Below are 72089 nucleotides of genomic sequence, written 5' to 3'. Positions count from 1 at the left end.
TGCTCAAACCCATGTCCATCAAGTAGGTGATGCCATCCAACCATCTCATCCTCTGTCATCCCCTTCTCCTGCAGCCTTCAATCTTTCCCAGTATCAGGGTCTCTTCCAATGAGTCAGTTCTTCACATCAGGTGGCCAAAGGATTGGAGTTTCAGTTTCAGCATCAGTCCTTCCAATGAATATTTAGGACTGATTTTCTTTAGGATTGACTGGTTTGATCTCCTTGCAGTCCAAGGGACTCTCAAGAGTCTTCTGCAATCCACAGTTCAAAAGCATCCATTCTTCAGTGCTCAGCTTTCTTTATGGTCCAGGCTCAGCTGGTAAAGAATCCTCCTGCAATGTGGGAGACCTGGGTTTGATCCCTGGGTTGGGAAGATCCCCTGGAGAAGGGAAAAGCTACCCACTCCAGTATTCTGGCCTGGAGAATTCCATGGACTGTATAGTCCACGGGGTTGCAAAGAGTTGGACATGACTGAGCAACTTGCACTTTTTTTTTTAATGTCTGTCCCAAATTTATTGGTACTAATGGGATTTTTAACATATTATGCTGCATATTACTATAGATAGGTTGTATTAACTAACTGTGCCACTATCTTATTTTAAAGTATATTTTATCATTTGTCCTTTTTTTTTTTTCATTTATTTCTATTAGTTGGAGGCTAATTACTTTACAATATTGCAGTGGTTTTTGTCATACATTGACACGAATCAGCCATGGATTTACATGTATTCCCCATCCCAGTACCCCCTCCCACCTCCCTCTCCACCCGATCCCTCTGGGTCTTCCCAGTGCACCAGGCCCAAGCACTTGTCTCATGCACCCAACCTGGGCTGGTGGTCTGTTTCACCCTAGATAATATACATGTTTTGATGCTGTTCTCTTGTAACATCCCACCCTCGCCTTCTCCCACAGAGTCCACAAGTCTGTTCTATACATCTGAGTCTCTTTTTCTGTTTTGCATATAGGGTTATCGTTACCATCTTTCTAAATTCCATATATATGTGTTAGTATACTGTAATGGTCTTTATCTTTCTGGCTTACTTCACTCTGTATAATGGGCTCCAGTTTCACCCATCTCATTAGAACTGATTCAGTTGAATTCTTTTTAATGGCTGAGTAATATTCCATGGTGTATATGTACCACAGCTTCCTCATCCATTCATCTGCTGATGGGCATCTAGGTTGCTTCCATGCCCTGGCTATTATAAACAGTGCTGCGATGAACATTGGGGTGCACGTGTCTCTTTCAGATCTGGTTTCCTCAGTGTGTATGCCCAGAAGTGGGATTGCTGGGTCATATGGCAGTTCTAATTCCAGTTTTTTAAGAAATCTCCACACTGTTCTCCATAGTGGCTGTACTAGTTTGCATTCCCACCAACAGTGTAAGAGGGTTCCCTTTTCTCCACACCCTCTCCAGCATTTATTGCTTGTAGACTTTTGGATAGCAGCCATCCTGACTGGTGTGTAATCGTACCTCATTGTTGTTTTGATTTGCATTTCTCTGATAATGACAACTTGCACTTTTAAAACTTTTCAAACTCACATCCATACATGACTACTGGAAAAATCATAGCTTTGATTAGACGGGCTTTTGTTGGCAAAGTAATGTCTCTTCTACCAATTTATAATTGATTTTATCTGGCTCATATTATATTGTTAAAAGATTTGCATTAGTTGCTTGCTTTAAACAAGAGGTTTCTTTTTATTTCTGAATTCTCTTGAAGAACTCAGAAGACTGTGGGCCCGCATGTCTGCCAGCCAACAGCAACTGTAGCTGAATCAAGGCTTCCCTTGAGGTTGGCAGGAGCCCTTTGGTTCCACGAGACCACTACATGGACAGCTTCGTGAATTCATGGTATCTACCTGGCTCTGACAGGCATTTCCATGTTTGACCTCATTGTTAGTGCCTCATGGTTTTTTTTTTTGAACTCTGTCACTTTTAGAACAGAGCTGTGCATAGTGATTTGTGACAAGTGTATTAACTATGATGAAAGAGCTAAGATCATTTTGTTCAAAGGTTCATTCATTCATTTATTTACTTATTCATTCCAATTACCCTACTATCATGGCCTATTGCTTTAATATTTTTAAATAGGTGCAATTAAAATACAAACAGTACAAAAATGTGTACGTAAAAAATAGTGTCTCTCAAATCTCCCAATCCTCCTTCCCAGAGTCTCCCTTTTTCACTAGATTTTTGTGTACTCCTTCCCAAGAAAGCCTACACATGTATCCAGGTTAACATATATCCCCTTTCACATTATACCAAATAGTAGCAACCAGGAGAGGGTTCTTCATCTTCCTTTTTTCACTTAATGATACATCTTGCAAATTATTCCACATCAGTATGGATTTGCCTCATTCTTTCTAAACCCTGCAGAGCATTTCATTTTATTCATGTCTGATGATTTTTTTTAAAGCTTATTGGTGGGCCTGTAGCTTGTTTTTAGTCTTTTATGAATACAAACAACACACAATGAACATCCCTATAAATATCTGGGATGGGGAATATGTGCCAGCCTACCTGCAAGATGTATTTGGAGAAGTGGAATTGCTTGGCCCAAGAATACAAGAGATAGCGTGCTAGAGTCAGTTTACTAGTTTACACACGCTCATGAGGACCAGGCCAAATGCATCCTTTCCCAGCCCCACAGTCAATGACATCACACTGGTAACTTGACTTGGCCACAGTGAGAGTATTGCATCATGGAAACCTGCAATGATTACATGAGAAGGCTTCACTTATTCCTCCTGGAGAGCTGGTTGTCAAACACTGCAGTACTAGGATTAAATTCTAGCACTACCTGGAGTCAGTGCAGACTTCACGGGTTAAGGGCACAGCCCCCCAAAAGGCTGGCCTCATTTCAGATGCCAGCTGACAAGTCTGGGGGTTCCCAGGTAACCCACACTTCTTGCTAACTGGTTACAGACTTGGAGGTTCCCATGACCTGTTCTGACTTCCTAGGTGATGCTAGTGGTAAAGAACTCTCCTGTCAATGCAGGAGACATAAGAGATGTAGGTTTAATCCCTGGGACAGGAAGATCCCTTGAAGGAGGAGATGGCAACACACGCCAGTATTCTTGCCTGAAAAATCTCATGGACAGAGGAGCTTGGCAGGCTACAGCCCAAAGGGTTGTAAAGAGTAGGACATGACTGAGTGACTAGGCACACACCCCATTAACCAGGGATAAAGACCATTCACTTCCCCATCATATCAATGCAACAAACACTGAGTGCATCACTGGGTATAAACATTCAAGGTGTTGACATACCTTTCCAAATTGTCCTCCAAAGAGGTTGGACCAAATACGCAGTCCCACTAGCTTATGAGAATATTTTCACAGGGAAAATTCTGACCGTGATGATTCATGGTGGATCACTAGGCTATGCCAGTTATTTCTTAGAGACCAAGCACGTGGAGCTCAAGGTCATGTCTCTGGGAGGACACCTTTCTACTCTTGCTGAGATCTTCAATGAAACCCAACGTTGCTAACCTTTCTTAGGGCTTTATGTTCCTGCTACTTCAGCAAATAGTCATGGGTGAAATTTGCCAGCTATTGATGGAAGTAAGACAACTTTGCCTCATACTTGGTCTTTAACTTTTCTATAATCACTATTAGAAAAGTTCCCTAAAGACTGCCTTGTAAGAGTAAATTCCATTTATGATGTGTGTGTGTGTGTGTGTGTGTGTGTATGTGTGTGTGTGCGCGCGCACGCGCTCAGTCTTGTCTGACTCTTTGTGATACCATGGACGGTAGCCTGCCAGGCTCCTCTGTCCATGGGGTTTTCCAGGCAAGAATACTGGAATGGGTTGCCATTTCCTTCTCCACGGGATCTTCCTAACCCAGGGAGAGAACCCACCTCTCTTGTGCCTCCTGCATTGGTAGGCAGATCTTTACTACTAAGTCACCTGGTAAGCTATCCATGGATGATAAAACCTCACAAATTTGGGGAAAGGTCATTCTGAAATAGTAACATGTAGAAATAAGAAAGTTTTGAAATAACATTGTTTTCTTACCATGGTCTTAAATTATCATTCTGGTTTTTTTTTTTTTTTTACACATGATGATGTTGATTTGTTCCAAAGTATTGTCAGATCCTATTGGGTAATGCTTTGGTAGAATACAAAGAAACTAAGAAATATATGATCACTAAATAAAGTTACTTATAGTCATTGAAATTTAATGAATGTTATTCATATAAATTCAAAGTGATTGACACATTAACTCCTTTTATTCTCTCAAAAACCATATAATAGTATTATAGAGTAATACTTGGAGAAGGAAATGGCAACTCACTCCAGGATTCTTGCCTAGAGAATCGTGTGGAGAGAGGAGCCTGGTGGGCTGCTGTCCACAGGGTTGCACAGTCGGATACAACTGAAGCGACTTAGCATGCATAGATGCATTGGAGAAGGAAATAGCAACCCACTCCAGTGTTCTTGCCTGGAGAATCCTAGGGATGGAGGAGCCTGGTGGGCTGCCGTCTATGGGGTCACACGAGTCGGACACGACTGAAGTGATATAGCAGCAGCAGCAGGGTAATACTATCTTACTTGATATGAGGAAAAAAATTGGGGCATGGAGATTGAATAACTTGGTCAAGGTGGCACAGCTGGGAAATGGTGGACCTGGTCCTTGAACCCAGAGATCTAGCTTCTGAGACTGTTTTTTAGCTGCAACACCACACTGTCTTTACATTTACATGCAAAGAGGATCAAAGTCATCAGTGACAGTGCTCACTGGGGAGTGAGCACTGAGAATCAACATGAAAGTCTCAAGACAGCTGGGGATGGGGTTGCCAGGGTGAGCAGGCCAGCACTGGAGCAATGTGGAGAGGTGTGGAGTTGGCCTGGCACCTTCCATGGCCAGGCTGCTGCTTGGAACATTTATTTTTTTTTAATGATTTATTTTGGCTGTATTAGGTCTTAGTGGTGGCACAAACGCTCTTTCATTGCGGCATGCGGGCAATCTAGTCATGGAACTCGGTCTCAGTAGTTGCAAACGTCGGGCTTAGTTGCCCTGAGGCAGGTGGGATCTTAGTTCCCTGATCAGGGATCAAACCCACGTCCCCTGCATTGCGAGGCAAAGTCTTAACTTGTCTTGGACCACAAGGGAAGTCCCTGCTGCCTAGAACTTTATCCTTGCCTCCCAGCTGTGGAGCACTCCCATGTGATGGAGCACGACATGGAGGCCACACGGAACTGTGTCAAACAGTTCTTCCTGGTACAGTGGGGTCTCCCACCAACAGTTTCCTGTGTATATTCTAGTGACAGGAGGCCCACCCATCACCTGGGTTTGGTGCTTTTTATTGAAACAGCTAGGCTAGATGTCCGGCCTGTTCTGTCATTAACATGGTTCAGCTGGGAACTACCTTTCCTAGGATCCCTCTGCCACTATGATTCTGGGTTTGAGTTGGCCAAAGAGAAATCTGCATAAAACTGGGGAGGCAGTCTTTTCACAGTCAGATACAGTATGAGTTGTAATCAGAAGGGCTCTGCCAATGCCCTGGCCAGATCCCCCAGGTCCCCAAGTTTTGCTGTGCATCTTTGCTCCAAGGGCTCACAGCTGCAGCTTTTCTGTTCAGTTGCTCAGTCGTGTCCGACTCTGCAACCCCACGGACTGCAGCACGCCATGCTGCTCTGCTCTCCACCCTCTCCCGGAGCTTGCTCAAACTCGTGTCCATTGAGCCGGTGATGCCATCCAACCATCTCATCCTCTGTCCCCCCACCCTTTCCTCCTCCCCTCAATCTTTCCCAGCATCAGGGTCTTTTCCAGTGAGTCGACTCTTTGTATCGAGTGGCCAAAGTACTGGAGCTTCAGCACCAGTCCTCCCAATGAATATTCAGGGTTGATTTCCTTTAGAATGGACTGCTTTGATCTCTTTGCAGTCCAAGGCACTCTCAAGGGTCAGTCAAAGTCACCTGGGAGTTTATGGCCCCTGAGGCTGGTCAATGGAAGTGACTGATGGCGCAATCCTTCCAAAAGCTCTCCTGAGGGCCAGCCTGCAGTGACCCTCTGAAGCCTGAGCGCCTCCTGCCCATTTCACCCATGAAAAGTCACTAACACAGGACCCTCACCTCAGGCAGTTTTTCTGGATAAACTAACCTAAGACCAAGAGTATCTCAAAAAAAACATTGACTTCCAACCTGGTTTGTTCTATGCACATCACCAAACTCAAGCTACCTCCTCTTTCTGGGTGAGTCCGTACTTTGAGTCTTTTGACCCCAGTACAGTGGAATCCAAAAACCCAAGATATGGAAGCCAGTTGAAGGATTTCACTCACTCTGGTCCTTGTCAAGGCAAGTGAAAGATTTGGGTTATCCTCATCGAATCAGGAAAGCAAATGATGTAGATTGTGAAATAGGGAGTTTGTCGGGAGGTGTTCGAAGAGCTGGGGGCAGGTGGGAGGATGTGATTTCCCAAAGATCAGTCGCTAGGAAGTGACTGCACCCTCCTGAGAGAGAGCAGAGGGAATAAAAATGCTGCTCCTTGCACTCAGTATGCTGTTTTCAGGGCTGAGTTGGCAGAAACCCAGGAGCGTGTCCTTGCCCTTGGCCACCCCTGCCCTCCCCCCCTGCCATGACTGCCCCGCCTCTGCAGAAGTACAACCAGGTCCACGGAGGGGAAAAAAAAGGCTTCTTCCAAACTCCTGCCAGTGCCAGGGAGCCATGTGGACAGCCAGGCTGGAAAGTGTAGTTTGCAGGCTCTGGGCTGGGCAGTGGAGAAACAGCTTAGAATAGGGGGTTGTAGGGCTAAGAGGGGCTTCCCTTGTGGGCAGCTGGTAAAGAATCTGCCTGCAATGTGGGAGGCCTGGGTTCAATCCCTGGGTTGGGAAGATCCTCTGGAGAAGGGAAAGGCTACCCACTTCAGGGCTGAAAGAGAAGACACCATCTGGCACCTGACCCCAAAATCCTCATCCTCTTCCTGATGCAGGAAGTCATCCCAAGGTGCCCAAGGTTTCAGAACTGGTGTAGGATGAACTTATCAGGATGGAGGAGCTGGGGAGAGGGGAAGAGGGCCAGGGGTAGGACACTGAATGGACAGAAAAAGGCAGCACCTCCCTTTAAGAGGCTTGGGAGGCCTCTAGGTGTGGGATGGTTTAGCCCCTTTCGCTCATGTTGGACAGATTATGGGACACACTTCTTTCATCTTTTTTGGGACACTGCTGGATAAACTTTCATCTGAACTTTTAGGGGACTTCCCTGGTGGTCCAGTGGCTAAGACTCCACGTTCCCAATACAGGGGGCCTGGGTTCGATCCCTGGTCAAGGAACTAGATCTCACATGCTGTAACTAAAGATCCTACATGCTGCAATCAAGATCCAGCATGTCTCAGCTAAGGCCCAGTGAAGCCAAATAAATAGGTAAAAATAAATATTAAAATAAAAGACTCTAACAGAAACTCCAGCCTTTCCCAGGAAGAAGCAAGAAAGCATGCTTACAAGTGAGTGTGAAGAGGAGAGACCTGAAGACCCGTGGGTGCTTCCATTTGGTTGCAGAATTACAGCTGATTTAGATGGAGCCCAGAGACCTTGGCATTTGTTACTTAAGAATCAAAGTCACAGTAGATTAATCCCATCTGCTTCTGAGAAATAGGGACAGTCAGTGTTTCAGTTCTCAGTCTCCCTGTAAGGCCTGCTCGCCGGAGCCTCCCGAAGGGCCACTGTGTGTTCAGAGAATTTTCAGCTCTATAGTGAGATGGATAAGGTAAAACCCCACTCTATTAATACTTTCTATTGCTGCTGCAACAAATTATCACAACCATATCAGCTTAAACAGCACAATGGTATTACCTATGGTCCCAGATGGTAGTGCTGGTCTAAAATCAAGGTGTTAGGGGGCTTCCCTGGTGGTCCAGGAGCTAAGACTCCATGCTCCCAATGCAGGGGTCCCGAGTTCAATCCCTGGTCAGGGAACTAGATCCCGCATACTGTAGTGAAGAGTTCCCACGCCTCAGCTAAGACCCCAAGGGTTGCAACTAAGACCCAGAGCAGCCTATATAGATATAGATATGGATATAGATATAGATCTATCTATCTATCTATATATATATATATACCCAATCACTTCAGTAGTGTTCGACTCTTTGCGACTCCATGGACTATAACCCATCAGACTCCTCTTCATGGATCTTTTCAGGCAAGAGAACTTGAGTGGGTTGCCATGCCCTCCTCCAGGGGATCTTCCCGACCCAAGGATTGAACCTGCATCTCTTATGTCTCCCGTATTGCAGGCACCTGCTGAGCCATCAGGGAAGCCACATATATATAATAAAATCAAGGTGTCCATATACTTGCATTCCTTCTAGAGACTGTAGGGAAGAATCTATTTCTTTGCCTTTTTTAGCATTTAGAGCCACCTGTTTTCCTTCCTCCATCTTCCAAGCCAGCAGCCCAGCACTTTTCTCCCCCCTGACCTCTGCTTCTATCTTTTCTCTCTGACTTTGAGCTGCCCACACCCTTTTTATAAGTCCAATCAGATTACACTGGGTCCAGTTGGGCAACCTAGGCTACTCTCTGCTTTTTTAGAGAGTTTTTAAGAGAGTGATTTAATTAACCTCACTGTGCAAAGTTGTTAGAGCTTAGGATTGAATAAGAGTTCTTTATACAACTTATATTGTCCTTATTCACATTTTGCTCTGTTAGGTTTTTGTTTTAACCTTGTGTACCTTATAAACGTACAATTTTTGAATATGACACATCAGGGAATTTTGAGTGAAGAAAAACTTTTTGGTGAGTTTTATGCAGATACTTTCCCTGATTGTCCCAGCAACATACATACTAGTGTCTCAGAATATGATAGTTCTTCAGAATATAGTTCCAATTCAGACAAAGTCAATATTAGACCAACAAAAAGACAACAAACCTTAGTGGTTGCTTCTGATATGGAAAGTCAACATGGAGCTTACAGTGCTGGAGAAGACTTTACAGGCATGTCAGGCATAACTACTGCATGTAATAAGCCACAAAGCATTAGTGAAATAACAGAATTAATTTTTGGCTGGCCAAAATAAAAAATCGCCAGCCATAGGCGTTACTTTCTGCAGAAATCTCCCAGTCAGTAATGAGTTAGATCACACCTGCAAAGTCCCTTTCCTCTTGCGGGATAACACATTCCCAGCTTCTGAGATTAGGACATGGATGTCTTTGAGGGCCACTGTCCAGTCCGCCAGGCCCACTGTCTGGAACGTGCACTAAATGCAGAGGAGGCAGAGGCCCCGCCCTGAGTGCTAAGCTGGGCTGGAATCATGAGATGAATTGGAAATACACGTGGGTGCATTGGAAAAGGCAGCCTCCATGTGGCTGTGCAAATTATTCAGCAAATAAATTGATGTTAATGAACCCAAATTTCCTTGCCCCTTCACTATTTGAAGTAAACCAGTTTAGGCCAGTTCCTTTTCACCAAAGAAGCATTTTTAGAGCAACTGCTACACGAAGATCCTACTGTACAGTGCAGGAAACTCTACTCAACACTCTGTGATGACCTATATAGGAAGAGTCTTAAAAAAGAGTAGATTGATACCACCCTGATGGTAGAAAGTGAAGAGGAACTGAAAAGTCTCTTGATGAGGGTGAAAGAGGGGAAAAGCTGACTTAAAATCCAGCATTCAAAAGGCTATCATGGCATCTGGTCCCATCACTTAATGGCAAATAGATGGGAAAAAAATGGAAACAGTGGCAGATTTTATTTTCTTGGCCTCCAAATCACTGCAGATGGTGATTGAAGACATGAAATTAAAGAAAAGCTATGATAAACCTAGACAGCATATTAAAAAGCAGAGACATCACTTTGCCAACAAAGGTCCATACTGTCAAAGCTATGGTTTTTCCAGTAGTCATGTATGGATGTGAGAGCTGGGTGATAAAGAAGGCTGAATGCTGAAGAATTGATGCTTTGGAACTGTGATGCTGGAGAAGACTCTTGAGAGTCCCTTGGACAGCAGGGAGATCAAACCAGTCCATCCTAAAGGAAATCAGCCCTGAATATTCATTGGAATGCTGAAGCTCTAATACTTTGGGCACTTGGTGCCAAGAGCCAACTCATTGGAAATGACCTTGATGCTGGGAAAGATTGAGGGCAGGAGAAGAGGGAGACAGAGGATGAGATGGTTGGACGGCAACACCAACTCAACGGACATGAATTTGAGCAAACTCCAGGAGATAGTGAAGGACAAGGAAGCCTGGTGTTGCAAAGAGTCAGACATGGCTTAGCGACCGAACAACAATAACTGATTCACTTTGTTGTACATCTGAAACGAACACAACATTGTAAATCAACTATACTCCAATAAAAATTTTAAAAATTACTGTTGCCACATATTCCCTGGATCTGGATAGTGACATGGAGGACAGACAATAGTTCATGGGGAAAACAGCTGATGTGAAGAAATACAAGTTTCCCAGGTGGTTCGGTGGTAAAGAATCTGCCTGCAGTGCAGGAGCCGCAGAAGAGTCGGGTTGGATCCCTGGGTCAAGAACATCCCCTGGAGGAGGCCATGGTCACCCACTCCAGTATTCTTGCCTAGAGAATCCCAAGGACAGAGGAGCCTGGTGGGCTACAATCCATAGGGTTGTGGAAAGTTGGACATGACTGAAATGACTTAGCATGCACACATACATGTGAAGAGATGTGGACTTGAGTTGTGCCCAGGGATCAGTGTGAGCCCCCAGCCAGGTAACTCCAGGCAGATGGGGGGCGAGAGAAATCTCACCACTAAAGGGCCAGTGCACATATGTGGAGCACTGGCATTTTCACACCACTAGGGCAGTGGTCAACCGTGATGTGCATTCAAACCACCCACAGAGCTTGTCAATCACACAGCTGGCCTCCTGAACCCAAGCACTCATGCCCCTAGAGTTCCTGAATTGGAAAGTTTGGGGTGAGGCCCCGGGATGAATATGTGTAACAAATGCTAAAGATGATTTTCATAAAAGTTTGAGAATTATTTCTCTTCTGTCTTGGAGCCCTTGTTAGCATCAGAAACCCAAGGGCAGTTTCTGCGAAACAGAGAAGCATGTCATAGAAACCCAACTAAATGCCAGCTGGGTAACTGCAGTATTTATTACTACAAAGCTACACATTCATGTTTAGAATGAATCTCTTATAGGGCTCATTCTAAACGTGGTCAATTTGGCCCAAAATGCAATAGGTGAGAGGGGTTATATACAGATAATGAACTGCAAATAGCACTCGAGTTTTGGGTGTAGCGGTTGGCTTCTGGAATTGTCCAAAAGGGACTCCATCAGAGAGGAAATTCCGTTTTCCTCTTTGCTTTCACACACCTGCATTTAATATAAAGTCGATTCAATTCTCTCTGCTGAGTTGATATGGATTGCCATATTTCATTTAGACTCAGATATTACCAGTTTTAAGACACACCATTACTGTATGTACTGCTATGAAAGAAAAAAGCCAATCAAACAATGATAATCACAAGACATACTTTCATTACATGTGTATTAAAATTTGTGTGTGTGTGTGTGAGAAAGTACACTGTTAAAATTCGATATTTCAGGATTCCTGCTTCCTATGAAATAGGCTATTATTTCTGGGATGAGATTTAGTTTCCCTTGAACCGGGGCAGATTATCTTCTCCACACTTGGCATCCATGCATGGGAGAGCAAAATCTAGCTTTGTGTTAGCACATATTTTGTATGACATTGATCTCTATCATGCTAATTTAAAAACTACATTTTAGAGACTAAAACCCAATAATTAGAGGAACTAAATTGAGAATTAGGATTAAAGTTTAATAAGAAAATATAATAACAGAAAGCTATAACACTGTCTCCTTTGTATCACTTAAAGATGAACAGGCTCAGCAAAAAGAAAAGGAGAAACCCTATTTATTGCAGGATTAGCCAAGAAAAGGGTCTTCTCTGAAATATCCTTCTGGACAATGGATCTTTTATAGGCAGATTTTGCCCCGAAGCTTAATAAATGGCAGTGGAAGACAGGTTTCCGTGCCCCCCCCACCCAACTCAGGCACTGATAAGATTTTTTTTTGTTCCTCACAAAGAGAAAGCTAGGTATTACCATGTCTATAAAAGACTAGTGGGACTTAGGAATCACATTCTCAATGTTATATGCCATAAGGCAAACAGTACATGGTAACTGCAATTTGCTTTTCTAAATATCCGAGAGAGTATATATTTGTGACTCTTATTCACCCACTGAAGAGAAGCCACTGCACTCCTAGATTTCAAATTAGAGCAATCAAATTTGGAAACCAAATTTGCAACCCATGTTATTTGATGGCAGTGATAAGATTTTGTCCCCAAGGCAAGAGGTGATTTGGTTAAATTTTTTTCTCTTTTTCCCTTTTCACAGGACACCTGTCTGTGGGATGTTGTATAGTCACAGATAATTGAAGTATGGGATAGTTTTTTATACAATAGATATCTGAATTTGGGGTAGACTCTGATGCAGCAATAGATCATGGAAACAGAAAGAGACCCGGTAGGATTAAGATTTCAAGCCAAATTCCATAGCAGGAACCTCCAGCTTGATCCTGTCGAGGGCACTATATGTCAGAGTTATCTTAACCTCAGGTTTTCACGCTCCTGCTCATTGGATAAGGACCTCCTGTGGGGCAGAGATGACGGCGTAAACTCCCCAGCTCTTCTGGCTTTCTTCAGACTGTGGGTGTGTGAATCACCCTTCGGAGTGTAGCTGGCCTGTGGTTGGCACCATCAGATCACTTAGTAGTAACTGAGTGAGTAGCACCCTCATGTAGTACTAACTCACCTCTTATTATCTGTCAATATTTAACAGACTCCACCACTCAAGCAAGAAAGCCATGCAAGAATCCCAGACTGTAGCTTGTTTGTTCCATCCAGCACTTTAACACCACACTGTGGGAGGAATCTTTGTAAGAAGAACAAGTAGGTGCACTTTCTTTTTTGCAAGGTAGGAAAAATAAGCCCTGAGAAATGATGCAGGTGAAAGATGCTTGCGTAGCAAAGCACAGGGAAGCAGTTTTGTGACAGTGCTGAATGTTTCCTGCTGTTCATAGAAGCGTGAGGTGGGAGATGCTGGATTGTTGGCAGGTGTGTTAGACAGTAGTGTTGGCACAACTAGCTTCCTCATTCCTGACCCCAATGAAGAAACGTCTTATAGGCTTTTTTTGTTGGGTTTAATTAGAACACAAATGTGATTTTTTTTTTTAAAGTGAAAATTGGTTAGAATTTGATGACTATTTTTTTTAATAGAGAGAACTAATTTTCAACAATTTGTTCTAGAAAACCTTGTCCTGGTCATTTGGGGAAGAAAATCTCATTTTCTAAAGGCAAATTTTGGCCACCTCTGTCCTCTCCCTTCTACCTCAACACTTAAAAAAAGCATAAATAGCCTTTTAAAAAAATCTACAATGTAAAGCAGTAAGTTTTGTGATATCCTTTCCTAGATTTATCTTATTTTGTGCTTAGTCGCTCAGTCATGTCCGACTCTCTGTGACCCCATGGACTGTAGCCCGCCAGGCTCCTCTGTCCATGGGATTCTCCAGGCAAGAATACTGGAGGGGGTTGCCATGCCCTCCTCCAGGGGATCTTTCAGACCTAGGGATTGAACTCGGGTCTCCTGCATTGCAGGTAGATTCTTTACCATCTGAGCCACCAGGGAAGCCTAGATTTATAACAGAAAACAATTTTTCACTTGACTCTTTTTTTTAACATGCAGTTGCTCAGAATGAATGAATGACTTTCACAAGCCAGAGTTAAGAACTGATCTATTCCACTTGTAATATACAACCTGGACCCTCTGCTGGGCACTGGCGCTACCGTTAGGGTTTTTGCTGGGTGGGGTGGCAGCTTTTAGCAGTGCCAAGAAAACTTAAGTGCTGGGGTTAAACTAAGCACTCTGGGTTAATGTTGCCTCAAAACGGCTGCTGGTATCAAAGCCAAATAAGCCGAGGAATCAATGACCCACTGATGCTGGCACTGTCAGATGACTAGAGCCGTCCTCACTGGAACTGCTGGGAGAGAAAGCTCTGGTAAGCCAGGCATCTGATGATGCTAAGAACAAAATGCACATCTATTTCCTGGGTAATTGTTTTCTCTTCTGTAAGCTCCAGGTGAGGGACGCCGCCAGCGTCAGTCCGTCCCAAGCTGCAGCTCTTCCAGCACCTGGGCACTGTTTCTTCCTTGGCTCAGATATCTTATCGGGAAACAGTGAAGTTTTAATGAGAGACAATGAGACCTAACCCCTGGGCTTCCGAGTGCCAGCTGGTGGGCGGGAGAAGGCTTCTGGGGTGACAGACACAATCACCGCTTCCATTAGACCACAGTGATTGCTCACTGCTGGGAGCAATGGGGATTTGCAACTTGATTAAAACTGGAGATTTAGTGGCTGGAGTAGAATTTCTTAGATAATTGCTGGAAATGGGCCAATTCCTTCACTGGATGGAGTTCCATGTGGGAGATTATATGCTCTCTGCCTGAAACCAGATCCACATAAGACAGGGATGCTTCTTAAAGATGCACTTTTCAGGACTTCCCTGGTGGTCCAGGGGTTACAAATCTGTTTGCCAATGCAAGAGACATGGGTTTGATCCCTGTTCTGGGAAAATCTCACGTGACTCAGAGCAACTAAGCCCCTGTGCCACAAATCCTGAGCCTCTGCCCTAGAGCCTGTGCTCTGCAACAAGAGAAGCCCCCGCAGTGAGACTCCTGGGCACTGCAGCGAGGGAGTGCTTCCTCTGCCGAAACTAGAGAAAGCCCAAGCATAGCAACGAAGACACAGCACAAGGAGGATACACCCACCCACCAACCAACAAAACACATGCGCTTGGCCTTGCGATGAGCAGAGCAAGGGATGACAGGATGGGTTACTCCTGTATTTCTTTGCTCTCCAGGGTTCACCAAAGGAGTGTCAGAGCCTGTTGAGGGTTTTTAAATTGGCATTTGACACCATAGGCTTTAAGTTATAAATGGACTTCTTGAACTTGGGGTCACTGTCTTTAGAAACAAAATCAAAGTGGAGATGACTCTATTTCCCTCTAGAAACAATTTCAAAGGGCATCCTATTTCTTTCTTCACCTGAATCTTTTCTTTTGTAATTGAATAGTTTTCTCCTTGTAAACATGTCTCTTTCGTGATTTTTTTCTTGCACAAGACCACGTCTGGTCATCCCAGTCAGTCAGGATGTGACTAAAATGGTGTGAGCTTGTGTCCCCAAACTGAGACCCCATACATCTTTGTGCTGCACCAAAGTGAAAATGTTTTAAATAATGTGCCTGAAAGACTTAAAAATTATACCACCCAAGACTGGTGAGGGGGCCTGGAAAACAGTACCCCATACCCTGCTGCCTTTCCCAGAAAGCAGTCTGATGACATTACCCAATGGTCTTAAAAATGTGCATGTCCTCTGACCCAGCATTTCTTCTAGAACTTAGTCGTTAGAAAATAATCAGGGACATGAGAAAAGTTTGGCTTCTCTTAACGTTTGCAGCTGCCAGTCTAGCAAAATCTTGTCTAGCAAACCCTTGGAAGTAGTGTTTAACTTTGAAGGATTAGAAGAGAATGCATTCTGTAAAAACAAAGATGGAAATGTTAATAGTGGTTGCCTCCCCAGCGTAGAATTACAATTCTATTTTGTGTGTCTGTATTTTCTAATTTTTCTTCAATGAATCAGTTCAGTTCAGTGGCTCCGTCGCGTCTGTCTCTTTGTGACTCCATGGACAGCAGCACGCCAGGCGTCCCTGTCCAACACCAACTCTCAGGACTTACTCAAACTCGTGTCCATTGAGTCGGTGATGTCATCCAACCATCTCATCCTCTGTCATCCCCTTCTCCTCCCGCCTTCAATCTTTCCCAGCATCATGGTCTTTTCCAATGAATCAGTTTTTTGCATCAGGTAGCCAAAGGACTTTCAGCTTCAACATCAGTCCTTCCAATGAATATTCAGGACTGATTTCCTTTAGGATGGACTGGTTGGATCTCCTTGCAGTCCAAGGGACTCTCGAGAGTCTTCTCCAACAACACAGTTCAAATGCATCAATTCTTCAGAGTTCAGCTTTCTTTATAGTCCAACTCTCACATCCATACATGACTACTGGAAAAACCATTGCTTTGACTAGACAGACCTTTGTTGGCAAAGTAATGTCTCTGCTTTTTAATATGCTGTTGAGGTTGGTCATAACTTTTCTTCCAAGGAGCAAGAGTCTTTTAATTTCAGTGATTTTGGAGTGATTTTGCAGTGATTTTGGAGCCCCCCAAAATAAAGTCTCTCACTGTTTCCATTGTTTCCCTATCTATTTGCCATGAAGTGATGGGACCAGATGCCATGATCTTAGTTTTCTGAATGTTGAGTTTGAAGCCAATTTTTTTACTCTCCCCTTTCACTTTCATCAACAGGCTCTTTACTCCTTCTTCACTATCTGCCATAAGGGTGGTGTGTGTATCTGAGGTTGCTGATATTTCTCCCAGCGATCTTGATTCCAGCTTGTGCTTCATCCAACCCAGCATTTCACATAATGTATTCTGCATATAAGTTAAGTAAGCAGAATGACAATATACAGAATTGATGTATTGCTTTCTCGACTTGGAACCAGTCTGTTGTTCCATTTACAGTTCTAACTGTTGCTTCTTGACCTGCATACAGATGTTCCAGGAGGCAGGTCAGGTGATTTGGTATTCCCATCTCTTTATGTGTTTGTTAGCCATCTGTATGTCTTCTTTGGAGAAATGTCTGTTTAGTTCTGGCCCATTTTTTGATTGGGTCATTTATTTTTCTGGAATTGAGCTGCAGGAGTTGCTTGTATATTTTTGAGATTAATCCTTTGTCTGTTGCTTCATATGCTATTATTTTCTCCCATTCTGAAGGCTGTCTTTTCACCTTGCTTATAGTTTCCTTTGTTGTGCAAAAGCTTTTAAGTTTCATTAGGTCCCATTTGTTTATTTTTGCTTTTATTTCCAACATTCTGGGAGGTGGGTCATAGAGGATTCTGCTGTGATTTATGTCAGAGAGTGTTTTGCCTATGTTCTCCTCTAGGAGTTTTATAGCTTCTGGTCTTACATTTAGATCTTTAATCCATTTTGAGTTTATTTTTGTGTATGGTGTTAGAAAGTGTTCTAGTTCCATTCTTTTACAAGCGGTTGACCAGTTTTCCCAGCACCACTTGTTAAAGAGATTGTCTTTTTTCCATTGTATATCCTTGCCTCCTTTGTCGAAGATAAGGTGTCCATAGGTATGTGGATTAAAATATGCATAGAAACGAATGAAAATGAAAACAACAACCCAAAACCTATGGGACACTGTAAAAGCAGTGCTAAGGGGAAGGTTCATAGCATTACAGGCTTACCTCAAGAAACAAGAAAAAAGCCAAATAAATAACCTAACTCTACACGTAAAGCAACTAGAGAAGGAAGAAATGAAGAACCCCAGGGTTAGTAGAAGGAAAGAAATCTTAAAAATTAGGGCAGAAATAAATGCAAAAGAAACTAAAGAGACCATAGCAAAAATCGACAAAGCTAAAAGCTGGTTTTTTGAAAAAATAAACAAAATTGACAAATCATTAGCAAGACTCATTAAGAAACAAAGGGAGAAGAACCAAATTAACAAAATTAGAAACGAAAATGGAGAGATCACAACAGACAACACTGAAATACAAAGGATCATAAGAGACTACTACCAGCAGCTCTATGCCAATAAAATGGACAACTTGGAAGAAATGGACAAATTCTTAGAAAAGTATAAATTTCCAAAACTGAACCAGGAAGAAATAGAAGATCTTAACAGACCCATCACAAATCGAAACTGTAATCAGAAATCTTCCAGCAAACAAAAGCCCAGGACCAGATGGCTTCACAGCTGAATTCTACCAAAAATTTAGAGAAGAGCTAACACCTCTCTTACTCAAACTCTTCCAGAAAATGGCAGAAGAAGGTAAACTTCCAAACTCATTCTATGAGGTCACCATCACCCTAATTCCAAAACCAGACAAAGATGCCACAAAAAAAGAAAACTACAGGCCAATATCACTGATGAACATAGATGCAAAAATCGTAAACAAAATTCTAGCAAACAGAATCCAACAACATATTAAAAAAATCATACACCATGACCAAGTGGGCTTTATCCCAGGAATGCAAGGATTCTTTAATATCTGCAAATCAATCAATGTAATACACCACATTAACAAGTTGAAAGATAAAAACCATATGATTAAAAAAAAAACCATATGATTATCTCAATAGATGCAGAAAAAGCCTTTGACAAAATTCAACATCCATTTATGATTAAAACTCTCCAGAAATCAGGAATAGAAGGAACATACCTCAACATAATAAAAGCTATATATGACAAACCCACAGCAAGCATTACCCTCAATGGTGAAAAATTGAAAGCATTTCCCCTGAAATCAGGAACAAGACAAGGGTGCCCACTCTCACCGCTACTATTCAACATAGTTTTGGAAGTCTTGGCCACAGCAATCAGAGCAGAAAAAGAAATAAAAGGAAACCAGACAGGAAAAGAAGTGAAACTCTCACTGTTTGCAGATGACATGATCCTCTGCATAGAAAACCCTAAAGACTCTACCAGAAAATTACTAGAGCTAATCAACAAATACAGTAAAGTTGCAGGATATAAAATTAACACACAGAAATCTCTTGCATTCCTATACACTAACAATGAGAAAACAGAAAGAGAAATTAAGGAAACAATACCATTCACCATTGCAACAAAAAGAATAAAATACTTAGGAGTATATCTACCTAAAGAAACAAAAGACCTATACATAGAAAACTATAAAACACTGATGAAAGAAATCAAAGAGGACACAAACAGATGGAGAAATATACCGTGTTCATGGATTGGAAGAATCAATATTGTCAAAATGGCTATACTACCCAAAGTAATCTATAGATTCAATGCAATCCCTATCAAACTACCAATGGTATTTTTCACAGAACTAGAACAAATAATTTCTCAATTTGTATGGAAATACAAAAAACCTCGAATAGCCAAAGCAATCTTGAGAAAGAATGGAACTGGAGGAATCAACCTGCCTGACTTCAGACTCTACTACAAAGCCACAGTCATCAAGACAGTATGGTACTGGCACAAAGACAGAAATATAGATCAATGGAACAGAACAGAAAGCCCAGGGATAATTCTCATCTCTTTAAAAATTTTCCACATTTTGTTGTGATCCACACAGTCAAAGGCTTTGGCATAGTCAATAAAACAGAAGTAAATGTTTTTCTGGAACTCTCTTGCTTTTTTGACGATCCAACGGATGTAGGCAATTTGATCTATGGTTCCTCTGTCTTTCTAAATCCAGTTTGAACATCTGGAAGTTCACAGTTCACATATTGCTGAAGCCTGGCTTGGAGAATTTTGAGCATTACTTTACTAGCGTGTGAGATGAGTACAATTGTGTGGTAGTTTGAACAATTTTTGGCTTTACCTTTCTTTGGAATTGAAATGAAAACGGACCTTTTCCAGTCCTGTGGCCACTGCTGAGTTTTCCAAATTTGCTGGCATATTGAGTGCAGCACTTTCACAGCATCATCTTTGAGGATTTGAAATAACTCAACTGGAATTCCATCACCTCCACTAGCTTTGTTCATAGCAATGCTTCCTAAGGCCCACTTGACTTTGCATTCCAGGATGTCTGGCTCTAGGTGATTGATCATACCATCATGGTTTTCTGGGTCATGAAGATCTTTTTTGTATAGTTCTTCTGTGTATTCTTGACACCTCTTCTTAATATCTTCTACTTCTGTTAGGTCCTTACCATTTCTGTCCTCTATTGTGCCCATCTTTGCATGAAATGTTCCCTTGGTATTGCTAATTTTCTTGAAGAGATCGCTAGTCTTTCCCATTCTGTTGTTTTCCTCTATTTCTTTGCAATGATTACCGAGGAAGGCTTTCTTATCTCTCCTTGCTATTCTTTGGAACTCTGCATTCAAATGTGTATTATCTTTCTTTTTCTCCTTTGCCTTTAGCTTCTCTTCTTTTCTCAGCTATTTGTAAGCCCTCCTCAGACAACCATTTTGCCTTTTTGCATTTCTTTTCTTGAGGATGGTCTTGATCATTGCCTCTTGTACGGTGTCATGAACCTCCAGCCATAGTTCTTCAGGCACTCTGTCTAGCAGATCTAATCCCTTGAATCCGTTTGTCACTTCCACTGTATAATCATAAGGGATTTGATTTAGGTCATACCTGAATGGTCTAGTGGTTTTCCCTACTTTCTTCAATTTAAGTCTGAATTTGGCAATATGGAGTTCATGATCTGAGCCACAGTCAGCTCCTGGTCTTGTTTTTGCTGACTGTATAGAGCTTCTCCATCTTTGGCTTCAGTGAATACGTTACTCATTTAAAAATACTAAAAATTTTTAGAACTATAAAGAGTTTCTTTGTAGAAGCTTGTTTACTGACATGATAGCAATGTTCCTAAAGCTAACAATTGTAAATAAAAGGTGTTAACCTACAGGTGGAATGATTCTACTTTTTAAAAAAGGGAACCCAGGGCTTCCCTGGTCTGGTGGTCAAGTGGTTAGGGATCCGCCTGCCAATGCAGGAGAATAGGTTTAATCCCTGGTCCAGGCAGATCTCACATGACAGGCAGCAACTAAAACCTGTGCTCCACAACTGGAGAAACAGCAATGAGAAGCCCGCACACTGCAACTAGAGAATAGCCACAGCTCTCCACAACCAGAGAAAGGCTTTTCACCGCAACAAAGACCCAGAGTGGCCAAAAACAACATCAATAAATTTTCTTTTCTTTCTCTTTTTTTTTTAAGAGAGAAATCTATTTGTTCTCTGTCTTTGCCCCTTTCCTCCTGGCTTGCACAACACAGACAAATGTTTACATGCACATCTGTTAGCACACACACCATTGGATTGCAGTGGTTCTCTTTTGGTGGGAGAAAAAGAACAATTTCTTCTCTTTGCTCATCTGTATAACTTTTACTCTTTTTTTTTCAACAAACATGTGATACTTGTACAGTTGGAAAAAAAAAAACCAAACAGATCTTAATTTCACAAGCAATAGACAGGATGCCTGAGGTGTACATATGCAGGGAGTTGTCAAGGGTCCCATTCTCGGCCCTCCACCCGCTTCTGCTTCCTGAGTGCTGATGGAGGTTTGAGATTCCCTTCTGTCATAGGTAAAATGGAGCCTCCTGTTTGCTCAGAAGTGGTCTGGGGCAGGAAGTGCCAGACGACCATTAGGCAGCATCTCAGAGGCCTTTGGGGTAAGATAGGGGTTTAGAAGCAGGCACAGGGGTTGGGCAGAAAGTGAAGGAGAGCTAAAGAGCCTCTTAATAAAAGTGAAAGAGGAGAGCGAAAAAGTTGGCTTCAAACTCAACATTCAGTAAACTAAGATCATGGCATCTGATCCCCTCACTTCAAGGCAAATAGATGGGGAAACAATGGAAATAGTGAGAGACTTTATTTTGGGGGGCTCCAAAATCACTGCAGATGGTGACTGCAGCCATGAAATTAAAAGACTCTTGCTCCTTGGAAGAAAAGTTATGACCAACCTCAACAGCATATTAAAAAGCAGAGACATTACTTTGCCAACAAAGGTCCGTCTAGTCAAAGCAATGGTTTTTCCAGTAGTCATGTATGGATGTGAGAGTTGGATTATAAAGAAAGCGAGCACAGAAGAATTGATGCATTTGAACTGTGTTGTTCGAGAAGACTCTCGAGAGTCCCTTGGACTGCAAGGAGATCCAATCAGTCCATCCTAAAGGAGATCAGTCCTGAATATTCACTGAAAGGACTGATGTTGAAGCTGAAACTCTAGTCTTTTGGCCACCTGATGCAAAGAACTGATTCATTGGAGCATGATGCTGGGAAAGATTAAAGGTGGGAGGAGAAGGGGATAACAGGATGAGACGGTTGGATGGCATCACCGACTCAATGGACAGGAGTCTTGGTAAGCTCCAGAAATTGGTAATGGACAGGGAGGCCTGGTGTGTTGCAGTCCATGGGGTCGCAAAGAGTCAGACACAACGGAGCTACTGAACTGAACTGAGCTGAACAGGGGTTGGGGAGGATTTGTAGCCTGCCACCTGTAAAAACTGCAACCGGACAGAGGAGCCAGGTGGGCTACCGTCCATTGGGGTTGCAAAGAGTCAGACAGGACTGAGCGACTGAGTATGCAGGTACATCCGGCCCAGCCCACAGGCTCGGGGTGGCTCTCGGCTCTCTCCTACTTGGGATGGGCAGGAGGAAAGTGACTGTCAGGAGTGCTGATCTGTTAGAACCAGAATGCTTTCTCTGGCTCGCATAAAACATAACTGCACTTAAAGTCACTTTGCTCAGCCATTTACTCCCCTAGAGAAGTCCGTGCTAGAGGGCGAGGTGAAGGAGGAATTAGAACGGAGCTCTCGCAGCTGGGGACTCAGGCAGTGCCGTCTAGTGGCTAGAAGCAGGCTCTGGAGTGCCAGCACCTCTGTGTGTGCGAGACTCTGCCACACGCTAGCTGTGTGACCTCAGGCCAGCACTTAACCCCTCTGGGCCTTAGTTTTCTATTTGTAAAATTTAGACGACAGTGTTGTAATGATTAAATTAGGTAATATACAGACAGTACTTTGAACAGAGCCAGATGTTTGTCAAGTACTCAGCAAAGACACAACTTCCACAAATACTGCCATATTGTTACTCCACGTGTTTTCTTACTATTTTAATTATTTTCTGCATAGATGGCACACACTCGTTGTACAGATGATAGCTTCAAAATGTAGTGAAAAACACACAGTGCTGTGGCAGCTCAAGTAATGCCTCTTCCCAAAGATATCCACACCCTTACCCTTGGAGCCAATGAATATGTTACATGGCAAAAGGGACTTTCAGAAGTAATTCAGTTTATGAACTTTACGATAGGGAGGTAATCCTGGATTATCTAGGTAGGCCCAATCTAAACAAGTGAGTCCTTAAAAACAGAGAAATTTCTTAGCTAGCAGCAGAGAGGTGTGGCAGATGAGGAAGGCAGAGTCTGAGGGTGAGGGAGATGTACTAGCTGGTGCCCAGGTGCCAGGTCAGATGCAGGTCACCATCAGGCTCCAAGACCAGCCCTGACTGACAGCCAGTAACCATACTGGGACCTCAATCCTACAACCACAGCAGGCGACTTCAGCCCACACCCTAAACAAGCTCTGAAGCAGATTTTCCCCCAGGGAACTTCCAATGAGGAACAAATGCTGGTACCTTGGTTACAGCCTCATGGAACTCAGAAGAGAGAAACCAGTCAATTCAACCCAGACTTTTGACAATGAGATAACAAGTTTTATTATCTTAAGCTGTGAAAGTTTTTATAATCACTAGGAAAACTATAAGTAAAAAGTAAGTTTCTCTCCTACCTTTGGGACCCTTCCCAGTCCCTATTTCCCTTTCCTGGAGAAAATTTCCCTGTGTTTAGATGGAGAAATCAGAAAAAGGAAGGAAATAGGTCTCTTATTTGGGATATTTTAAATTGAGAGATTTTTGTTTAAGAAAGTCAAAGAGTAGGAAGAATGCTAGTTCTTGGATGTTTTCATAAGGAAATTTTTGATTCTGCATGGTACCAAGTGTGACAGTGTTCACACTGAAAACAATTAATGAAACAGTAAATTTGAGATATTTGTGGATATTTATTCTTTTGTGAATCTTCATAGAAAAGAGAATCACACCAATATAGGAAAAGTGAATAATTGTGAATATAATGGATCATAATGGAAAACACCTTCTGAAAATATAAAAGATTTTCTCTTTAGAATCATTAAAAAGATTCTGAATAGTTCAGTCCTGTCCCTCCTAGAAGCCAAATCCCCTAGAGAATGGGGAGAGAGAGTGGAAGAGAGAAAAAGAAGAGACCATCAGTCAATTTGAAGAAGAGAATTACATGAACAGAAAAGAACTTTAAATATTCCAAGTGGAATCTGAGCTTGAATCACTTCAATCGGGTCTATGACAAGGTAGACAAAAGATGATCCTGTAGATAGACTGGAGTCATTTTGTATGTCCCTGCTCCTATCAATAATCAATCTGAGGCCTTTTATTTCTCCTACTGACATTTGGAAAGTTGACAATCTATCAGCTAATATTTATATTTTACATCTGACTTTGCAGGATTTTTTTTTTTTCTTGGTGTTGGGGGCAGAGAGATCAAGAAAGGAGAGCAGTAAGTCATGCAGTGGGTGTGCTGGTATATTCTTTCAGAAGAATCACTGAACCTGACTTAACATGTTGAAAATCCATTGTGTTTTACTTTATCAAAATGATTCATAATTAAGAAATCAAGTTTAAAATGCTTTATGAATAATTAGAAGAAATAAAGTATATTGACTAGTGTGATCAACATTAGCCCCAGTGGAAATATTGTAACCATTCCTGTATCACATAGATGGTAGAAACAATAATTGCTCAAGTCACATTACAAAGAAGGCAAAATGCAGCTTTCTTATGACAAAAATTGAATATATATTGGTCCTATCTGAATAATCAGTTTTTATTTTTAAACAGAAAAAAGCTAAAAATCCTATTGCTTTGCTAGAATTTTCTCATGAGATTTAATCCTGAGAAGAATGAGATGTAATTCATAGACTTTTATTCCCACCCAACAGATGTATCACAATGTGTGTGATCACCCAAGAGTTCATTTCTAGACTTGTGTATCCCAAGACACCCAGTCATAGTTACACTGATTTCAAAGAAAGAAAAGACACATTTTTTTCTGAAGTTTTTCTGTTACAACACAGTGCAGAGCCACAAGGAGAAGGCTCACAGCTGGCCCCCTTTCCCAACAAAAGTATCCCGGATGTTGACAGAGTACTTTCCAGTTAAGACTCTGCAGTCTCTCTGCTCTTGGCCGAATAAGAAAGGTGTCTCAGCTAAGGTGCCTCTGATCAACAGTATGGCTTCAAGGTCAGCAAAGAGGACCTGGTTTAATTTGTTTGGGTAGAGGAATGAGGCCAGCGGTACATATCATGAGGAAAAAGAAAAAGGTAGCCAGAAGTCCTTGTTCCAATACCAAGGCCATATACTTGGGCATGAGATTAGATTTCTCATGGCCCTCTTGGTCTATTCCATTCTCTTTAAAAATTAAAAAAAAATAATTTTCCAAAGGGGAAAGGTAGGGAAGGGAGGAATAAATTAGGAGGTCAGGATTAACATAGACACACTACTATGTGTGAAATAGACGATCAACAAAAACCTACCATATACAGGTACTATATATGTACTGTATGTCTACAGCACAGGGAACTCTACACAACTCAACTCTGTAATAACCCACATGGGGAAAGGATCCAAAAAACAACACATCTATGTTTGCATATAACTGAATCAAGTTGCCATACACCTGAAACTAACACGACATTATATTTCAACTATACTCCAATATAAAATAAAAATTAAATAATTTTTAAAAATAATTTTTATTTTTTATAGAATTCTTAGAGGTTACTTTCCATTTACAGTTATGACAAAACATTGGCTATATTCTCCATGTTGTACAATACATCCTTGAGTCTATCTTGTACCTCCCACTCCCCCACCCATATATTTTACCCCTTGGTAAACCACCAGTTTGTTCCTTATATCTGTAAGTCTGCTTTTTTGTTATATTCACTACTTTGTTGTATTTTGGGGGCTTCCACATATAAATGATATACAATATTAACCCTTCATTGCCTGACTTGTTTCTCTTAGCATAATGCCCTTCAAGGCCAACCATGTTGTTGAAATTGGCAAAATTTTCCTCCTTTTTAAATGGCTGAGTGGTATTCCTTTGTATTCATGTACTACATCTTCTTTATCCATTCATCTGTTGATGGACTTTTAGTTGCTTCCAAACCTTGGCTATTCTGAATAGTGCTGCAGTGAAGACTGGCATTCTGTTTCTTCATGTGGCTAATGAAGAAGACACTATATATGGTTAAAACAACCCCCAGAAGAAACTGGCATTCTAACTGTGAGAGTCATGTCAAAGAATATTTTTACTTGCTATGATCACACCTGTTCAACAGAAAAATTATTAATACTCATGCAGTTTTGCTTGTGATCAATTTGCTAAGATTTCCACATCCAGCCATGCCATTTGGCTCAAACTGCATGCATCTGATGGCCAAATGGATTACTGTTGGCTGAAGAGAATAGTTGCTCGTTGATGAAAAATATAAAATCAAATACTCTGCTTCTGATGAGAGTATGACATTTTAGGAAAGTGAAGTGTATTATCTATAATTCTAAGAATGATAATGACTGTTGACAACACTCACGTTGTCTTTTTGTATCCATCTTGAGGGACAGTTTTCAAATACATTTGCCAAACAAGAAATTTCTTCTTCTTCCATTTATAAAGCCACAGTTCAGATCACATTATCTTTTAGAGACTGTCTCAGAGAAAGTGGGGTCACCACTCTTGACTGTGAGAAGGTACAGTTACTATGACCCTGGCAAGAGTTTGTGACTATCTGTTTTATAGGATAAAAAATTAGCTCATTTCTGTGATGACCCATCTAATAAATCATGGGTTTCTCCATTTGAAATTTTTTGAGCTGAAGTCATCCTTAACCTATTTCCCCATGGATCTGTCTTCTCATTTGTCTACTGGAAGAAGGTGGGCGGTTGCTGCTGAGCTTTGATGCTGGGATGTGCCTCATGGGAGCTTCTTGAATGGGAAAGTGAGGATCTGACAACAGTATAAATCTCCATGGGCAGAGATAGGAGCTGCCATGTGTTCTAACTAACGTTCCACAAACTCTTAGATCTCAACTTTTAAGCCACTTCCTCAAGTAAGCCTCTTCTGACTTCCACAGAGTAAATGTTTCTGTTCTGTAATCCACAGCTCCTTGCACCTCTCCTTTCACACTTGTCATCAAATTTCCAAATATTTACCTTCCTTCTCCATAGACTGCAGGCTCCATGTGGAATGGGAATGGAGTCCATCTTGCTCATGTCTGTATCTCTAGCATTTACCTTTCAACCATGGAGGACTGGCTATATGTCCACCATTCTTTCTTTTCTGACTGTAGCGTTCACCTCTCTGAAGGTGTTCATTTTTGCATCATAGAGAACTATCTTTATGGTGTGGCTTTTGGAAATTTTACATATTACCCCTAGGCTATGCTATCAGGGTTCTTCCAGGTTTCTTTGTGAATAAGCTCAAGCAGCTGAAATGCACATCTTCTCATGTTTTATGGGAGGGATTTGTCTAAGAGTCCGTGGGAGCTCGTTTATTTGACCAAGTTGTCCTGTGTCTGTCTGCCAAGAAGTGGATGGGAGGTGCTTCATTGCCTGGTGGGTGAGTTAAGTTCTGCACTAGTTACTCTACACCCCAGGATGCTTGATGAATACTTGCTGAGTTTAGAAAGCAGTGGTAAAGGAAGTGGTCATGTGGGGCAAGAAGCTTATATCTGGGAAAGCACATTTACTCTCCCACATTCAAATCTTGACAGAGGGGTCTCAGATCTGTAATAACAGTGTTTCTTAGTTTCAGTCACGTTTTCCCATGGAATTAACATTTTGTGGTCTACAGCAGAATAATTTGGGGTAACTTCAATTTCTGTCTCTTTGGGGCTAAAAGCACATGAATGAAAATAAACTGGGAACTCACGGATGGTTTGTAGATAGATCCTCTGGATTTCTTTGACCTCCTCAGCCCTATTGGGATGAAACATCTTCCACTCTGGGAATGAGAGAATTCCCTTGCTGCCTGTAAGGTTCTGCATCTTTTCCCAGGACTTTAGAATCACACAGCTGCCTGCTCCTTTTGGCAATTTCTGCTGGAGAATTTTTGGAGAGAAAGGTAAAACTTAGCATGGGTGGCAAGTAATTATAGTTTTTGATTCCCAGTCTTTATCTAAAGAACTAATTCCTTTCTGATGATGAAGACTGTAAACCCGTCTGTGCCCTTAGAAGCTGTGGAGGAAATCTTGGCTGTACAGATGAGGCTGAGCACCACCCGCGCCCCCCCACACCCCCCAGGGAACTCCTGGGGCACAACTGCAGAGGAAGATGGTTTGGGGCACTTAAAGGGCATTTGTTCCACATTTGCATTTCCCAGAATTTCAGGTAAGCGGAGTGGATTTCATTTCAGACATTAAGTAATGAAATGCAGGGCTAATTTTAGAAGTTGTATTATTCATCAATCAATTAAGTCAGGAAGTTATTTAATATCCTCCCAAAACAATTTTCTGGGCTTCCTGTTTCAGTCACTTAGCCATAATGAGTAGTCAGGGGAAACTTCACCCTGGAAAGTGGGTTAGGGTACCCAGTGTGAGCATCTCTCTGCTTTGTGGGAAAATGGGCCTGGGGCTGTAGCAGCAAGGAACACAGAATGGAGCTGGCTTGGCTTCCCATTTTCTTCCTTCATTATACTATTTGGCTTTTTCACTGGAGACTCAATTTTTTTGCTGTTCTGGGTCTTGGTTTTGACACATGAGTTCTTCCTTGCAGCTCATGGGCTTTAAGATGTGGGATCTTAGTTCCCCAAGCAGGGATCAAACCCACATCCTCTGTATTGCAAGGCAGATTCTTAACCACTGGAAATCCCATAGAGACTGTCATTTTTCGATGAATATGATTTTAACGCCAAACTCTTTATTTTGGTCTCAAGGGACCAAATGACATGCATGGTAACGCTCTTTGTGGTCATATTATTGTTCACAATGTCAAGCATCTCTCCGTGTGATCCCCCTCCTGCTCCTTGCCCTGAGCCCTCAAGTGTGGCCATGAGGCTTGCTTTAGCCAGAGAACCATGACGTGAGACCCCAAGCAGAAGATCTCAGGGTGACCATTCTGCTCTCTTCTTGCTACCAGCTGCCTAGGCCACAGCCTGGGTGCCAGGGGCTGTGCCACCAACTGGCAGAGCACTGTGGCCAATCCAAGACAGCTGGCAGCAGGAACGAGAAATAAGCCACTGCGACTTGGGGTGGTCTATCCTGAAGGACACTGGTAATCAGCGAAAATGATTTTTGCCCCGCTATCTCCTTCTTTCTGCCTTTTTACACTATCCATGGGGCTCTCATGGCAAGAATACTGGAGTGGTTTGCCATTCCCTCTTCCAGTAGACCACACTTTGCCAGAACTCTCCACTATGATGTGTCCGTCCCGCCTGGCCCTGCATGGCATGGCTCATAGCTTCATTGAACTATGCAAGCCCCTTTGCCATGACAAGGCAGTGATCTGTAAAGCTTCAATACTTTGGCCACCTGATGTGGAGAGCCAACTTATTGGAAAAGACGCCGATGCTGGGAAAGTTTGAAGGCAGAAGGAGAAGAGGACGACAGAGGATGAGACGGTTGGCTGGCATCATCGACTCAATGGAAATGAACTTGGGAGAACTCCAGGAGGTAGTGAGGGACAGGGAAGCCTGGCGTGCTGCAGTCCATGGGGTCAACAGAGTCAGACATGACTGAGAAACTGAACAACGTCTTTGGTTTTTGCTCATAGAAAGTAACCCCCATTACTGTTTGCAAGGATACTTTCACAGGTCAGTGGACAGGCTCAGGAGAAAGCTGTGAAATTGCTCACCAAAAAGTGAGGTTTCCCCATGGTAATATACTGCAGGAACTTTCTGGAAAAGAGTTGGACAGAGTGGTTGCTCCATGAGGGCGAAGGTCATGCCTACCTTGTTCTGTCTCTGGTGCCTTGCCTGTAAGTGCTTAATTATTATTTGTTGGATGCACGCTGAGCGATTGAATAAATAAGAAATCAAACATCTCCACGTTTATGGGGGGCAGAGAGCACTTTGGAGTTAAAAAATTACAGCCACACCTTGGAGATAATACAGGCTTGGTTCCAGATATCACTAAAACTAACATCACATAAAGCAAGTCACACAAATTTTTTGGTTTCCCAGCACATACAAAAGTTATGTTATATTGTACAGTAGTTGTTAAGTGTGTAACAGCATTATGTAAAAAAAAAAATATATACATACCTTGATTAAAATATACCTACTGCTAGGGACTTCCCTGGTGGTTCGGTGGTTAAGACTCTGTGCTCCCAGTACAGAAGCAGAGGTTTGATCCCTGGTCAGCACACTAAGATTCCACATGCTGCTGCACATCGTGGCCTTTTTAAAAAAAACAAAACAAACCTACTACTCAAAAAATGTTAACCATTATCTGTGCTTTCAGCAAGTCATAGTTGTTTTGCAACAGTAGCATCAAAGATCACAGATCACCATAACAAAGATGAAAATAATCACGTAAAAGCTTGAAATATTGCGAGAGTTGCCAAAATGTGACACAGATACATGAAGCAAGCGGAGGCTGCTGGAAAAATTGTGTCAATAGCCTTGCTGGGCTCAGGGTTGCCACGAACTTTCAATTTGTTTAAAAAAAAAAAAAAGAAGGAAAAAATAATGCAGAATCTATGAAGTATCATAAAACAAAATGCAATAAAATGAGAGCGGCCTGTAGGTTTAGGGTTTGAAAAGGCGGTTAAAGCAAATAAGGAACCGAGAGGCTAGGGTGGGTTTAGAGGAGTTGAGTGGGGTCAAACCAGGTCTCAAAATCCCATGTGTCACTGGGGACTGTGCACAAAGCATAAACAACAAGACAGGCTGGCTCATTTCAGCCCAGAAACAGGCTCCCGGCCCTTCTTCTTGAAACATGTGGTTCTCTTAGTCTGTCTCTAATTTCCCCACTTTTTCAAAAAAAGTATTTATTTATTTGGCTGCACCAGGTCTCAGCTATGGCACACGGGATCTTTACGTGCAGCATGTGGGATCTAGTTCCTTGACCGGGGACTGAACCCAGGCCCCTCGCCTTGGGAGCAGGAAGTCTTAGCCACTCGACCACCAGGGAAGTCCCTTCCCCACGTTTTGATAGAGAAATCATTTTCCTAACTTCACTATAAGCAAAACAAAAGCACGATTAGAAAATACAGTCAGTCACTCATGGTCAGCCCCAGTTTCTTGGGGACAAAACCCTGGAGGCCTGAAGAGCTTGTGTCCTGCAAAGGAGTCAGTCATTTCCTGGCTCCCTCTGAGTGCTGCCACAGTGGAATATGGGTGCAGTTTTCCTAGAACAACCTAAAGTTTAGGAGAAGTTGGCAATATGGATGTAGGATTTTGAATTTTATGCTTCTTAAATGTTGGCACCTAAAAATACAACATGAAGTTAGGCACAGTCCCTGCGATTCACTGCGGCAAGGCAGGCTTGACTTTATGGCCAGGTTGCAACTTTGACCGTGGTCTGGTTTTACAAGTATGGCTTCTGGCTCTGGACTTCAAGCTTATATTTGCATAGATGTGTGTGTTTTTAAGAAGACACCTGGAGGGAGGGCTGATACCAGTTTCCGTTGACCCCAAACCACAGACTGGTAACTCCTTGTCCAAGCTGCAGTGAGGGTGGCAGAAGGCTGCTAAATGACCTTCTGAGGTCTCTCCTCCATTCAGGCCCACATCCTTTAACACCAAGTTGAGTATTTCTAAGATTTAAATTGGAGACTTGTGCACTAAATTACATATTCAGGGAGTCCCTGCTGAAATGAAAATTTTTTTGTTTTTTCTTTCTTTTGTTACAGGCATGTTTGTCTTGTGCTTCTTTTTCTCAGATGACATTAGAAGTGTCGATTTCCCTCAAGGTGAAATGAAGGCTTGATTGAAGAGACAGACGATGGAGTGGCAGGACAAGGATGTTCTGGAAGAGGAGACAAAGTCCTGAGTATGAGGAGGTCCTTGGAGCCTCCCCCTTCTGTGAGGTTGGAGACTGTGGTCTGCCGCAGTGGCTACTGTGTGGAGCTGTCTGTGATCCTTGTGGAGGTACCCAAGTGATGGAGTTTAAATTGCTTTTTTTGTGTGTCCACCCAGCATTATGGGGACAACTTTCTTCTACTTTGGAAATTTCCCTCATTCACAAATCCTACTTCCTGAAGGTAGGAGGCAGGTCTCACACACTCGGCCCTCACCTTCCTAGACTTTCAGCTGGTGTCTAGGCCTGTGACCGAGGCTCAGGGTGATTGGGCTCTTTCATTTATTTCTCTGGATCTGCTTTCTGCCCTTCTCTATATGCTCTGTCCCCCAAGAGGCTGACCTGCATGGACCTGTGTGGTTTCCTTGTCTCTGGCTTATGGCTGACTTTAGCCAACAGCAGGAGACTGGAGAGTGGAAGGAGAGAGCAGTGGGACCCAGATTCCCTCAGTTCCATCTGTTCCATAAAGTGTTCCCACTGTCCTTCCTGTACCAGGAACACAGTAGGGATGAGAGCGAGCCAGAGAGGTCACTGATGACCTTGCCGACCTGGTGGAGAATACAGATGAGCAACACAGATGAGAAACTCTGCACTGAAACCAGGTGTGTGAATATGGTGGCTAGAAAGTCAACATTTCGTGGGATGATTGGTGACTGTTATTGCTGCTTGCGGCTATTGTGGCCACTGCAGTCTGGCCTTCCAGCTAGTTCTCATGAAAAAGCCACCAGCCGTGACACCTGCTAGTGATGGAGAAAAGATCAGCATCCTTCGGTACCTGAAAGCTTCTCGGTAAATTTCCCCCAAACACTGAAACAAAACAAAACAACAACCCCTGGAATGAGAGAAAATATTTGCAAATGAAGCAGCTGACAAGGGATGAATCTCCAAAACACACAAACATGCAGTGCCATGTCAAAAAAATATCTAATCAGAAAATGGGCAGAAGATCTAAATAGACATTTCTCCAAAGAAGATGCACAGGTGACCAAAAGACACATGAAATGATGCTCAACATCATTAATTATCAGAGAAACACAAATCAAAACCAGGATGAGGTATCACCTCCCACCAGTCAGGATGACCATCATCAAAAAGTCTAAAACAATAAATGCTGGAGAGAGTGTGGAGAAAAGGGAACCCTCCTACACTGTTGCTAGAGATGTAAATTGGTACAGCCACTATGGAGAACAGCACAGAGCTTCCTTAAAAACTAAAAATAGGACTACCATATATAGCAACCCCACTTCTGAGCATATATCCGGAGGAAACCATAATTAGAAAAGATGCATGTACCCTTCTTTACAGCACCGTTTACAATAGGCAATACACAGAAACAACCTAAATGTCCATCAGTAGAGGAATGGATAAATAAGATGTGGTATATTTACACAATTTAATATTACTTAGCCATAAAAAAGAAAGAAATAATGCCATTTGCAGCAACATGGATGGATCTAGAAATGATCAGACTAAGTGAAGTCATTCAGAGAAAGACAAATATCATATGATATCTCTTACTGTAGAGTCTAACTTTAAAAAATGATATAAATTAATATACTCACTAAACAGAAACAGACTTACAGTTGGTGAAAAGAGACTAATGGTCACCAAAGGGGAATCACTGTGGGAAGGAATAAATCAGGAGCTTGGGATTAACACACACATACTACTATAGATAAGACAGGTATCCAACAAGGACCTCCTGTATAGTACAGGAGTTCTACTCGATATTTTGTGACAACCTATATGGGAAAGAATCTGAAAAAAATGAATATATATATATATACATATATAAATGAATCACTTTGCTATGTACCTGAGACAAACACAATCATCCTTCTCTGCGTGCCGTCTCTTTCCTGCCTGGACTCCCGCTGGTTCACTCTGTAAACCAAACATGTCTTTGCCAAACTTTGACTGGAAACGCTGGTCACAGCAGAGGGCTGGGAGGGTGTGATGGTTAATGCTTATGTGTCAACCAGGTAGGTCCAGGGTACCCAGATACTTGCTCAAAGATCATTCTCGAGTTTCTGTGAGGGTGTTTTCGGATGAAATTAAGATTTAAGTCAATGGACTGAATAAAGCAGATTTCCCTCCCCAGTGTGGGTGTGTGCTAAATTGCTTCAGTCGTGTCCAACTCTTTGAGACCCTAGGGACTGTAGCCCACCAGGCCCTTCTGTCCATGGGGATTCTCCAGGCAAGAATGCTGGAGTTGGGTTGCCATCCCCTCTTCCAGGGGGTCTTGCCACCCCAGGGATTGAACCCGTGGCTCCTGTATTGCAGACATATTCTTTACCACTGAGCCACCGGGGAAGCCCGAATGTGGGTGAGCCTCATCTAGTTACTTGAAGACCTGAATAGAACTGACCTCGCTCAAGCGAAAGGGAATTTTACCAGCAGACTGCCTCTGGACTTGAACTACAACTCTGCCTTACCAGCTTACCCAATCAGACCATGGACCTAACCGAGATTCTGTAACCACATGAGCCAATTTCTTAAAATAAATCTCTCTTTTGTGTATGTAGTTGACCGTGATCAAGGTGGAGGTTAGGGGCACCAACCTCCTGTTCAGTCAAAAATCCATTAACAACAACAACAGATCATATAATATTGCAGTGTTTATTTGCTGAAAAAAAAAAAAAAATCTGCATAGAAACCTACCCAAGCAGTTCAAACCTGTGTTGTTCAATAGTCAACTGTGTGTAGCTCCTATTGGTTCATTTTCTCTGGAGAACCAGTGAAGTAATACAGATGGTGGGCTTGCTCACTTTCTTTGGAGGTTAAGGCCGTGAGGGAGAATTCCAGGCATGGATACCGCAGTGGTTCAAACTGCATAATTACTGCCTGTTGGCACTGGTGGTGGTAACTGTTTTCTAGTCAGACTCTTTCTGCAGTGTGGATTTGAAAACTGTTTCTGGGAGCTCATGTTTAACCTGGGTCTCTAGTCCTCCAAAGGATTTGTGACGTCCTTTGAATGTTCTGTTTCTTATTCAACCCGAGTCCAGCTTCTGTGGCTTACAACTGTTAACCGTGACAGAAGCATGGGCCAAGCACAGTTGGAGAAAGGTCAGATTGAAAAAACAAAAAAGTTTTGTTTTTGTTTGTTGACTGAAAGAACAGTTATCAAATGTAGTTTCATGGTATTAAAGCAATTCATTTTTCTTGTAATAAAAAATACACTGTCATTCAGCTGTACTATTATCTCTTCCTTTGGAGTGTAATGTGCTTTCCCAGACTGGCACAGATAATAAGTCATTCAAGCATGTTGCTACCATTCCCTCATTTAGTTTCACTTCTGAATGTCCCTGTGACCATGCTTCAGCATGAAGCAAATGTGATTGTGTTTGCAAGCGTGCATTCTAAGACATGTGCGTGTCAGTCTAGGATCCCTTTTCTCCTCCTCTTTACAGAAACATGAAGTTAAGCTTGCAGTCTCTGTGTTGTTTCTGGAAGGATTAATTTCTACAAAACAGAAGATTTTAAAACCTGCCTAAGGAATAGTTCTAGTTCCTGTATAATGCAGCCAATGTTTCTTATTTCTGATCTAATAACGTTTTAACATTTTGGTTTTCATAGGAATGTAGGAAAGGAGGAAATTTGTAAGAAAGTTGGTTTTCTTCTTGTTACATGGATTAACAAACCAATGTTTCTATCATTAAATTGAGTATATTTTGTACAATATTCTTCTGAGTGTAATTATTGTGTTTGTGTATGTGTATATATACCTTCCCAGGTTGGTCAGTGGTAAAGAATCCGCCTGTCAAGCAAGCAGTAGATGCAAATTCGATCCCTGGGTCAGGATGATCCCCTGGAGAAGGAAATGGCAACCCACTTCAGTATTGTTGCCTCGGGAATGCCACGGAAAGAGGATCCTGGCAGGCTACAGTCCATGGGGTTGCAAAAGAGTCAGACATGACTGAGTGACTAAACAGCCGCAGCAGTGTGTATATATACACTTAATTTTGTTTTTCAAGAGCAGTTTTAGGTTCATAGCAAAACTTAAGTGGAAAGCAGAGTTCCCATCTACCCCCCACCCCCACCACTACTGACATTCTCCACAAGAGTCGTCCTCTGTTACAACAGATCAACTATCACTGACACACCTTTACTGCCGAAGACTCTAGTTTATATTAGGGTTTTCTCTTTGTGTTGGATGTTCTATGGGTTTTGAGAAATGTAAAATATATCCACTATCATGATATTAAACTGAATAATTTCACTGTCCTAAAAATTCTCTGTTCTCTGCCTAGCCATCTCTCCTTCCCTCCATACCCCTAGCAACCACTGATCTTTTTCCTCTCTACAGAGTTTTGCCTTTTCTAAAATGCCATAGAGTCGGATCCTACAGTATGTTGCCTTTTCAGATTGGCTTCTTTCACTTAGTAATATGTTTTCACATTTCTTCCATGCTTTTTCATGGTGTGACAGCTCATTTCTTTTTAGTGCTGAATAATATTATATTGTACAGATGTACCACAGTTTATCCATTCATCTATTTAAAAACATCAATTTAAGACAATTTTTACAAGATGGCACAAAATCCACATTTAATTTTAACAGTGGTGTATATCATGTTAAGGCAAACAGCAGTTAAGAGCAGGATAAGAACACAAGTAAATTTATGAGTTTAAAGTTTTGTCTCTTTTTCTCATTTGTAGTCCATGACAACCTTCATGTCTTTGCTGCTCCCCAAGGCATATACTTCTGAATAGATTCTGCTACAATTTTATTAATGAGAACGCTTCTGGCTATCCATGCATGGCACCCCTGAAACCTCATATGAGAGCCTTATTTCATCTATTCTGTCATTGTTGTGCTCACTTGCCCAGTCATGTCTGACTCTTTGTGGCCCCATGGACTGTAACCCACCAGGCTTCTCTAAGGGATTCCCCAGGCAAGAATACTGGACTGGGTTGCCATTTCCTTTCTCCAGGGGATCTTTCTGACCCAGGGATCAAACCCACGTCTTCTGCAACTCCTGCATTGCAGGCGGATTCTTTACCACTGTGCCACCTGGCTATTTTAGTCAATGTCTAATATGCTGCTGCTGCTAAGTCACTTCAGTCATGTCTGACTCTATGCAACCCCATAGACAGCAGCCTCCAGGCTTCCCTGTCCCTGGGATTCTCCAGGCAAGAACACTGGAGTGGGTTGCCGTTTCCTTCTCCAATGCATGAAAGTGAAAAGTGAAAGTGAAGTCTCTCAGTCATGTCCGACTCTCAGCAACCCCATGGACTGCAGCCTACCAGGCTCCTCCATCCATGGGATTTTCCAGGCGAGAGTACTGGAGTGGGTTGCCATTGCCTTCTCTGGTGTCTAATATGACCTTTCTAAATATTCCAACCAGAGACATATTTAATATATAAAATTGGTTGTAAAAACCTTGGAATGGCTGGAGAAGCAACAGAAGGAAGTTGACACTGCTTAGAAGTCAGGAAGCTGCTCCCAACCCCCCCCCTCCCCCCCCCCAAAAAAAACACTGGAGATTCAGAGAACACATCCATGCCATATTCAGAGACAGAAGAAATTTTGGAATTATCATGCCGGAAGTTTATAATAGCTACAATAAACATGCTAACAACACTAGTGGGAAAAGTACAACATACAAGCTTGGGTGGATAATGTAAGCAGAGAAAAAGAAATGCTAAGAAAGTATCAAAACAAATGCTAGAAATAAAAACAATGATAACAGAAATGAAGAATACTTTCAATGGGCTTGTCAACAAACTGGTTACGGGCAAGGAAAAAAAATCGGTGAGCTTGGAGACATGGCAATAGAAACTTCCAAAAATGGAAAGTAAAGAGAATGAAGAAGGAAAAAAATGGAGCAGAATATCCACTTATCATGGTACAATTACAAAAGGTGTAACATATATGAAATGAGAATATCAGAAGGAAAAGAGAAAGAGGAATAGAAGAAATATTTGAAATAACAGTGACTGAATTTCTCCCAATTAATGTTGGTCATCACACCACATTCCAAGGGGCTTAGAGAACAAGCAGAATAAATGCATGAAAAATGATGCCTAAGCACATTATTGTCAAATTACAGAGAACCAGGATAAATAATGACTGAGAATGTTCCAAAATTAATGAAAGACATGAATCACAGATCTAGAAAGCTTGGAGAACATTAACAAGGATAAATACTAAATAATCTACCTAAGCATATCATTGTCAAACTGCAGAAAATCAAAGACAAGGGGAAAATCTTGCAAGAAACCAAAGAAAGCTCATCTTATCTGTAGAGAAACTAGCATAAGAATTACATCAGACATTTATTCGGAAACAATGCAAGCAAAAGAAAGTGGAGTGAAATATTTAAGGTACTGAAAGAAAAAAAGAACTCTCCACCTATAATTTTGTATCTAGTGAAATTATCATTGAACAGTCAAAGAGAAATAATGAGTTTTCAGACAAACAAAAGCTGAAGGAACTGGCCATCAGTAGACCTGCCTTGTAAGATATATCAAAAGGAGCTCTTGATTTTTTTAAATTTATTTATTTTTAATTGGAGGATAAATGCTTTACAATATTGTGTTGTTTCTGCTGTACGCCAGCGTGAATCAGCCATAGATATGTATACGTCTCCTCCCTCTTGGGCTTCCCCGGTGGCTCAGATGGTAAAGGATCCCCTTGCAATGCAGGAGACACAGGTTCGATCCCTGCGTCGGGAAGATCCCCTAGAGAAGGGATGGCTACCCACTCCAGTATCCTTGCCTGGGGAGTTCCATGGACAGAGGAGCCTGGCAGACTACCATGGGATCCCAAAGAGTTGGACACAACTGAGCGACTAGAACTTTCACTTTTTCCCCTTCCTCTTGAAGCTCCCTCCCACCTCTTACCCCATCCCATCCCTCTAGGTTGTCACAGAGCACCTGATTTGAGCTACCTGCATCATACAGTGAATTTCCACTGGCTATCTACTTTACATACAGTAATGCATATGTTTCCATGCTACTCTCTCAATCTGTCCCACCCTCTAAAAGGAGGTCTTTAGACAGAAGAAACTGATGTAGGTCAGAAACTCAGCTCCACATGAAGAAAGAGTGTTAGAGAAGAAATTATGAAGATAAAGTAAAACCTTTTATTTTTCTTATTCTTAATCTAGTAGATAATCATTTGTTCAAAATACTACTAGCAACAATATACTGAATGATTATGGTTATGAATCAGTGAAATAAATGGCAGTAATGTTAGGAGAGAGGGGTTAGGAATATGCCAGTGTGTTTATAAGATATTTGCACTACCTGTGAAGCAATACAGTGTTATTTGAAAGTGAACTTGGATTGGTTGTAAATGTATATTGCAAAATTGAAGTCAATCAGGAAAATTTTTTTTAAAGAAATATGATTGACATCCTAAGAGAGGAAAACAAAATCATGTAAACTGCTCAGTTAAAACTGGTGAAGGCAAAAAAAAAAAAAAAAAGAGGGAAACACAAAAGAAAAACAAGTAGAAACAAGTAACAAATTCAGTAACAAATTAATGTGTGACAAAGTTACAATATGGTAGCTATGAATCCAAGTATTTTAATAATCATTTAAACTGTATATGGTCTAAATAAATACACCAAGTAAAAGACAGAGACTGTCAGACTGAATTAGAAAAAAAAAGACCAAACTGTAATTTATCTATAGAAGTTAATTCTATGTTGTCCATAAGAAGTCACTTTAAATATAAAGACATAGATAAATTGAAAATAGAGAGAGAGAAAGCTATACCTTGTTAATGCTAAAGAAAGCTGGAGTAGCTACACTAATTCAGGCAAAGGCTTCAGAGCTAGGATAGTTATCATGGAAAACAAATGGTAAAGGGGTCAATTCTCCAAGAAGACACAACAGTCCTTGATGTGTATGTGCCTAAGGACAGTTTGGGTAGGTAAGAGAGGCAAACACTGATAGAACTGCAAGGAGAAACAGACAACTCCAATTATAGTTGGAGACTTCAACACTGCTCACTCACTAACTGAATGAAAAAAAAAAGGTAAACAGCAAATCAGAAAGGGTAAAGAAAGTGAAAGTGAAAAGTGCTAGTCACTCAGTCGTGTCCAAGTCTTGCGACCCCATGGACTGTGGCCCACCAGGGTCCTCTGTCTGTGGTAAAGAAGACTTAAACAATACCATCAACCAGATTGTCCTAACTGACGTTTATAAAGACCCAACAAGTAGCAAAATACTCATTAATTTTAGGTGCATGTGGAGCATTCATCATGATAGACCACATCTTGGGTCATAAAACAACCTTTAGCAAATTTTAAAGAATTGAAGTTATTCCAAGTATAAGCTTTGATCTTACTGGAATACTAGAAATCACTAACAAAAAATATTCAAAATATCTCCCAATATTTTAAAATTATTATAAGCACATACTTTCTGCAGATACGGATGCATGAACACCTAGAGCCCATGCTCTGCAAAAACAGAAGACACTGCAGTGAGAAGCCTGAACACTTCCATGGAGAGTAGCCCCTGCTGGCTGCAACTGGAGAAAGCCCTTGTGCAAAAAAGAGCATCCAGTGCAGCCAAAAATAAATTAATAAATAAATAAATTTTAAAAATAAAAAATAAAAAGCTAAAAAAAAAATCTATGGCCTAAAAAGAAAGATCAAGATAAATTAGAAAATATTTGGAACATTCAATGAAAATAAAAATGTATGGAGAAGGAAAAGGAAACCCACTCCAGTATTCTTGCCTAGAGAATCCCATGGACAGAGGAGCCTGGTGGGCTACAGTCCACAGGGTTGCACGAGTTGGACATGATTCAGCAACTAAACAACTCAGACTCTTCAGGTAATTTCATTGTTAGTAACCCGACATTATTCTGTCTTCTGTATTATTCTTTTTTTTTTTTTTTTTTTGGTCCCAGTTGAGACAAAATCTCGTCAAATCCCGACATCTCTCCTTGGGAGAGAATGTCACAGGCCAAGGAGGTGGGCAGGGCTTGAGGAAAGAGCAGGTTTTTTTTTTTTTTCCCATTTATTTTTATTAGTTGGAGGCTAATTACTTTACAATAGTGCAGTGGTTTTTGCCATACATTGACATGAATCAGCCATGGATTTACATGTATTCCCCATCCCAATCCCCCCTCCCACCTCCCTCCCCATCCCATCCCTCTGGGTGCACCAGCCCCAAGCACTTGTCTCATGCATCAAACCTGGACTGGTGATCTGTTTCACCCTTGATGGTATACTTGTTTCAATGCTGTTCTCTCAGAACATCCCACCCTCGCCTTCTCCCACAGAGTCTAAAAGTCTGTTCTGTACGGATAAACTGGAGCCCATTATACAGAGTGAAGTAAGCCAGAAAGATAAACACCAATACAGTGAACTAATGCATATATATGGAGTTTAAAAAGATGGCAACAATAACCCTATATGCAAGACAGAAAAAGAGAAACAGATGTACAGTCAGAAGAGCAGTTATTAAACAGAACTCTCTCTGTTCTTATTGTATCGAAGTTAAAAGGCAAGATGACTGGCAGTGGGATTCCTTTTCAGGATCACGTTTGCTGCCACATTAGTTATATCAGACCACTTTAGTCTGAAGGATGATACTGTAACTTGATTGAACTAATTCACTTTTGATTATTGATAGCTGTTTTATTTAATACCCTCCTACATACAGTACCGGGGACCACTGTAAACCTCTCAGATGACTCTGTATTTTTGTAGCGCTACGAGATTTATTTCCATCCCTATAAAGAAAACTGGGTGTGCGCTTGAACTCTGAAGATATACGTGTACTTATTTTTCATGCAATGCTTTTTACTTGATGTCAGTGTGCTTGGACTGTGATAACCATGCACCGGGTGGCAGGGGCACTGAGTGGTTTCTCCCGGGAAGAGCTCACGTGGAGACCCAAGTTCTTCCCAAGACCGTTTCGCTGTGGGAGATCTGTGCTAGGACCTCGGGGATGGGACCTGGTCCGTGTTTGAGAGGGTCATCGGGTGGAGGAGCGAGTTCCTCTGCTCTGAGATGCCACTCGAGAACTCTGGAGAATGAAGGACAGTCAACTTCAAGAGTGTCCGGTTTCTACCAACTGCTGGAAAAAAATTCCCTGGGTAGCATTCCTGCACCTCTCGAGGATGACAGTTAATACCTATCCTTGAGGACTCCAGTGTGAGGGAGATCTTAGCTGGGAAAGCTGGAGCCAGCTCTGAGCTGTTCACAGGGGCAGGTGGACTGGAGGGCTGGAGCTCCTGCAGCCAACATGGGTCTGAGGGCTTACACATAGCTGTCGGCACCAGGAGAGTCTGGTTTAGCCATGCCCTGCAGAAGCAGGAGCAGCTGCCCTGCAGAAGCAGGAGCAGCTCTTTCTTGTCCCTGCCTGGCTTCCCCCTCAGAAGACCAGTCAGTACTTTAGGGAAGCATCCAATGAAATACCAAATACCTTGTGATAAACTTCCACTGGAGGTCAGCATCTAGGAAAAAATGTCAATTCTTTGCCAAGTTATTTCATATCATTTCTGTCGTTGGGCTTTCACAGATGTCCTGCACACCTCTTGTATTTTCTGTGGGTCAGCCTCCCCGTGTAGTGGAATGGAGGAGCAAGGAAGTCTGCCCTTTGCCACATGAACAGCCATTGACCTGGAGTGGGGGGTGTGTGGGTGGTGAGTGGCACACGTGTGTGGTTTCCAGCTCTGCTGGTGGCAGGGGCTCAGAAGCGCATGGAGGGAGGAGGGTCCACGACCCTCAGCCACCTGCCAGACAACACCAGAGGCAACTGATGTAAAATTAGGCACGATCTTCCCTCCCCCATGCCCCTTTCTCATTCACTGATGAATGGTCCCTCAAGGCTGAAGGCTCTGTTGCCTTACTGGGGCCAAGAGCTTAACCTCCAGTTTCTACACCAAACTACCCTGCGGTTTCCTCAGCATCTCTTGTGTGAGTTACTGATGTGACCTCTTCCTCGCTCTGACTGAAAGCTCACCCAGCATTTCTGGATTATAGAATTCTTATCTCCTGCCTTATTACTTTGGGAATTTTGAATTTCTTTGCTTTTGTTTTTAAGAAGTAACCTAAAATTTTCTACAACACCAAATAAAATGGAACTGGTACTAGCTTTCAAAAAATAAAATAAAAATGTAATATTGAATTGGTCAAAAGTCCTTTTGGGGTCTTCTGTAACATCTTGTGGAAAAACCTGAACATGTTTTTTGGCCCACCCAATTTTGGGCTCCAAAATCACTGTGGACTGTGACTGCAGCCATGAAATTAACAGACGCATACTCCTTGGAAGAAAAGCAATGAAAAACAGCATATTAAAAAGCAGAGACATCACTTTGCTGACAAAGGTCTGTATAGTTAAAGCTATGGTTTTTCCAGTAGTCATGTACAGATGTAAGAGCTGGACCATAAAGAAGGCTGAGTGCCAAACTGTTGCTTTTGAACTGTGGTGTTGGAAGAGACTCTTGAGAGTCCCTTGGACTTGCAAGGAAATCAAACCAGTCAATCCTACAGGAAATCAGTCCTGAATATTCATCAGAAGGACTGATGCTGAAGCTGAAGCTCCAATACTTTGGCCACCTGGTGTGAAGAGCCAATTCATTAGAAAAGACCCTGATGCTGGGAAAGATTGAGGGCAGGAGAAGAAGGAGGCAATAGACGATGAGATGGTTGGATGGCATCACTGACTCAATGGACATGAGTTTGAGCAAACTCTGGGAGATAGTGAAGGACAAGGAAGCTTGGCATGCTGCAGTCCATGGGATTACAAAGAGTTGGACATGAATTAGCGACTGAACAACAGCAGCATTTAGAGAAAATTGTGTTATTTAATGCAAACACTAAAAAAGAAGAAAAGCCTCAAATATATAATCTAAACTTTCACTTTACACACCTAGTAAAATAAATTCAAAACAAGCAGAATGAAGGAAATAGTAATGACAAAAGCAGAAATCAATGAAATAAAATCAGAAAGGCAGAAAAATCAATAAAACAAAAAGATGATTCTTTGAAAAGATCAACAAAATTTGTATACCTACAGCCATACTTTGAAGGAAAAATGAGAGAAGACACAAATTACCAGTATCAGAAGTAATACAGGGGAGATATCACTATAGACTCTGCATGATTTAGAAAGATAATAAAGAGAAAACTATGAACATAAATTCAATAACAGAAATAGCATGGCCCAATTTCTTGAAAGTAAAAAAAAAAAAAAATCACCAAAATTTATTCAAGGAAAAATAGACCATATGACCAGCCTTACATCTAGCAAAGAAACATAATTTATATTTAGAAACCTGCAAAAAAAGAAAACTCCAGGTCTAGAAGACTCCACTGGAAAATTCCGCCAAACATTTAATGAAGACATAGCACAATTTCTACAGAATCTCTACCAGAAAATACACAAGAAGGGAATACTTACAAACTCATTTATGAGTCTAGCATTCCTTTGATAGAAAAACCAAAAAGAGTAAAAAAAAAAAAGAAAGACCATGTGTGGCAGAGACCAACACAACGTTGTAGAGCACTTGTACTCCATAGTCGTATTTTGTTCTATACTTCTCAGTGTTATACGGTTATAATCATTAATTATTAGTTACTCAGAAAAAGAATGTATAGTTTCAAAAAAAGAAAAAGACCAAAAACCAATAATAGACCAATAACCTTCACGATCCAACGGATGATTTGACGGATCATCAATAATCTCAGATATGCAGATGACACCATACTTATGGAAGAAAGTGAAGAAGAACTAAAGAGCCTCTTGCTGAAAGTGAAAGAGGAGAGTGAAAAAGTTGGCTTAAAACTCAACATTCAGAAAACGAAGATCATGGCATCTGGTCCCATCACTTCTTGGCAAATAGATGGGGAAACAATGGAAACAGTGACAGACTTTATTTTTTGGGCTCCAAAATCACTGCAGATGGTGACTGCATCCATGAAATTAAAAGACTCTTGCTCCTTAGAAGAAAAGTTATGACCAACCTAGACAGCATATTAAAAAGCAGAAACATTACTTTGCCAACAAAGGTCCGTCTAGTCAAAACTATGGTTTCTCCAGTAGTCATGTATGGATGTGTGAGTGCCAAAAAACTGATGCTTTTGAACTGTGGTGTTGGAGAAGATTCTTGAGAGTCCTTTGGACTAGAAGGAGATCAAACCAGTCCAACCTAAAGGAGATCAGTCCTGAATATTCCTTGGAGGGACTGATGCTGAAGCTGAAACTCCAATACTTTGACCAACTGATGCCAAGAACTGACTCATTTGAAAAGACCCTGATGCTGGGAAAGAATGAAGGCAGGAGGAGAAGGGGACGACAGAGGATGAGATGGCTGGATGGCATCACCAACTCAATGGACATGAGTTTGAGTAAACTCTGGGAGTCAGCGATGGACAGGGAGGCCTGGTATGCTGCAGTCCATGGGGTTGCAAAGAGTCGGGCAAGACTGAGCGACTGAACTGAACTGAACCTTCATGATACAGATGCAAAAATCTTCAGCTAAATATTAGCAACTTAAATTCTGCAATATGATAAACGAATAATACATCACAAGCAAGTGGGGTTTATCCTGAGAATAGCAAGGCTGGTTCAATATTCAAAAATCGATTGATATAATCCACCATATTGGCACACCAAAGAAAGACCCTTAGAGTTGTGTAATTTTTCCAGCCTGGGTTGAGCTCGCTCCCCAGTGTTTATGATTAGCTGGGGTTGAATGAGCAGCTCTGCTGACCTTCTGTGCTTTGAGGATCAGCTGCTGCTCAAGGGTTTAGAATAACTTTGGCTGGAATGACTGTTCTCTTCCGAGTGGGCTCTCTCATTCCCCAACAGGCTTCTTTTTGTGATGGTAGCAGGGATACAAAACTTTTGCATCCTTTGAGACCCAGACTTGAAATTACTACACCGTCACTTACACTGCATTGGATTGTCAAAGATGTGACAACATGAGTCCAGATTCAGAAGGTATGGACATGGATATATAAATGGTCCCCTCTTACCCATGGTTTTGCTTTCTCTGATTTCAGCTACCTGTGATTAACTGGGGTCTGAAAAGATTAAATGAAAAATGCCAGAAATGAGCAAATTTATATTGTAAATCATGTGCTATTCTGAGAAGCGTGATGAGATCTTGCACTGTCCTCCTCTGTCCTGCCCTGGACGTGAATCTTCACTTTACCCAGCACCTCCCACCTGTTAGTGACTTAGTAGACTATCTCAGTGACCAGATTGATTGTCTGGGTATCCACAGTGCTTGAGTTCAAGTAACCCTTGTTTTACTGAACCACGATGCCAAAGAGCAAGATTAGGGGTGCTGGCAATTTGAATACTCTCTTACTGTGCCTAACTTATAAAGTGAAATTTATCATAGGTATAGAAGCATAGGAATAAACAGTTTTTTTAAAAAAAAGGTTTGGTGTGACCTGTGGCTTCAGACCTCCACTGATGGGGGGTTTCTTGGCACGTATCCACCATGGATAAAGAGGAATTCCAGTACTCTTCGATTGAAAGACCAACAAAATTGCATTGCAAAGGGGCATGGAGAACAGGGAGAGACAGAGAAACTGGCCCATTTTTTGGCAACCAACGTACACACAGATATTCACTTAGGTATACAAGGATGCTTGTACACTTCTAGATATAGTAGCTTAGGACTAGACCTAGCTAATCTTAGCTACTCTCTCTGTCTTGCTAATTGTGTGAATTTTTCTGTCACATCTGTCTAGGCCTCCAGGACTAATTTTTGAGTGAGAATCTGATGGGCCTGTTCCATCACAAACCACCCGCCGAACTGTGGATTGATGGATGAGTCCCACGCATGTCCCTTATCACTCAGCATTCCAGTAATCATCACCCCTGAGCTGCTCTCAGTCTTAGCAGTTCTCTGCCTACGGGCTTCCTCTCAACCCCGGCTTGTGGGGCAGTCTGGCGGTGCTGAGGAACTGTCCTAAATCAACAGCACATAGGAACTGGTGGGTATGGCAGACTGCTTGCTTTGATAGCACCAGTCCTTTGACCCTCTCTTCCTTTTCTTTGTTGACTGTTCCATGTGGCATGCGTGATCTTAGCTCCCTGACCAGGGGTCGAACTTGTGCCCCTTGCATTGGGAGTGAAGTCTTAACCACCGGACTGCCAGGGAAGCCCTCTTTGATCATCTCTTAGTCCATCCTGTTTGCCCTGAAGTGTTAGCCGCTCAGTCATGTCCGACTCCTTGCAGCCCCGTAGCCTGTAACCCGCCAGGCTCCTATGTGCATGGAATTCTTCAGGCAAGAATACTGGAGTGGGTTGCCATTTCTTTCTCTAGGGGACCTTCCCGACACAGGGATTGAACCCAGGTCTCCTACACTGCAGGCAGATTCTTTACTGCCTGAGCCAGCAGCTCCTTGCTCTATGACTTCATGATCTCTCAATAAAGACATGGCATCCATTTCCTTGTCACTTGAATGTAGGTTTTCTGTGTTGCTATTGGTGTTAGGATGTTTTAGCAGACTTGCTACAAACAGAGGCTTGAGAAATCTTTGGTGCATTTCTGCTTTCTCCCCTACTCTTCTGTGATTGCCATGAGAGGATAGCCAGCCTAGTCAGCCAGAGGATGAGACCTATGGGTCAGCCGAGGCCTTTGCAGAACAGCTGAGAGTCAGGTGACCCCTGGGCACATACGAGAGAGTCCAACTAAGGTCAGCAGAGCCAAGCAGCCCAGCCACAGCTGGGCTACAGAGGCGTGAGTGAGCTTAGCTAGGGTCAGAAGAACCTGCCCAGCTGACCTGCAGACACATGAGCAGAATAAGGGGTTGTTATTTTAAGCCACTCAATTCTCCTTGGACTACCAGTCTGGAGGCCTGGTGGTCCAGGCAGGAAAGGTTAGGTTCTTGACTTCTTTGGCAAGCAGTTGTTCTAGGCATTAGACATTGTTAAGATGGGGGGTTTTCATAAGCTCCTTCAGTTATATTTGTAGTATAACAAATGCTAGTCTTCCTAGAGTTTCTCTTTTCAAGTAAGGAAAGAAATATTTATCCCCATCTTGACTTGTCTTTGAGGCTGGGGTTGGAAGAAAGAATATGACACAGGAGAAAACCTGTCTGCTCTGGTGAGATGTTTAGGGCAAAGGGGAGTCAGACAGAAAAAGACAGAGGCAGAAAAGGGAACTTGTAGGACACGTGGGTCTTGCTAGTCTCTCTTGTGGATAAGATGTTCATCATTAGAGGAGACTGTGTAGATCTGAGAACACAATTGTCATTGCCATGAAGACTCTTGAGTCCCTAGTCTTTATATCTGAATGCTATTGTGAAAAGGTATGTTTGAACATAGGTGTGTTGCATGTGTGTGGGGTTGGGGAATGCCATGAATAAGAGAGACTGAGCAGGATACTGGTTACTTCCAGGGAAAGAGAAGGGGTTGTGATCAGGAAGGGACACATGAAGGATCTCTGGGCTACTGGTAGTTTTTAATTTCTTCACTGGGTGGTTATCATAAAGGGAATTCATGACCATCTTTAACACACTCTCATGGTTGCAAAGTGGCTGCTGCAGCTCATGGAACATGTCTCTGCTCCACACAGGGTAAAGCTGAGTCTTTTAAAGGGCTTTCCTGAACAACCCAATAGAAAAATGGGCAGAATACTTCAACAGATGTGTCTTCAAAGACATACAGAAGGCTGTAGGTACAGGAAAAAATGCCCCAAATTGCTACTTATTAGAGAAATGCAAATCAAAACTATAATGAGGTGTCGCTTCACACTGGTCAGAATGGCCATCATTTAAAAGACTACAAATAATGAATGCTACACTTTTGCTGGAAAGGTAAATTGATACAGCCACTGTAAAGAACAGTGTGGAGGGTCTCAGAAAATTAAAAATGGAATTACCACGTGGCCCAGCAATCTCACTACTAGCATACATCTGGAAAAAACTATAATCCAAAACTAAACAGGCACCCCATGTTCACAGCAGCACTATTCACAACAGCCAGGACATGGAAACGACCAAAATATCCATTAACAGATGAAGGGATAAAAAAGATGTGGTACATATATACCAACTCTATGAACATGAGTTTGAGCAAGCTCTGGGAGATGGTGAAGGACAGGGAAGCCTGGCGTGCTGCAGTCTGTGGGGCAGCAAAGAGTCAGACATGACTGAGCTACTGAACAACAACGAGAACATATACACAATGGAATATTAGTCATCAAAAGAATGAAATGATGCCATTTGCAGCAACATGGAGGCAACAAGAGATCATACTAAGTGAAGCAAATCAGAAAGAGAAGGACGAATACCATGTGATATCATTTACATGTGGAATCTAAAATATGGCACAAATGAACCTATCTGTGAAATGGAAGCAGAATCACGGTAATAGAGAAGAGACTTACGGTTACCACGGTGGGGTGGGGAGCATGGGATGGATGGGAGTTTGGAGTTAATAGATACCAACTATTACATATAGAATGGACAAACAACAAGGTCTTACTGTAGAGCTCAGGAAACTATATACAATCTCCTGGAATAAACCATAATGGAAAACAATATAAAAAATAATGTATATATGTATATAAATGAGTCACTTATCTATACAGCAGAAATTAACATAACATTGTAAATCAACTACACTTCAATGAAAAATAAATTAAAAAGTGCTTTCCTGGCCTTCTCGGGTGGTGCTAGTGGTAAAGAATCTGCTTGCAATGCACGAGATGTAAGAGATAATGGTTTGATCTCTGGGTTGGGAACTTCCCCTGGAGGAGGAAATGGTAACCCACTCCAGTATTCTTGCTTGGAAAAGTCCATGGACAGAATGAGCCTGGCAGGCTACAGTCCATGGAGCTGCAAAGAGTTGGGCATGCCTGAGCACCTGAACACAAAGTGTTTTCTAGGAGGTCATAGCTGGCAAATTCCATTTATATATATCTCATTGACTAGGACTGAATCACGTAGCCATATCTATTAATAGTTGCAAGGGAATATTTGTTGTTGTTCAGTCACTCAGTCATGCCCGACTCTTTGTGACCCCATGGACTGCAGCAGGCCAAGCTTCCCTGTCCATCACCATCTCTTGGAGCTAGATCAAATTTATGTCCATTGAGTCAGTGATGCCATCCAGCCATCTTGTCCTCTGTCAAGCCCTCTCCTCTTGCCTTCAATCTTTCCCAGCATCAGGGTCTTTTCCAATGAGTCGGCTCTTCACATCAGCTAGCCAAAGTGTTGGAGCTGAAGCTTCAGCATCACTCCTTCCAGTAAATATTTAGGATTGATTTCCTTTAGAATTAACTGGTTTGATCTCCTTGCAGTCCAAGGGACTCTCAAGAGTCTTCTCCAACAACACAGCTCAAAAGCATCAATTCTTTGGCACTCAGTTTTTATGGTCCAACTCTCTCATCCACACATGATCACTGGAAAAACCATAGCTTTGACTAGACAGACCTTTGTTGGCAAAGTAATGTTTCTGCTTTTTAATATGCTATTTAGGTTTGTCAGCTTTTCTTTCAAGGAGAAAGTTTCTTTTAATTTCATGGCTGCAGTCATCATCTGCAGTGATTTTTTGAGCTCAAGAAAATAAAGTCTGTCACTGTTTCATTGTTTTCCCATCTATTTGCCATGAAGTGATGGGACCAGACGCCATGATCTTAGTTTTTTGAATGTTGAGTTTTAAGGGAGCTTTTCCACTCTCTTCTTTCATCTTCATCAAGAGGCTCTTTAGTTTCTCTTCACTTTCTGCCATAAAGGTGGTGTCATCTGCATATCTGAGGTTATTGATATTTCTCCTGGTAATCTTGATTCCAGCCTGTGCTTCATCCAGCCTGGCATTTTGCATGATGTACTCAGCATATAAGTTAAATAAGCAAGGTGACAATATACAGCCTTGACGTACCCCTTTCCCTATTTGGAACCAGTCCATTGTTCCATGTCTGGTTCTCACTGTCGCTTGTTGACCTGCATAAAGGTTTCTCAGGAGGAGGCAGGTAAGGTGGGCTGATATTCCCATCTCTTTAAGAATTTTCCACAGTTTATTGTGACCCACACAGTCAAATGCTTTAGCATAGTCAATGAAGCAGAAGTAGGTGTCTTTGTATATTGTAACCTCTCTATATTCTGCAAAGGAATATAGAGAAGTTATAGAAAGCAAGAAGGAACAGATTTGGGGTGCCTGTACAAGTCAGGGCTTCCCTGGTGGTTCAGACAGTAAAGAATCCACCTGCAATGTGGGAGACAAGAGTTTAATCCCTGGGTTGGGAAGATCCCCTGGAGGAGGGCATGACAACCCACTCCAGTATTCTGGACTGGAGAATCCCCATGGACAAATACAGCCCATGGAGTCACAAAGAGTTGGACACAACTGCGCAACTAAGCACTCACATACAAGTTAAGGTGATGCTAGCTGCTTTAACAAGGAAATCCCAAAATTTCAATGGCTTAACACTATAGAATTTTATTTATAGGTGACTAAAAGTCTAGCGTGGGTTTTCCTGGTCAGTGGGCAGCATTCCATTCTGTTGATCAGTTATGCTACAGGGCACTGGCATCCTCATGTATTAGGCAGAGGAGAAGAGAGAGGAGAGAAAGTACACAGTGACTAGCCACTACAGCCTAGAAATGACACATCACCCCTGTTCACATTCTATTGGTGAGAATGAGTCACATGTCTCCATCCAGAAGCAACTGGTTCTGGGGAATGTAGTCTCTGTTTTTGCCGTCTGCTTCTACTAAATACACTTACCTGGAAAAGAACACACTTTTCCTCAGTGTAGTCTTTTTAGTTGCCTATACTGTGTAGACTGGATAATTGTTCTTTTTATTGTTTAGTTAATTTTATTTTATTTTTTTTGGCCATGCCGCATGGCTTGTGGATCTTAGTTCCCTGACCAGGGATTGAACCCAGGCCCCTGGCAGTGAAAGTGTGAGGTCCTAGACACTAGACTGCCAGAGAATTCCCTGGATAATTGTTTTTTAGGTACTTTTTACTGTGGCACACCATCAGAAAAGTGCCATGTATTGTACAGTCCAGTGCATTTTCTTCTTTTCCTTTGTATTTGTTAAAAATATAACTGACATATAGAACTATACAAGTTTGAGGTACACAACATAATGATGTGACTTATGTACATAATGAAATGATCACCACAATAAGTTTAGTGAACATCTATCATGTCATACAGATACACCATCCAAGAAATAAAATATATTTTTCCTCATCATGAGAACTCCTAGGATTTCCTCTCTTATGTTTCTTTCATATGTAATATAAAAGAGTGTTGATCAAATTCATCATGTTGTACATTGCATCCTTAGTACTTATTTATCTTATAACTGGAAGTTTGTGCCTTTTGACTGCTTTCATCCAATTCCCCTGCCCTCTACCTGCTGACTCTGGGTACCAGAAATCTGATCTTTTTCTCTTTAAGTCTGTTTGTTTTGACCTATAATTGACCTGCAGTACTATGCTAGTTCCTGGAACACAATATAGTGCTACAATATTTCTGTACATCTCAAAATGCTCACCATGATGAGTCTAGTTACCAGTCCAATGCATTTTCACAAACTTGATACACTTGTATGACCAGCTCCAGATTTAGAAGCAGAGCATAACCAGCACTGCAGAAGTCCCTTTGGGGAGGACATATTTTTGATGCATAGTTAGTTGTTGCCATAGTAGACTATCAGGGGTCTCTGCTACAGTCATAAACAGCAGGAAATTTATATTTTCAATTTAACTATGTTGCTTACTAAGTGCCATATCCATCACCAGTGCAATTTGGTTGCTGGGTTCTGATAGGAGTTTATGCAAACAGAACCACATGTGGCTGGTCACTGGTTCCTGATTGGATGAATTTCTGGTGGTCTGTTGATATTCACATGGGCACAGGCAATGGAAACCACCTTTGCAGATAAGCAGTGCTGTGAATCTTTTCAGCTTTGCCTACATGAGAGTGTATTTGGTTTCTAGGGAACTACTGGAGATATTCAGTTGAATGGCTCCTACAAATGAAATGCCTGAAACAAAACATTTCTCTTTAAATTATAGCTGAAATTGTGGGTACCTTTGTATTGTAGAGCTTATATAAATGTGAATGAGGTCGGCTAGTATACAGGAACTGCTCAAGTGTTTCACATGCTTGTGTTAGTCTGGTAGGGTGTTTATTATAGTAGCTCAGCTGGTTAAGAATCCTCCTGCAAAGCAGGAGACCCTGGTTCAATTCCTGGGTCAGAAGATCCCTTGGAGAATGGGTAGGCTACCCACTGTAGTACTTATTTTTCTTATAACTAGAAGTTTGTGCCTTTTTACTGCTTTTATCCAATTCCCTTGGGCTTCCCTTTCTAGTATTCTTGGCTCAGCTGGTAAAGAATCTGCCTGCAATGTGGGAGACCTGGGTTCGACCCCTGGGTTGGGAAGATCCCCTGGAGAAGGGAACAGCTACCCAGTCCAGTATTCTGGCCTGGAGAATTCCATAGACTGTATAGCCCATGGGGTCGCAAAGAGGCCGACATGACTGAGTGACACTCAGTTTTATTTATTTATTTGGCTGCACTGGGTCTTAGTTGCAGACGTGGGGTCTCCTGATTCTCTGGTTGTGGTGTGTGGGTTCAGCAGTTGTGGCTCATGAGCTTAGTTGCTCCACAGCATGTGGGATCTTAGTTCCCTGACCAGAGATTGAACCCCCGCCCCTGCATTGTGAGAGTTTGTAACCATTGGACCACCAGGGAAGTCCCTGTGGTTTAGGTTTTTTTTTTTTCCCATTTATTTTTATTAGTTGGAGGCTAATTACTTTATAATATTGTAGTGGGTTTGGTCATACATTGACATGAATCAGCCATGGAGTTACATGTATTCCCCATCCCAATCCCCCCTCCCACCTCCCTCTCCACCCGATTCCTGTGGTTTAGTTTTAAGGCATAGTTTTAACAAGATTCTCCCACATTGAGTGCTGGGTGGGCACCAATCTTTGCTTCTGCTAGAGTAGCCTTGAGCGCATTTATGCAGATAACATGCCCAGTGCTCTGACAGCTGCATGATGTAAGCACAGAGCAGTGGTTATAAACACTGGCTTTGGCACCAGAAAGATCAAGATCAAACAATTGGCTTTGTCACTTTTTATTTTTACTTGAAGAAATGACCTAATCACGCCTAGCTTCCTTTCCTCCCCTAGACTTGGGGTGAGGCTCATCTGAGATAATGCATATTATATTCAACCTATTAGGTATTCATTGAAATGATTTTGTAGCTCAGAAAGAGGCTGGAGTCACACTTGGCACTGCTTTTTAGTAGTTGGATGTAACTGTTTTGAATTCTGTTCAATGGTTTGTGGAAAGCCCAGTGCTACATCTTATGGACTGGGCCCCTTCCAAGCTGCCTCATGCATGTACTCTCTCTCTCTATCTGTGTATATAGATATATATATTTTTAATATATATATTTATTTATTTGGCTGCAACGGGTCTTAATTGCGGCAGATGGAATCTTTAGCTGTGACATGTGAACTCTTAGTCACAGTATGTGGGGTCTAGTTTCCTGACCAGGGATCCAACCCAGTCCCCCTGCGTTGAGAACTTGGAGTCTTAGCCCCTGAACCAATGGGGAGTCCCCATGCACTCTATGTAGGCCTTCCAATGCTCTTGACCCTCAAGCTCTTCATTTCACGAACAGACACTGAAATTGAATATTAGAAATACTTAGGGCTCCCTTGGTGGTCCAGGGGTTAAGAATCTGCCTGACAATGCAGGGGACCCAGGGTCGATCCCTGGTCCGGGAAGAAGCCACGTGCTGTGGGGCAGCTAAGCCCACGTGACAGACTACAGAGCCCACACTCTAAAGCCTTCGCTCTGACATAAGAGCAGCCACCGCAGCGAGAAGCCTGCTCACTGCAACCAGAGAAAGCCCCCGAGCAGCAGTGAAGGCCCAGCACAGCGACAAACAGGTAAGCATTAAATTAAAAAAAGCATCCTTGTACTGAGAGAAGGCTTTGCCCATTTCTGTACTTCAGGTTCCAGCTGCTATCAAAATGGCTTGGCCAGGCCGCTTGTACGGTTGTGCGGTTTGTGCACTGCTTGAAAGAATCTGGCCAAGAGAGGTGAGAGGGTAAAACCCAGCACGCGATCTGCGTGTCAAGCTGTGAGTCTTACAGAAGGGCTGTGTTTACTCCTTTCCCCTAATCCACCCAAATGAGACACTCACTGATAAGTCTTACAAGCACCGTGTTGTCTGTTCATTTTACTTTCTTCTATCCCCCTTCTCCTTCCTGATGTTTATATCAAAGAAGAAATAAAACAAATTCTATGAGTTTATCTTCCTTTTCGCCTACACCCTTGGGGCCACACATTTGTTTTTTGAATTCTGATCCTTTCCGAGTAAGAAAAGGTACACATACTCTGTATTATGTAATAGCTCCAGCAGAGTCTGAGAAAGCACTTGTAATTAAACACATTAATATTTCCTGGCAAAATGCATGAATATTCATGCTAAGTGTGATGGATTAAGACTATAAATAGTTGAGTCTTGCCACCAAGTGAGTTCAAGTCAGGTCAGATTTCGCTACCACTGAGTTTGGAAAAAACTTAAAGCTTTTCCGAGTCTTTGGGACTTCAGAATAAGGAATTGCTGCTGCTGCTGCTAAGTCGCTTCAGTCGTGTCTGACTCTGTGTGACCCCACAGACGGCAGCCCACCAGGCTCCTCTGTCCCTGGGATTCTCCAGGCAAGAATATTGGAGTGAGTTGCCATTGCCTTCTCCAATGCATGCATACATGCTAAGTTGCTTCAGTCGTGTCCGACTCTGCGACCCTATGGACAGCAGCCCACCAGGCTCCTCTGTCCACAGGATCCTCCAGGCAAGAATACTGGAATGGGTTGCCATTTCCTTCTCCCAGAATAAGGGATTATGGACCTGTATTTTCCTATGCAGAGTAGATGGGGTCTCTCTAGTAATTATGTACAAACCCAGAACAGGGCCATCTTCTGCCTGTCCAATAAAGTGTTGCAGGTTTAAAATGAACTCTTGGCTAGATTAGATCTTCAGATCTGTGGGCATAAACTTTGCTGCACTGCTCATTAGAATCATCTGAGGAGCTTTGAAAAATTCTGGTGCCCTGTTTGTACCCCAGAGCAATTACATTAGAATGTCTGGGGGAGGGACCACTTTTTAAAATTTCTAGATGGAATAGGCTTGTGGTTGCCAAGAAGAAGGGAAGGTGGGGGAGGGTTGGATTGGGAGTTTGAGAATAGCACACTATTATGGATAGAGTGGATAAACAACAAGGTCCTACTGTGTAGCACAGGGAATTATGTTCAATATCCTGTAATCAAACATAATGAAAAAGAATATACATATATTTAACTGAATCGCTTTGCTGTACACCCAGAACTAACACAACACTGTAAATCAACTATACTTCAATAAAAGAAAGATCTCTAGATGATTCCAACAGGAAGCAAAGTCTAGGCATCTCTGGCTTTGGTGAAAAGGGAAATCACTAGGAGAGATGTAGTAGGGGTCTGTTTGCCAATCACAGGGAAGGCTAAGCTGAGGCTGAAACAGGAGCTCCAAAGCCACTTCCCGTGTCTGCTGTGCAGCCTGAGGGGTGAGTGAGGTGTTGGAGGGGCCATGTCTAGCCTGCTGCCCTGGGGCAGGAAATCACAGTCACAAATTTGGCCTGGGACAATCCAAATTAAGACTGATGGGGAATTTTCTGGTGGTTCAGTGGTTAGGACTCTGTGCTTTCACTGTGCTGGGCCTGGCTTTAATCCATGATTAGGGAACTAAGATCCCACAAGCTGGGAAAAAGACTGATGGCCAAGAGGGAACCATCTAGAAGAACCTGCAGCCTATCAATTCAACTTCTGACTGTTGCGGCTCATCTGATTTTTGTTTTTCTAATTAAAAAAGTACTTTTAAAGACCCAATTTTTTTTGTTTATATTAATTTTTTTGACTGCATGATGTGGGGGATCTTTGTTTCCCAGTCAGGGATCTAATTCAGGCCTTCTGCACTGGAAGCACAGAGTATTAACCACTGGACCGCCAGGGAAGTCCTGCGGCTCATCTGTTCTTATCGTCTGTGCTAGGATCCTCTGACCTGTAAGATGGGCTTCCCCATGTTACTCCTGTCACCCTAATAGCACGGCTTCTAGGCACTCTCATTCCACTTAGGATTCCTTATGTTCTTCACCCCACTTGATCCAGTTTTGGTGTTAGAAAGCAGGGAGCATATGAGTGGTTAAAATCATCTAGTTGCTGAAAGCCAGACAAGAAGCTGTGCGAGAGGGCGCCTTAAAATGTGCAGCAGGAGAAGCAGGGCAAGAAATGTATGATGTGGTTTAACCTACTCAGCGGATATTCTCACCTGGCCCTCATCTTCCACCGTGTTGAGGATGGGCTTGGCTGTGTAACATTTTGGGCCTGTAGCATGTGAGCAGTGGGCTTACCAGGTATCTCAGTGGTAAAGAATTCACCTGCCAAAGCAGGAGACTCGGGTTCGATCCCTGGGTTGGGAAGATCCCCTGGAGAAGGAAATGGCAACCCACTCCACTACTCTTGTCTGGAGAATTTCATGGACAGAGGAGCCTGGCGGGCTACAGTCCATGGGGTCGCAAACAGTCAGACATGACTGAGCAACTAAACAACAACATGTGAGCAGGTAGGGTGTGACAGAGCCCTTATGTGGATGGTGTTACTGGACTCTCTTCTGCTCCCAGATTTTCTGTGGGATGAGGATACCTGTCTTCTGCTGCCTCCTTAGCCTGCAGCTGGGGATAGAGAGATGTAGAGAACAGACCGCAGCCCAATGCACAGCATGGGGCTTGGCCAGCCAACCAGGTGCCAAAAGGAGCCATCCCCAAGAACTGAGGGTGACAAAAATACGTGTTTGCTGTTGTAGATGCTGAGTTTGGGGTACTGTGTTATGTGCATCATTGTGACTAGCTGATTAATACTGAGAGGAACCAGGGGCGCAGTCAAAGCAAGGACACAGGGCGCACCCTAGCCTGTGACAGACCTGGAGCTGGCGGGTGAAGGCAGCCACACCATGTTGCTGATAGGGCAGTCAGCCCCGCACGGGGCTGGGAGGAGGAAAGAGGACTCATCTTGGCGGTTTCATATTCAGAATCTGTTTTAAATGATAACGAATCTGGGTATGCAACAACTCAGTGGCTCCTTTTACAAAAGACTTAAGCATCTTTCCCCAAACTATAGGAAGCACACACGCTGGACCAGAAACCAATCAAAATCAGTCACTTCTCCAAAAATTCTGAACCATTATATTGTACACCTGTAACTTATATAACCAGGAAAGCCCCCAAAACACTGGAGAGAGTTGCCATTCCCTTCTCCAGGGGATCTTTACAACCCAGGGGTTGAACCTGGTCTCCTTCATTGCAGGCAGATTCTTTACCATCTGAGCTACCAGGGAAGCCAAACTTATATAATATTGTACATCAACTACACACCATAACAAACCAAAACAACTCTAAAAAGATATTACTATACCACAGTAATACAATGTACTATACAATACAATCAATAATATCATAGAAGAGTTGCTATAAACTGTACTAAATTAATTGGGGTATTTTTTCCAAAATTTTCAAGTCAATAAAAGATTTGATGGCAAAAAAAAAAAAAAAACCCAGTTACTTCTCAGAAATACTCCCCCCATGATCTATCCTCACTCTTTCTAGAGCTGTTTTAGTGTCAGATGATGATCCAAAGGGTGGGTGTGCCTTTTATGTCTGTCTAGAGAGAGAAGCAAGTCTGACCTTGGCCTTAGACACAAGAATAATAAATAAAGATTTAAATCAAACAGAACCTCGGAGGCTCTCCAATCATGTTCCCTTTTTTTTTTTCCGCTTATTTAAAAAAAAATACTTGTCTTAGTCTAGATTATTGGAAAAGAAATGCAGTATTGTTTGACATTACTTAATAAGCAAATGAAAAATTTCCTAGTTAAATTCTAGCACATAACACAGTGTGGTGAAGGATAATTTGGACTGTATGAGACATAGGTATCAGTGAAGAGAAGGAGCCTTATAACCTAAGACATCAGGGAAGTGTTGGGTTAAACCACACCGAACAGCTTTCTTTACTGCAGGAATTTTCAGAGCCTTTGCTAGCCCAGTGGATATCTTGATTTCTAAGAATAAAACGTTTCCCAAGTTTGGATGAAAATGAGGCTCCCCTCCCCCATCCCCCATTCACCTCTCAGAAATAGTGTGGAAGATGCTTTAGGAGATGTTGTATTAGGTATATTTCTGGGCTTGCAGTAATCAGTGACCATAGTGGGTACCCTCCTGGAGGGTAGATCTTGCTAAACCCGAGATCATCCCTCCATCAAGGCCCTGTCTCTCTCCTCTTTCTTCCCTGGACAACTCTTTAGAATGCATGGCAGGAAACTGACAAGCTTGTTAATGTCTAGATATTTATAAATATGTAAATATTTCATCACTGCTGCCTTCCTCTGTACAATGCAGGTTCCCTTGTGAAGGTATCTGTACTGACAGAGCGCAAATCCACAGGCACCCCCACATCTGTCACTGTCATTCTCCTGGAATTTAGTTGGCAAGAGACACTCGTGGGGCTGTCTTTGTTAGCACTCGAGGCGGGACTCCTTCTCCAAGGGCTCAGAGTCCCAACGTCTGGTGTTTCTTTTCCTGTTGTTGGCGAGAGGGGCTTCTAAGTTGAAGCCCCGTGCCCAGGGCTTACCGTGTCCCCACATCTCACCCTAGCTGTGTCTTATGATTCTGGTTGGTTATTGCACATAGCAGTGCATCGAACACTAAATGTGTTCAATCACAGTCTCTCACATCAATGCCTCTTTCATCCCCAGAGCAGTGTTTTTCCTTCTATTCCAAAGGTAAGGGACACCCTTGGTGGTCCAGTGGCTAAGACTCCACACTCTCAATGCAGGGGGCCTGGGTTCCATCCCTGGTCAGGAAACTAGATCCCTCATGCTGCAACTAAATATCCTGTGTGCCAAAACAAAGACCTTGTGAAGCCAAATAAAGAAATACTGGAATAAAAAAAGACTATTGTTCACTTAAAAAAAAAAAAAAAAAAAAGCAAAGCTAGGAAGGCTTGCTGTGCCTATGACCAAGGGCTTATGGAGGGCAAGATAAAGAGAAAAGTGGTAGGAAAAGCATTTTCTCAGCAAAGCTGGGTATTTTTCAAGGTAAAGGAAACACTTTTTTGTTGTTTGTTTTGTATCTGTATCTTTCATTCGTAGCCATGTGGAGTCAAGCTTGATAATTTCAGTTACTTAGCACTTTTCAGCGCATGTTCTGGTGGGCTACAGTCCATGGGGTTGCAAAGAGTCGGACATGACTGAGCACACATGCGTGAAGAATCCAGAGCTTAGACATGAGAATTCCAAGCAGTTTTTCAAGAATATGATGAAGAATAAAAAATCGCTTACCTAAAAGGGAGAGTGTTCTAAAGAGCATGCCTATGATGTCAGATTTCTTTGCTGTGGATTAGCGCTCTCCATGGTTTGGGGCCATCGCATCATCTGTGTTTATGCAAACTCAATCTCTGCACCACCTTTTGGCCTTCTGTTCCCTTTGCTTTAAATTTGCAGATCGTTGTGCAGAATTTGGTTTTTGAGCTTTGCTTTTGCTAAAAACTTCCCATTGCCTCTCTTAAGAGCCGACTAATAGAAGGGAAATTACCAGGTGACTTGGAATCCTACAACAGGTGCTCACAAACAACCCCACTTCCTCTGTTAATATTCCTTGATAGAAATGGGTCTCCTCCCAGCAGCTTGGGCTCCTTTAATCTATGCAAGAGACCCATTTTCTGCCTGTCACCATGTTTAATTGTAGCAGGTAGCTTCCTCCCCAGTGTTCTGAATAACCATTGAACTTCGCTTTCATTTGCATTGTCCTCATTTTTCCATTTATTAGCAAGCATATTGGCTCTGCCAGAGTCATGCAATTATCTTTGTGTCTGCCAGATTAGGGCATATGGTGTATTATTTTGGGAAGGCAGATAATGCTCCCATTTGGAGCAGTATCCAGGCAGTATGAACATGCCTTCGAAAAGGTTTCCGTATAAATTAATTTCCCCTCTCAACTGTGTAATGACAGTATATTAATTTTTTGCTCTTTGAGGCATGCAGACTTAACTTGGAGGGGGTTTTATAATGGCTTCCCATGATACCATTGGCTCAGCGATTTGAATATCTTACCCTGGACAATTTTTTTTTTTTTTAAAGAAAGCAAGCTGGTGTGCTTCTTAGAAACAGAGCCAGTGAATCAAAAATATTGGGCCCAAACAGAAATACAAGGGTTGTCAAATGCTTTCCACCACTTTCAGACCATTGAGTGCTGTGTCTGAGAATGGGAGCTGGTCCATGAGAGGTGAAGACTTCAGAGCATCATCTGGCTCCGGCTGGAACTCTCCTGCAGAGTCTAATCAGACTCCTGCTGCTAATCCCTGGAAAGCACTTTGGAAACTTAGAAATAAGTCCTGAGGATACCTCAACCTGGAAAAAGTGGTTATGGATGATATTTTTAAAAGAAGAAATGGAGTTTTTTCTTATTCTTCATTGACTGAGGTGCTATGATAAAAGAACCTGATTTCTCTAACAGTAACCAGGTGGCACAGTGGTAAAGAATCCTCTTGCCAATGCAGGAGATGCAAGAGACGTGGGTTCGATCCCTGGGTCAGAAAGATCCCCTGGAGGAGGAAATGGCAACCCACTCCAGTATTCTTGCCTGGAGAATCCCATGGACAGAGGAGCCTGGCAAGCTACAGTTCATGGGGTCACAAAGCGTCAGACATGACTGAGCATGATAACAACAACCAAAGTAACTAGCCTGCAAAGTTGACTACTTGTGCAAATTTTCTTATTAAGGTTTAAGAAACCCTCAGTTCATCTAGAGGAGATGACTTTGAGGATGCCCCAGCCTCAGGCTTCCTGCTCCCTGACTTCCACCATCACGGCTCCTCAGAGTGATGGAGCAGCGATTCTCATACGCTGACTTGCATCAGAATCACCCAGAAGACTTATTCGGTGAGAGCGCTTGGTCCCAGCCCCAGAGCTTCTGATTCTGTGGCCTTGACTGGGGTCAAGAATTAGCACTTTTGCCAAATTCACAGATGACGCTGATGTTTCTGGGCTGGTGGCTGTCTTTTGAGAACCGTTGGTGTGGGTGGACACTACGTGTGCAGACTCTGAAGCTGAGTTGCTTGAGTTCGTGTATTGTTGTTCAGTCACTAAGTTGTGTGACCCCATGAACTGCAGCATGCCAGGCTTCCCTGTCCTTCACTATCTCCCGGAGTTTGCTCAAACTCATGTCCATTGAGTCGGTGATACCATCTAGCCATCTTATCCTCTGTCATCCCCTTCTCCTCCTGCCCTCAATCTTTCTCAGCATCAGGGTCTTTTCCAACGAGCCATCTCTTTGCATTAGGAGGCCAAAGTATTGGAGCTTCAGCATCAGTCATTCTGGTGAATATTTAGGGTTGATTTCCTTTAGGATGGACTGGTTTGATCTCCTTGTTGTCCAAGGGAGCTCTAAAGAGTCTTCTCCAGCACCACAGTTAGAAAGCATCAATTCTTCGGTGCTTTGCCTTCTTTATGTTCCAACTCTCACATCCATACATGACTAATGGAAAAACCATAGCTTTGACTACAGGCAGTCATTAATTTTCCAGATACTGTGTTAACAGAACTACGTACACATCAGACCTGTGCCCATGTGCCTGTGTACCGTGAAGACCTCCTGGGGCCTTAGCCCTCTGTGCTTCAGTTTCCTCATCGAGAATGGAAGTTTCCTCATCGAGAATGGAAATACTGACAGCTAGCCAATACAGTTCTTGGGGGTTACATGAAACAAGACTTGAAAAACGCATAGAACAGTGCCTGACACACAGTAAATACAACCAATGAGTAACTGTTATTATACTATTATTGTTATTTGAGCAATTCACTTAGAATTATAATGTTTTGAACCCTAGGAACCTTAGAGATAAAGTATTCTAACTTTTCACCTCATCCTCTTTTTTTAAATGTAAATATTTATTTATTTATTTTGGCTGACCTGGGTCTTAGTTGTGTCATGTGTGACCTAGCTCCCTGACCAGGGATTGAACCGCCTGCGTTAGGAGCCTGGAGTCTTAGCCACTGGGCCACCATGAAGTCCCTCATACTCGCTTTTTTAAGGAAAGGTAACAGAATCACCTGGGCTTCGCTGCTGGCTCAGTTGGTAAAGAATCAGCCTGACAATGCAGGAGACCCAGGTTCGATCCCTGAGTCGGGAAGATCCCCTGATAAGGAAACGGTGACCCACTCCAGTATTCTTGCCTGGGAAATCCCATGGACAGAGGAACTTGGTGGACCTCAGTCTACAGCTCTAGACCTAAAGCTCTACGAAGAGCTAAGCAGTGCAGCTGCTTATTCTTAATTCAGCACTTTTTCCAAGATATCATGTTTATTACTCTGCTTTAAGAGATTTGTTCACAAATGATTATTCAGTCTGTATTAAGGATGTTTTGATCTTGTTCAGCTAATTTTAAGATCAGAGAGACCTGGGAAATACAGGAACAACGTTGTAATACTTTAATTAGGTGTCTAGCTTGGGAACCAGGTCTTTGTACTCAATCTGTCCCCTCGTGTCACAGGGGCTCCAGGATAAGTGTGTTGGGGAGGAAGGATCTGCCATTCCTTCTTGCATGTTATCATTCCAAAGGCTTCCCTCAGTCTGCTTAGATATGGTTATTTTATTTTTGTTTTACAAAGTACCTGGGCTTGTGTGAGGGAAAGTCACTAGTCATAAAGAAAAATAGGGAAGGATAAGTGATTCCTCCTTTGACACATAGAAAGTAGATTCTTCAGGAAAGTTCTTTCATTTGCGTCTCCTCTAGGTATACTCACTGGTATTTAAGGAATGCTTTGATGCATCCACTTACTCATTCAACAAGTAGTTATTAAGCAATTGCTGTAAGCCAGCTACTGTTGGATGATGGGAAGAACTTTGGACTTGTGCATGCCGGCCGTTCTGGGCTTGATTTATTGCATTTTTGGCTCCCCTCACTTGTCTTCTTTTCTGCTCATCTAGAGACCACCTGGCATTAGGCAATAGCCAGGGTCACCAGGTCATGGCAGGGGCTCAATAAATAACTGCTGAAAGAATGTATGAAAGATGGAAAATAAATGCAAGAGAGAGGCTGAATTTCCATCCTTGGCCCAGCCTCTGGTCCCAGTGTCCCGATTTTGAAGCCTTAGGGAGAGATTAGAGGTTATTCATAATCTTTATTCCCACCTCATCACTACCACATCAGAAAAACTGGCTTCGGTTTATTTTCAGTGATTGACCCCAAGAACTGCCCTGACCACTTAGGAATGACTGGGTTATTTGCCAGTGGACCTTTTCCATGTATGGTTTATAACATGTATTTATCCATTTTAAAGGCTGAGCAAATCACCAGGGCCAGCCGGGATGCTGCACTCAAAAACATCAGCTTTCTGGAAAATGAGTCTGTGTTGGATGTTCAAACTGTTATAATAATAATCAGTAAGTACAGACCTGTGTTTGGGGGCCTGGGTGACGGCGACATGGAAAGCTTATTGGGCTCTGTGTATTTGAGTCGGGGCTGGGGACAGGGGCTGTGCAGCTTCATGAGTAATTGTCATGTACCTCGAAGCCTTGCACTGTGGATGACATTGACCTGGTCATGAATGACTCCTTAAAAAATGAAAGAGGGAGCTCCTTGGCCGTCCAGTGGTTAGGACTCTGTGCTTTCACTGCTGAGGGCTCAGATTCAATCCTTGGTCAGAGAACCAAGATCAACTTGTCTAGTGTGGCCAAAAATAAAAAGAATAAAAGAGTCTCTCTTCAGATAACCATCAGTTGCCTATTAGGTGTTGCTGATTGGTTAGTCTAATTGGCTGCATATTTCTCTGTAGGGAGATTCCTGAAATAACTCTGGTTGTAACTACTGTTTTATTTTTTTTTTTTAATAAATGTTTTTTGTGTAAAATAGATAGCTAGTGGGAAGCTACTGTATAGTACAGGGAGCTTAGCTCTGTGATGACCTAGAGGGGTGGGATGGGGGGAGGTGGGAAGGAGGCTCAGAGGGAGGGGATACATGGATACATATAGCTGAATCACAATATTGTTCAGCAGAAATAAACACAACATTGTAAAGCAATTACTCCAATTTTTAAAAAAGTAAAAAATTTTAAATATTCAATTAAATCTTTTGCTTTAGAATAGCATAGGTTTACAGATGTTATAAAGATTGTAGAGACAGTTCCCTTACCCCACAGCCAGTTTCCCCTAATATTAAGACCTTCCATTACCAGGGGGGCATTTGTCACAGCTAAGGAGCCAACACCAGTACATCACTATTCACGAAACTCCACACTTTATTTGGGTCTCGTTAGTTTTTCCCAGCTTCTTTCTCCATGCCACTCCGTTTGCTGGTCATGTCTCTGGAGGCTCCTCTGGGCTGCGGCAGCCCTCAGACATTCAGACCTCCCTTGTTGGCAGGAGTGGTGGTCAGCGCTTGTAGGGCGTGCTTTGTATTTTGTACTTTGTAGTACTGTCCTCAGTTTGGGTTTGCCTGAAGCTTTTCTCATGGCTAGACTAGGATTATGACTTTCTTGGGAAGAAGGCCACAGAGGTAAACTGCTCTTCTCACCATATGAGTTAAAGTGTCCGTATTTACAAAGTGACTTATCACAGATGATGTCCACGTTGGTCACTTGGCCAAGGCCGTGCTGCCAGGCTCCTCCTTGGTGGGGTAACTTTTTTCTCCCTTACACACACGTCTCATTGGCAGGAAGTCACTGAATGCATCCAAGCCCAGTAAGTGGGGAATTAAGCTCTAGCTCCTTCAAGAGGAGTATCTACACAAAATACCTGTGGCTTTATAAAGTTCTGTAAAATATGTATTTATTTATTTGGCTGCACTGGGTCTTAGTTGTGGCACTTGGGATATTTAGCTGTGGCATGTGAACTCTTAGTTGCAGCATGTGGGATCTAGTTCCCTGACCAAGAACTGAACCTGGGTCCCCTGCATTGGGAGCGCAGTCTTAGCCACTGGATGACCAGGGAAATCCCTACACAAAATATTTGGAACTTTCTGTGTGGGAGATCATCTTTTCTGCTCCATGTGTTTATTCATTCAGTACCTTTTATCAGTGTGGTCTCATGGATAACTGCCTTGGATTTTAATTCAATCCTACATTATTTATTCTCTTTCTCAAACTGTCCCAGTTTTGGCCCTTGGCAGCTCTTTCAGCTCAGCTCTTGTATTCCTTTGATATATCTTCATTATTATGATTCTGGGGGAATACTTTCTTACTTTCCAGGACCACAAGATCATCTTATATATTTCCTGCCCCAGTCCTAGAATCAACTATATCGCCAAGGAACTCTGGTTTATTTTATAGGAAAAATATTAGAAACCAAGACTTTTGGGGACTTCCCTGGTGGTCCACTGGTTCGGACTCCAAGCTTCCACTTCAGGGGTGTGAGTTTGATCCCTGGTTGGGGAACTAAGATCTTGCATGCTGTGGTACAGCCAAAACAAAACAAAGCACAATAAACACTTCATTAAGATGGACAACATGTTAAAAAAAAAGAAAGAAAGAAATCAAGATTTTTTGCACTAGGTGACTTGATGGTGCTTTTAATAGAACCTCAGCTAGGGAACAATGAGGTGATCATCTGTGAGTTAATTAACAGTCCTACATGGCTGTTCCAAGATTTGACAAAGCCAGCAAAAATAACTTTAGAACATCCAAGAAATGGCTTTCCTTTAAAAGGAAGCTTCTGGGGTATTAGGGTGAGGGGTAGTTACTTGTTTGGCATGATAGAAAAAGTCTTTCAATAAGCAATATTTTTAAAGGAATGATGCTGAGAGTCCCTTGGACTGCAAGAAGATCAAACCAGTCAATCCTAAAGGATATCAGTTCTGAATATTCATTGGAAGGACTGATGCTGAAACTGAAGCTCCAATATCTTGGCCACCTAATGTGAAGAACTGACTCATTGGAGAAGACCCTGATGCTGGGAAAGATTGAAGGCAGGAGGAGAATGATGGGATGACAGAGGATGAGATAGTTGGATGGCAGACTGACTCGACAGACATGAGTTAGAGCAAGCTCTGGGAGTTGGTGACAGCCAGGGAAGCCTGGCGTGCTGCAGTCCATGGGGTCGCAAAGAGTCGGATATGACTGAGCAACTGAACTGAATGAACTGTTATTATTTATTTCATGTTCTAGTCCTCAAAATCTTTCACACATTTTTTATCAAAGTATAGTTGATATATAATTAGCATTAATTTCTGAAGTATAGCAAAGTGATTCAGTTACACACACATACACACACACATTCTTTTTCATATTCTTTCCCATTTTGGTTTATCATGTACTATACAGTAGGACATTGCTGTTTATCCATTCTACATATAATAGTTTGCATCTGCTAATCCTGAACTCCCCGGTCCTTTTCTCCCCCATTCCCTCCTCCCCTCTTGGCAATCACAAGTCTGTTCTCTTCGTGAGTCTGTTTCTTCTTCATAGATAGGTTCAATGTGTCATATTTTAGATTCCACATATAATTGATATCATATGGTATTTGTTATTGTCTGTCTGACTAACTTCATTAACATGATAATCTCTAGGTCCATCCATATTGCTGCAAATGGCATCGTGTCATTCTTTTTTATGGCTGAGTAGTATTCCAGTGTGTATATATACCACATCTTTCTCCATTCATCTGTTAATGAGCACTCAATTGCTTCCAGGTCTTGGCTATAACACTGAGGTGCTTGTATGTTTTTAAATTATAGCTTTCTCTGGGTATATGCCCAGGAGTGGAATTGCTAGATCATATGGCAGCTCTATTTTGGTTTTTTGAGGAGCCTCCACACTGTTTTTCATAGTCTCAAAATCTTGACTGCAGTTGTCATGATGGTAATGTCACTATCACGTCTGTATCACTCTGCTGTCTCTGTATGCTAGCACCTGGTAGGCATCTTTATCTTGGGACTTGGAACAAATTACAGAAGGGTGAGTTTTCAGTGACTCAAGACTCAGATGATTAAAGACTTTGATGACCACACCTTTCTCTCTTCCTCATGTGCTTCCCCGTTACCAACTTCCATCTCCCGAGGTTATATGTCTCACCCTGATGGAGTCTATGATGAACTAGAGCAAAGATCAACTTTTTAAATAATTTGGAGGAAATGAATACATTATTTAAAACATTTTTCTATTAAGGCCAACATAGACATGTGTAACACTGGAATGAATTTTAAAGACACATATTGAGGCATCAAATATTTTTTTTTCAAGCTTGTTAAACAATAAAAGTGGCCATGGGCCATGCAGTGGTGAGCAGCAGCTTGTAGTAAGCAACAGCAGCCGAGAACAGTAGCTGAAAGCGAGACTTCAGTTCTCTAACCAGGAGTCCTGACTGCTAGACCACAGAGGCTAACGGCTAGGGCCTGAGTCCCCAGGCCTTGCCTGCCTTGACAAGAATGAACTCTGATGAGGAAGCAGAAGGTAAAGAGAAAAGGAAAATGGTTATTGGAAAAGCAGAGTACACATGGGAAGACGCGCCAGCAGATTTTGCGAGAGTCTCGAGAGTTGTGTCTTTGTGAGGTTTATCATTGGAGACACAGCACAGCAAGTCGGAGCGCACACAAAGGGTCAGCTTGTTTAGATGAGGTGGGAGCGGGGCAGAGAGGTACACCCAGAGGAAGGGTGTGGGTGATCTAACGAGGAGAAGTGCAAGACAGGTGGTTAAATCATTTACATAGGGCAGTTCTTCTGGGCTTTTGTTGACCTTTGGCCAATTATCTGGTTTCTTTCTCCACACCTCACTTGCCCTAGGACCATCCCCAACATGTGTGCACAATTTTTTCCAAGATGGATTCCAGCCCAGAGGTCTATGGGGGAGCCTTGGCATCACATACTGTGGAGTGGTGTCCTCTCCTTTTGACCCCCAAGGAGCCTTTCTGCACATGTGTAATGCCTCCCTTGCTCCAAGGATGGGAAATATATGACTTCTTGATCTTTTACTCAAACAGGCTTTAGCCTCTATCTGTTTCTGCCATGACTATTATCTTAAAGTGTTCGCTTTAAGAGACAAAGCCTGGTGCTCGCTTCGGCAGCACATATACTAAAATTGGAACGATACAAAGATTAGCATGGCCCCTGCACAAGGATGACACGCAAATTCGTGAAGCGTTCCATATTTTTGTGAAACAGATCACCAGCCCAGGTTGGGTGCATGAGACAAGTGCTCGGGCCTGGTGCACTGGGAAGACCCAGAGGGATCGGGTTGGAGAGGGAGGTGGGAGGGGGGACCGGGATGGGGAATACATGTAAATCCATGGCTAATTCATTTCAATGTACGACAAAAACCACTGCAATGATGTAAAGTAATTAGCCTCCAACTAATAAAAACAAATGGAAAAAACAAAAAAAAGAGACAAAGCCTGGCTGTGTACACTGTTTCTGTTACTTTCATTTCGAGAGCAAACAGGAGGCTGATTGTAAATGCTTAACCTGAAGCCCACCTATCTCTTGTCTCAGGAAATGCAAGCAGGAGGCTAGTTCTAAGTGTCTGGCCTGAAGCCCACTTGTTTCCTGCCCCATGAAATGTAAACAGGAGGCCAGTTGTAAATGTCTAGCCTGGAGCCCACCTAAAGCCTGCCTCAACGCCATGCAATGGACAATGTAGTAGTAAAATAATCAAGGCTACAGGCTACAATGGGCCTTCCCTGGCGGCTCAAACGGTAAAGAATCTGCCTGCAATGTGGGAGACCTGGTTTGATCCCTGGGTCGGCAAGAGTATGGATACTCCTCAAAAAGATTATACTCAGTGAAAAAAGCCAGATGAAAAAGGCCACATATTCCATGATTCCAGTGACATAAATGTCTAGAGTCAGCAAATCTATAGAGACAGGGGTTGGTGATGGGAATGGGGATTAACTGTAAAGAGACATGAAGGGTCTTACTGAGGTAACAGGAATGTTCTAAAACTAGATTATGGTGATAGCTGTAAAACTCTGTGAATTTAGTGAATTTATTAAAAATCACTGAATTGCAAATTTAACAGATGAATCTTATTATATCTCAGTAAAGTTGTTTACCAAAAAGTAAAAGGAAGATAGGGAAAAAATAAAAAAGGATATGGTTCCCAGAACCTTTGGGGTGTGCCCTCAGCTATTGGGGTGTTTGGTGGAAAAATTTTAAGAGTGTGGCTGTAAATTAACTCAGGTGTGCCTAGTCTCTGCAACTTGAAAGAACTTAGCAAGCTATGTGCTGTTTTACTTCTGTTAGAGGGTGACTAAAGCCGCCCACCCTGGCCAGGCACGATTGTAACCACGTGCCTGAGCTATTTTATGACAGGAGGTCCTATTAAGGAACAGGAAACTCACAAACCCTCATCAACTGGAAGAATTCAGAAAAGGTCAAAAGGAGGTTCCACACATCCTACCACCTCCCAGAATCCTCCTCACTGGAAGTCTTCTCGGCTGAGTGATGTGCACGCTACCAGGAAGGACCCTGAGTCAGAGTGATTGGCCAAGACAACCAGGAAACGAACCCCATCACCTTAAAACCCCAGACCGCGAGTCATGTGGCAGAGCAGTTCTCCTGAGCCCCCTTATCCTTTTGCTCTCCACTCAGGTGCCCTTTCCTGATGTCTCTTGCTCTGTCAGCGCCGTTGACTCCTTGGACAATTCACTTTTGAGTGTTGGAAAAAGCCCACCCTCAGGTCCTGGATGGGGTGGCCCTTCCTGTAACACTTACCACAAAAAATAGCATAATTTATTTAAAATAATGATGAATTCTATGCAACAGCTTTTGATGTCCATTTCAGTGCATTCTCAAGAAGGAACCTGTGATCAATCTGAACCAGGTAGGACTGATCTGTCTTCTGAAAGGGACTCGAGTAGTGCTTTTCAAATCTCTATACTCATAGCATCACCTGTGTGTACATGCGTGCTAAGTTGCTTCAGTCGTGTCTCCGTTTAACCCTATGGAGTGTAGCCTGCCAGGCCCCTCTGTCCACGGGATTCTCCAGGCAAGAATACTGGAGTGGGTTGCCATGCCCTACTCCAGGGGATCTTCCTGACCCAGTGGTCGAACCCGAGGCTCTGACGTCTCCTGCACTGGCAGGCGGGTTCTTTACCACTAGCACCACCAAATGCACGTTCAGATTAAGCAGCTCTGGGGGTGCCACCTGAGAATCTGCATTTTAACAAGCTCCAGAGGGTTGCTCGTGCTACTGTTGGTCCACGGAACACACTTTGAGCAGTAAGGGACTATAGCACAGCACTCAAGGATTAAGGATTTGCAAATAGATGAAGATGGATTTGCATCTGGACCCTGTTACTCAACTGCAGTGTGATTTTGTGCAAATAGCTTGAGGTCTGCATGCTTCAGTTTCATCAAGTGCACAGTGGGATGAATAATAGTCTTAGCTCACAAGGCTGTTGTGAGGACCAAATGCATATAAAACACTTGGAAACAGTCCTGACTGCAAAGGGGCTGTTTAAGGTAGTTGTCAACGTTATTCTTATTATGCTATTTCTGGTCATAACCCTCTTTTGGTTTCTTCTGACACTCTGCTCACTGGGGACTCATGGCTCTGTCTTGGTTTGGTATTGGATTATTATTTTATTATTTTATTTCTTCTTTCTTCTCTCTCTCTCTCTCTGGTATCAAAGCATTTATTTATTTTTATTTTACTAAAAAATAATTTTTTTTTTGGCTGCACTGGGTCTTTGTTGCAGCACACTGGGTTAGTTGCCCTGTGGCACGGTGGATCTTATCTCCCCAACCAAGGATAGAATGACAACCCTGCCCTGGAAGGTGGATTCTTAACCACTGGACTGCTAGGGAAGTCCCACACTTATTTATTAAAGTTTATGGAAGGTTGTCCAAGTTTGTTTATGTGCTTTCAGAGGTTTCACTTAAGTACCCACTCTTGACCTAAGAGATTTGTTTTCTCCTATATTATCTGCATAGTGTCTGGTCCTAAATTATTCCTTACCCAGAAATGGCTATTATCTGGTTGGAGCTGGGACTCTTCCGGTTTCTCTGTCCTGTTTGTATTTTCTGGGCCGTGGAGTAATGAAGAGTTTTTCAGCTGTTCTCCTCGCCCCCCACACACATCTTTTTTTTTTTTGAAGAATAATTTCCTGATTAGAGTTTGAGCTGAAAATGGAATTTTCCCTTTGTTGAGTAGAAAAATCCTGGAAGTCAAGACAATTCCTGTAAAACAACACTAAACATGTCCCCAACCCCACCCCCACTACTCCACATGTACTAGTTCAGAGGATATCCCTGTTTAATGATTCCATTTTTAATATTGCTTCACATGCGAGCATTTGTGTAGAGATGGAATGCTTTTGTCTTGATGGAATTGTTCCACCAAGCACCATCTTGCTTGTGTCTCCAGGTCACATAGAGAGTTCATTAGTAAACAATTTTCCCTTTGTTGTTTTTTTTTTCCTCTCTTTCTTTTTGGCCATGCTGCGTGGTTTGTGGGATCTTAGTTC

At 42.5% G+C, this 72089-nt stretch overlaps 1 non-coding gene across 1 annotated transcript; it reads left to right on the top strand.

Moving 5' to 3' along the window:
- Positions 1–68674: 68674 nt before the first annotated feature.
- Positions 68675–68778, top strand: LOC139031347 (U6 spliceosomal RNA). Its single transcript, XR_011483821.1, has one exon. It is a non-coding gene; the product is annotated as a U6 spliceosomal RNA (small nuclear RNA).
- The last annotated feature ends 3311 nt before the right edge of the window (positions 68779–72089 follow it).

This window comes from Odocoileus virginianus, chromosome 26 (assembly GCF_023699985.2).
Source record: "Odocoileus virginianus isolate 20LAN1187 ecotype Illinois chromosome 26, Ovbor_1.2, whole genome shotgun sequence".
Classification (NCBI taxonomy): domain Eukaryota; kingdom Metazoa; phylum Chordata; class Mammalia; order Artiodactyla; family Cervidae; genus Odocoileus; species Odocoileus virginianus.
This window is presented reverse-complemented; position numbering and strand designations above follow the sequence as displayed.